The sequence below is a fragment of the Pempheris klunzingeri genome, chromosome 2, assembly GCF_042242105.1.
Source record: "Pempheris klunzingeri isolate RE-2024b chromosome 2, fPemKlu1.hap1, whole genome shotgun sequence".
NCBI classification, from domain to species: Eukaryota; Metazoa; Chordata; class Actinopteri; order Acropomatiformes; family Pempheridae; genus Pempheris; species Pempheris klunzingeri.
The window spans coordinates 7,785,659-7,853,925 of record NC_092013.1 but is presented as its reverse complement, the minus strand read 5'-3'; the positions used below and the strand labels follow the sequence as shown (position 1 = coordinate 7,853,925).

General features: G+C 40.8%; 8 protein-coding genes across 11 annotated transcripts; 3 read left to right on the top strand and 5 right to left on the bottom strand.

The window, feature by feature from the left end:
* Window positions 1-1,173: 1,173 nt before the first annotated feature.
* Window positions 1,174-21,627, bottom strand: mapk14b (mitogen-activated protein kinase 14b). Of its 2 annotated transcripts, none has more exons than XM_070839759.1 (12): window positions 21,217-21,627; window positions 13,087-13,216; window positions 9,702-9,760; window positions 8,323-8,434; window positions 7,587-7,616; window positions 7,336-7,383; window positions 7,089-7,203; window positions 6,466-6,537; window positions 5,075-5,154; window positions 3,924-4,002; window positions 3,470-3,643; window positions 1,174-3,362 (listed from the first exon to the last, which is right to left on the bottom strand). In XM_070839759.1, exons 1-12 carry the CDS (start codon window positions 21,333-21,335, stop codon window positions 3,295-3,297), a joined length of 1,086 nt encoding a protein of 361 aa, XP_070695860.1. In that variant the 5' UTR covers window positions 21,336-21,627; the 3' UTR covers window positions 1,174-3,294. The 2 variants fall into 2 exon arrangements, with proteins under 2 accessions (XP_070695860.1, XP_070695868.1); XM_070839767.1 differs by lacking the exon at window positions 5,075-5,154 and adding an exon at window positions 4,525-4,604.
* Window positions 21,628-23,619: 1,992 nt separating this feature from the next.
* On the bottom strand, window positions 23,620-26,379 carry tmem167b (transmembrane protein 167B). Its single transcript, XM_070839793.1, has 3 exons — window positions 26,253-26,379; window positions 25,345-25,476; window positions 23,620-24,379 (listed from the first exon to the last, which is right to left on the bottom strand). The coding sequence occupies exons 1-3, from the start codon at window positions 26,260-26,262 to the stop codon at window positions 24,297-24,299; spliced, it is 225 nt and encodes a 74-aa protein (XP_070695894.1). The 5' UTR covers window positions 26,263-26,379; the 3' UTR covers window positions 23,620-24,296.
* A 3,929-nt stretch (window positions 26,380-30,308) lies between these two features.
* Window positions 30,309-32,114, top strand: LOC139220424 (protein FAM107B). Its single transcript, XM_070852519.1, has 5 exons — window positions 30,309-30,332; window positions 30,732-30,774; window positions 31,005-31,161; window positions 31,699-31,843; window positions 32,016-32,114. Exons 1-5 carry the CDS (start codon window positions 30,309-30,311, stop codon window positions 32,112-32,114), a joined length of 468 nt encoding a protein of 155 aa, XP_070708620.1.
* Window positions 32,115-34,492: 2,378 nt separating this feature from the next.
* b3galt6 (UDP-Gal:betaGal beta 1,3-galactosyltransferase polypeptide 6) lies at window positions 34,493-37,755 on the bottom strand. 2 transcript variants are annotated; one of them, XM_070846857.1, is made up of 2 exons: window positions 37,689-37,755; window positions 34,493-35,599 (listed from the first exon to the last, which is right to left on the bottom strand). In XM_070846857.1, the coding sequence occupies exons 1-2, from the start codon at window positions 37,733-37,735 to the stop codon at window positions 34,570-34,572; spliced, it is 1,077 nt and encodes a 358-aa protein (XP_070702958.1). In that variant the 5' UTR covers window positions 37,736-37,755; the 3' UTR covers window positions 34,493-34,569. The 2 variants fall into 2 exon arrangements, with proteins under 2 accessions (XP_070702958.1, XP_070702965.1); XM_070846864.1 differs by lacking the exon at window positions 37,689-37,755 and adding an exon at window positions 36,159-36,249.
* Window positions 37,709-47,594, top strand: LOC139215812 (dnaJ homolog subfamily C member 16-like). The gene is made up of 15 exons (XM_070846846.1): window positions 37,709-37,896; window positions 38,068-38,134; window positions 38,300-38,445; window positions 39,191-39,366; window positions 40,351-40,535; window positions 40,891-40,995; window positions 41,502-41,660; window positions 41,818-41,948; window positions 42,191-42,368; window positions 42,646-42,828; window positions 42,924-43,000; window positions 43,190-43,270; window positions 43,547-43,636; window positions 44,869-45,039; window positions 45,448-47,594. Exons 1-15 carry the CDS (start codon window positions 37,709-37,711, stop codon window positions 45,938-45,940), a joined length of 2,430 nt encoding a protein of 809 aa, XP_070702947.1. The 3' UTR covers window positions 45,941-47,594.
* Window positions 47,595-49,278: 1,684 nt separating this feature from the next.
* cdab (cytidine deaminase b) lies at window positions 49,279-51,417 on the bottom strand. Its single transcript, XM_070841254.1, has 4 exons — window positions 51,207-51,417; window positions 50,191-50,302; window positions 49,769-49,826; window positions 49,279-49,667 (listed from the first exon to the last, which is right to left on the bottom strand). The coding sequence occupies exons 1-4, from the start codon at window positions 51,391-51,393 to the stop codon at window positions 49,527-49,529; spliced, it is 498 nt and encodes a 165-aa protein (XP_070697355.1). The 5' UTR covers window positions 51,394-51,417; the 3' UTR covers window positions 49,279-49,526.
* A 762-nt stretch (window positions 51,418-52,179) lies between these two features.
* Window positions 52,180-54,978, bottom strand: LOC139210997 (serine protease 1-like). 2 transcript variants are annotated; one of them, XM_070841235.1, is made up of 5 exons: window positions 54,912-54,978; window positions 54,641-54,791; window positions 54,366-54,507; window positions 52,931-53,188; window positions 52,180-52,329 (listed from the first exon to the last, which is right to left on the bottom strand). In XM_070841235.1, the coding sequence occupies exons 1-5, from the start codon at window positions 54,976-54,978 to the stop codon at window positions 52,180-52,182; spliced, it is 768 nt and encodes a 255-aa protein (XP_070697336.1). The 2 variants fall into 2 exon arrangements, with proteins under 2 accessions (XP_070697336.1, XP_070697344.1); XM_070841243.1 differs by having other exon boundaries at window positions 54,918-54,978.
* Window positions 54,979-58,881: 3,903 nt separating this feature from the next.
* LOC139218760 (trypsin) lies at window positions 58,882-66,059 on the top strand. The gene is made up of 5 exons (XM_070850442.1): window positions 58,882-58,939; window positions 60,324-60,483; window positions 62,393-62,534; window positions 63,509-63,775; window positions 65,889-66,059. The coding sequence occupies exons 1-5, from the start codon at window positions 58,882-58,884 to the stop codon at window positions 66,057-66,059; spliced, it is 798 nt and encodes a 265-aa protein (XP_070706543.1).
* Window positions 66,060-68,267: the final 2,208 nt, after the last annotated feature.

Sequence of the window (68,267 nt, the reverse complement as noted above, 5' to 3'; positions counted from 1 at the left end):
TGTATGTACCCTGTTGCATTAAAGTTCCCATTAAACTCAGCTTTGTTGGAAATGCGCACCATGTGAGCACAATATAAACTATAATATCAATATCTTGCAAATAATAATGCGACTCCCACATTATTTTATTTTAATTACTTTAGTGATGCAAATTCCCTAACAAATTGCAGTTGCCAGCTTTGTCCTGTTTGTGATTATTACCTAGTTATTTACATTCATGGCTGTTACAGAAACCATCATCATGTCTCTATTATTTACATTGCAAGTCTAAGCACAAGTTACATCTGGTTCATGTTTTTTTGTGCAATGATTGCAGGAAGCCTCTGGGTCCCAAACCATCAAGGAACCAAAAAGTCAGTTTTGGTTGTAAATACTTTTTGCAGTAGTTGTCTAATTTCCTCAGAGTATGTTGTTATGAAAAATTATGACAGAGAACCCTGTCCCAACATTTTAATTTACTAACTCCAAATTCTGATAAAGTATAACGACCATAATTCTTTCAAAATATAATTTTGACCGACTCTAAATCACTTTAGAAATCTTATTTAGTATGTTATAATTTTGATTTACCACAAGTATTTTCCTTTTAATTTTAATTCCTTTCTCCTGGTAGAAATTGGCTTCCATGAGTAAGACTTATATCATATTAGAGGAGGGAACACTTGAGGGCCCTGAATGCACCAGAGAGAACCATCAAAGCCGCCATCAGTCTGTGAGGAGCATCAATAATGAAGGAGGCTCCATGTAATTCCCAGAACACATGATTCAGGGATGGTGTTTCATGTAAAGCTTGTGAAACATTTTGATGTCACAAAATGACTCATCAGTTTCCTTCATTTATTCGTTCTCTGGCTGGGCAAACATTCAACTTCTGACAACTAGTAGCCTTGACTTGATTATTGTTGTATTAATATATTAACATTGAGGATTGGGATCCCGCCTCTGTGTGTGCATGCATGCAGGTATCCATGTGTGTGTGTCCAGTGTTTATTTATTCTGTTAAGTGGGCAGAGACTTGCACTATAAATAAACTGATTATTCTAAATAATAAGCCCTTTATTTCTACTTTGCTTCACCTTCTTTCCCTACAGGTTTACCCTACACCCAACACTGTGCTGCCACCCAGTGGTTTCACACTGACAGCTAAAACTCACCACAACAAACTGTGCACTGTTACAGGTTTGAAAAATAGTAGCCTTTATTTACTAATGGTGGTATTTACAGGTGGCATGACGTGCTGTCTTGGTACAGGTGGTAAAGAACATAGTAAAAACATGTGAACACATCTCAGGCAAAGATTGCATAACCAAATTAACTGCGGACATCGGGATATGGACAAGATAAATAATCTAACTTATGGAGTTGTCGTTTTAAAACTACAAAAGAATGAGGCTTCAGCATTGCCCTTCAGCATCCAGTGAGTAAACGTACACTCTTTTCCCCCCCACAAACGTGCCCTGCTAAATTATTCAAATGAACGACAAATATAGTTCTAACATTGCTCAAAAACAATCAATATTACAGAATCACAGAATGACATCAAATCTTGATTTAACACAACGAATAAAATACATTAGAAAAAAAGTACTACATGGAAACAGGCAGTTGCAAATGAAATAGTGGAGAAACGGATATCGTTTGGTTGACGTTAGCCAGAGCAACTGTGGATAGAGCTTGTATTGTCACATGTGAAGGTAATCTGACTCCTGAAACGGCTCATATGGGAAAACACTGTAAATGTTTGTAGCACACTTCAGAAGTAAGAGTCTACTGTTCAGTGGTTTGTATGTCGATACAAAACGCTGACGTACTCGTATTTTGCTTTGATTTCTGCTTGTCTTTGAAAATAGGATACTTTTGGAGGGCAGTACCTCAGGGAACACAATAAGATAAATAAATGCCACTCAAAACTTGGAAATTCCAGAAAAAAAGCAAAACAGATTTGAATCAACTGCAAAATGAGTTCATCAAATGGATTTAAAACTATTTGGTCGTCTGCAACATCTTAATGAGTTTGTTGGCTCTGGTACACAAGCTGTAACTGCAGTCACCGCGGCTTTACTGAAGTGTGAGATTATTGATGATACGTTTGGTTTCTGATAGAATAAGCTCTCCATAAATAATAAAAAGAACCCTAAATTCTGACAAATAATATTCTCTTTTACATCGATATACAAACAACATAACAAAAGATCATAAATACGGGGCAAATTGGTGCCTCCAACATTCAATAAACATTAATAGTAACTGTGTTTTATAAATGCGATATGATTAAAAGTACATTGTCAGTTTGTGTTGTGGTGAGAGAAGTCACATTTCAATGAACGAACGAGCCAAGTCTGGCTTTATCATGCAGATGATGCAGATGTGGTGCTGTAGCTTGTGATAAACATTCTGAAACAACAGATCAGAAGTGCTAAGAGATGAACTGATATGAAGGAAAGAATTAAACAGAATACATAAGCCAAGTCTCTATATTCTCCAAACTCATATTTTGGTTAAAAAAGGGAAAAAAATGGACACTGGAAGCCTTCAAATCCAACCATAAAAAATACAAAACCTTAAATGCATGGTCAATATTTTACAGATTTTTTAGCCTATCCTATACATACTTGTATTAAATTACATACTGTATCTTTTTATATGCCATTTTAGGCTAAACTCTAGTAATGAAATTCATACTGTCAAAGGGGTTGGCTGAAGTGTGACTCAGCCATTATGACCATTACGGTTACTGGTTTGACGTATGTACAAATACTATTTGTCATATTTACACAGTTCTATACGATGATAGAAATATTTAATTTCAATGTGTGGAGGAAAGATAAACTTTAGACACACTGCAGTTTTGAATCTTTTCAATCAAACTTTTCTCCTATAATATTAATTACTACTAAGTTGTACGATTATATAAAATATGCCTAAGCAGTTCAATTTCTCCAATTTGATACTGACATGTAGTTTCTAGTTTTCTAAATCAAAGAGGGGATTGATATAAACAGTAAATGTCTGAGGTAAAAACTCGCTAAAAATATAGGGAGAATTAAAGTCTGCCTCGGCGCGTTGGGATGCAGAGTAACAAAAGCGGCAAAGTGGGGGACAGAGGGAACAGCGGGATGTTGAGTTTGATCCCTGGTATCACAACGTCCCCCGGAGATGACTGACGGCAGGCACTTAAATGTCATAGTTGTGCGCATGTGTGAGGAGAGTGGTGGATAGTCACATGAGACTGATAGTCCTTAAAGAGTGTTTCTTAGAAAATGAAAAGATGGAAGAAAAGGCGCCGCCTCCTCCTCAAGACTCCATCTCGTCTCCGTCGAATGACGGTGGCTCGAAGCTGACTACCTCCTCGTAGGTTAACCCTGAGAGACAATAAAGAAGTGTGTGAGGTTATTGATAAGTGACTTCTAAATCACTCCATTGCATACACAAGTTACATCTAGCAGGCATCTGCAATGTGCCGACTTACTCTTCCATTCCTCGATTTCCAGTTCACGGCTTTCGAAGCTCTGGTCGTAAGGCTCCGCCTCGGGCTCGTCGTCTGGATCGTGGTACTGGGCAAAGTACGGATGAGCCAGAGCCTCAGATGCTGTGATCCGCTTGTCTGTGTCCAGCACCAGCATTTTCTCCAGCAAGTCCACCGCTTGAACACAGCAATGAGAGAACAATGATGAGTGTGTGAAAGGCAGAAAACACCAATTTAAACCTTTATACACCTATCCAGTAAAGTGTGATTATAGATAAACAGTTACTACATATTCTCCATAGTGGATGATTTACATTGAATAAACTACAACAGAGGATAAACAGGAGGACCAAACAAATAAATGTAAAAAAGGACAGTGACTTCATGACACCACTAGAGGGACTCCGTGAGCCAGGCGTAGTGTCAGCCATGGCCTGATGCTGAAAAGGGAACTTACCAAGAGGGTTAGCACCAAGAAACACATCAGCAAAGTTCCTCTTGGGCATGTGGCTGAGTGAGTTGACGTAGTTCCTCGCCTGTGACAAAAGTTGAACAAAACAGCAAAACTGAAAAAGATCTTACAGAAATACAGCAGTGTAATGCTGCACTTTGTGGTGATCTGTGTTCATGTGTGGTGTGCATCTTTAAATACAATAATCTTTTGACATGCTTAGCATTGCTTTATCAAATGTACTGGGGGCAGAAAATATTATAACTGTACATCCTTCCACTAAGGCATGCTTCAAGCACTTTAATTACGACTCAAATCACACGCATTACACGAACATTGTGCCCCAATTTTCAGAATAAATGTGTCACCATAGATAGCTCATCAGAGTAAACTGGCAAAGCACCCTGTGAGGCCTTGCTGAGGCAAGCATGGTGAGTCAGAGAGGAAACAGGGAGTAAATAGAGTGGGAGCAGAGGCAGAAGAAATTCAAAAACACCACATCGGGTCTAAGGGTATCCGTCTGTGAACAGGACTGTGGGTAACGGCTGGTGCCCTGAATCCAGCTGGGGGGTGGGGGGTGCGGGAAGGCGGAGGGCATGTGTCTCACCTCATGGCTGGGCATCCTGCTTATGAGGGAGGCTGGGGGCGTCCCCGTCAGGCGCATTATCTGCTGCAGCTGGTTTATATCTAAAGCTTCCGAGTCAAGGGGCATCATAACATGGAGGTCAGCATGTGAAAAAGCTTAGTAGGTAAGGGAAGTTTGTGGAGAAGGGGGGGAAACACACACAGGGTGAGGATGAAGAGGATGTAAGAGGGATGAAGTTTCTGAAGTTCGATATACAGCAACCCTCACCAACTCTAACCTATGATTAAGTATCCAGGTATTTACTGTACAAAGATGTATGGACACTGTAACCCAGCGCACCCGAGACTCAGTTCATAGTAAAGGCTGAAAAATGGGAATCAAAGACTTGTGCTTAAGTGCAACTAAAGCCATTAAGAAAACACACCATTTGAGGGCAGCTTAGAAGTAGCAGTGGCAATACAAAGTAGTAAAGTAGGCTGTCTAACTCTTGCCAGGGCAACACAGAGGCAACGCAAACACAGGCAGGAGGGGCAGTGCAACAGAGCTGGGTGGGATGGTGCTCGACACTCACAGCCTCCGAGGAGATTTTCTTCAAGAGCTCGGGCCCTGGGGTTCCGACGAGCTTCATTATAAGCGTCAACTGATCAATGTCTACCACACTCACATGAAGGAAAACAGGAGGGATGGATGGTGTTGGAGAGGGAAGAGAGGGGTCAGAGGGACAACAAGCAAAGCTGTCATTTGTATCTGATATAATATGCTTTCATTTGTTCATTCAAAAGTACTGGGATGTGTGTCAGACACTGTGATGCATAATTGATAGTTACTGACTACAACCTTTGATGCTCAAACAATCCAAAACTCCCAGAATTAATAACTGTATCCTCTGTTACTTACGGTTACATTGTGCTGTTTAATTGGGCAAAAATGCCATGCAATATTGGGGAATTTTGGAAGCTTCGCAGTGGGGGAAAAAAACTGCAAGGAAAGTAGGGCTGCGACTGACAGTCGTTTTCATATAAATCTGTTAATTGTCTTTTCAGCATTTGGACTATGATCTGCAACCATTTTCAGTATCTTTCCCCTCTCACTTCCTCCCACCTGTAGCCTCTATGCACATGTGCAAAGATCACCTCTCTTAGAGACAGGTAGAATGAGACACAACAGAAAGACTATTGTACCCTGTATATTCAGCTATGCTTCGTAGGTGGTTAGATCCACCTTCCCTCTAGGTGATTTAGATGTGCTGAGAGTACACACGAAACACACCCACACCCACAGAGCATGCAGTGAAGGACTGAATGGTTTGATTGATCCTTTAGAGCAGGAATCACAAACACAATGTACAACAGCGAGCCCATGCCTTTGATCTTCAACAGTACCGTGACCTCAGCAGTGTGTACCAACTTTCGCATTTGAATGTGTGTGTGTGTGTGTATGTGTGTGTCCACAGAATGTTTCTGTGCGTTTTTGTATTAAAATATTAAAACATTGTTATGTTCTGCTGCTGTCCACGGGAAGCTTTGTGGGAGGGAAACAGGAAGGTGTGCTGTATCTTGGAGAAACAGTGGAGACAACAGTGGGCAGCGCTGAGTCATCGACCACAGGGACCAACTTCTATCACGTGCATGCATGCACACACTCACTCAAACAATCACAAGCCTCCTTGACTACTCTGGCATGCAGCTCACAAAAGTAAATACTCAGCAATGCTTTTGAGGCAGCTTGGAGTAAAATTGGGAGCATTTCAAACACTGTGGTTCTGGCAACAAAGGAACAGCTTGTGCGAGAGACTTGAATGCAGGAAAGAATAAATCTCAAGCAGCTAATCTTTAAATCTGATCAAAAGTATATACACAAAACAATAGTATGTATCTGTCTGCTACCTCGAGACCAACAGCACAGGCTGACTCCAAGGAGCCATTTTATTCTTGCATGGCAGTGACAGCAGTGAAAGGATACGGTCGGTGCCAGGGAAGAGCGTCCGTCCAGTAAGTAGTTCAGCCATGATGCAGCCCACCGACCAGATATCCACTATTACAGATAAATAGAAAAATAGCAAAACAGACAGAGCAGTGAATGATTAATATGATATAAGCTGTTATAACCTTCATATTCAGTATTGGTTACATTACATTCATTAGTCACTTTTATCTAGAGTGACCTACTTCCTCCCTTCAGCCCAAGCTTTTCAAAAGCATAATGCACAGATAAAAACACACTAAGAGCTGCTTTTTAAAGCAAGTGGAAATATTATATACGAAAAATTATGAAGTAGAGCAACAGCAGACACTATAAACAGAGCCTTACAACTGCTGGCACAGCAAATGGCAACATAACTAATTGATTTGACCTTTTAAACCAACAACACAAAGCCTTGTAAGACAACTGCTTTGGGTGCTCTGGCTAGTGTTGCAGCTTGTAATCACATTGAATCCACCAGAAAATTGAAAAGCTGGCCTAGTTTCTCTAAAATCACCTTCAACACACAGGTGTCAGCAAGCTGTGTCAATTCAATTTCAATTGAGTGAAGCTGCACAAGATTCAGCTGCAGCCCACAGCTGTGTGGTTAAATCTGTATGTACCTGTCATGTTGTAGTGCATCCAATTGAGCATGATCTCCGGGGCTCGGTACCACCGGGTGGCCACGTAGCCCGTCATTTCATCATCTGTGTGCCGTGCCAAACCAAAGTCCAGGATCTGAAGGGATGAGGGGATGTTTTTGTAGAAGCCAGAGAGAGTAAGATGAGAAAACGGTGTGCACAATTGAATACCTTCCACTCCGCATGATCGGCTAATTCATATACGGTGGACCTTGTTTCAATTTCTCACCTTGAGCTCACAGTCTTCATTCACAGCCAGGTTACTGGGCTTCAAGTCCTGAAGAGAAAAGGGGAAAGAAGGAAAAGTCAAGACAGGATTACAGAAGCAACAGAGAGATGGAGGGGGTATCCTGCTATCTGGTTTTCCCTGTTTATGTTTACCAAACATCATATATTGTAGGATAACTGAAGGGGGTTTGACCTTCAGATTTCAGAACTTAAGTTTACCTAAAAAGGACATGGAACATAATCAGAACTTACTCTGTGGATGATGTCTGCAGAATGGATGTACTGTAGGGAAAAACAACAAAATAATGATGATTAAACTTATCTTATACTCTCAACCTGAACACAATACTACTGAAAGTCTATTCAACATTATATTTTACTGCATTAGTGTGTAACAATGTGTCACAGTTACCAAACTACTGTAAGGGTGTACCATACCAGTGCTTTTTAGTCCGGATAAATCCGACTGGTTGGTTTTACTCCATTGTGTGATTCATTTGAGTAAGTGTGAACGCAGTAATCACACTTTAGTATACATCAAAACAACCGCACCGAGACGTTTTACAGGAGGTGGTCTCGGCTCAGTCACACCCGAACTAAAATTTAATTACTCAGCAAATATAAGCTAAATGGTTCCTCTAGCCAAGTGTGCTTTGCTTTGCATTCTGGGATGTAGCAGAGCATGTTAACTGTTTCTAGTAGTAACAGCTATCTGTAGAAAGAACAAGATCCACGTTTACTTGCAAAAGCAAATGTTTCTCTCACAGAAATATGCACTGGCCCAGAACACAGGATCTTCTTCCTGTATTTACTTCCTTATTTCCCCAACCAGACACATCTGACAAATAAGTGGAGTGAATAATCTCATGTGGTTGGTAGTGATAGATCCAAGTTTATAAACTCCTCAACTGATCCGGACCAGAGCAAACGTACCATCGATGTGAAAATGTCTTAACAAAGCAAGTGCTACACTGGAAGGGTCACTGACCTTTAAGCCTCTTAGGATCTGGTAGATGAGGAACTGGACGTGGTCATCAGTCAGCTTCTGACACTTGACAATGTTGTTGAGGTCTGCACCCATTAGGTGGGTCACCAAGTACCTGCAAATAGAAGAGTGCAGCCAATCAGATCCTGCAGCTCCTGCGTCTCTTTTGTCTTAAGCAAGTTTAACTTAATTTGCATTGGTCCTTTTATTACTTGTGTTGTTACAGTTTATAAAATACTGTGAAAAAAAATCTCGAACTCATTCGATTATGAAGCGTGGCAAAAGGAGAACAAATAGAGCGCTTATTCAGCCAACAGACCAGCTGAAGAGGGCCAGTTATAGAAAACGTGTGCATGTCTTAAGCAGGGTCCTTTTAGTTCTAACTAAAACTAAAACTAGGTGTGAAAAAAGTACTTACACACCTCGCTTGAGTAAAATAAACATATACAAGAAATGTTTTGTTGAGGTTCAGTCTTTGTCAGTGTGGTAAATTTGTCAACACAAGCAGCCCGAGGAGGAAGTGATGTTTATTGAGGCTGGGAACATGTCTACATGACTGAGAGTCAACTACCATCAAACTCTTGTGTTTGTACTCCACTACTAATTTTGAACTTCTTAAATCTACCATATTTTAATAGAAAAACTAAACTAAAACTAAACATTTTTAAACAATAAAATGTAAAAAGAAACAAGCAAATCCACTTAGGAAACTAACTGGCACTAAACTAAATAAATATACAAGCCGATAATAACTGATGTCAAATCTGTGCATCTGCTTCTCTTGCATTGCAATAGCAGGATCGATTTCACGCTGTTCCTGTCTTTGTTACTGGTCACATGAAAAGGGAAGTGTCGCATCTTTATTGTGTAACTTCAGTGCTTGCCGTCTGTGTGCCACTTCATCTCACATTTCCACAAATGTGCAACATCCTAATGACGCCACACAGCATGCAGAGAATTCAAGGACACTGATTGAGTATTCTGCGTGCGTGCGCGCACACACACACACACACACACACACAGTACCCCCAGAGACTGCCAGATGGCTGTTACCATGGCAACTAGCTGTGATGTGCACAGCGCACGTGTCAACCCTATATTCACCCTGGTGAAACCTGCCACATGTTAGACACAGGTGAAGGTAAGAGCTGAAGGAGAGAGACGTGTTTGTAACTCTACTTTCACTTTTTTTTTTATCTCGCAGTCATCTGCTAATATGACGGGTTTCATGTATAAGAATGAGGGAAAGGCTATGGGAAAGATTAAGACGGAAGGGAGGCAAAGAGAGACACCCTGACAACAAGAAACACCAAGGATTCACAGAGAGACGCAGGAAAAACTAGAAACACAGAAACAAAGGGGTGACAAAAAGTGTGACTTACACATCATTGAACTCCTCTAAGCTTGTCCCTGGTGTGAAAACGTCTAACAGACCAATCACCTGAGGGCAAAAAGAGAGGTCAACGGTCAGCAAATATTGACAACATTTATTTGTGTGACAAAAATTCCAAGTGAACAAAAATGCAACTATTTCATAAATATTAGTTATCAGCACGATTGCTTTTAATGCAAAAAAAAACAAGTTGTGCTTCCTTTTTGATAACACAGCCGCCAATAGGGGACAACAAACCGACAATCAGCTGTGTGACATTTCTGCGGGCTTAAAACAACTTAACCTTGATATTATCCTGTTCTGCAATATCTGCAGTCAAACAAACATCCAAGTGTTCCCATGTTACATTACTCCAGACTAATGCTGGCTTCTACACAAAGTGACGTACACAAAGTTATCTTTGCGTTCTGTTTTGGTTATGAAGTGGTTTAATCACATGAGTGGGGCTGATAACAACCACATCAGATATGATTTCAGAGGAAGTGAACATTGTCTGGTTAAGTTTGTGCACCACACCAACAGGACAGGCATTAGTAATGTGTCAATGGTGTGAACAAGTGTGAACACAGGAAAATACACTTAAGAAAGAAAAAACACCCAAAGGCAAGGTGTCATACTCGCCTGAGTTACATTTAACTGGTTCAATGTGTTTGTTCCAACAACAGCACCTTTCCTTGTCATAGCTTTTCACTATTGACGGTGTTATAATAATTATGAATAAAAACAAATGCAACACCTCTGGAGATTAGATGTGTGTAATAGTGCCATTAAATGGTTGAACATGCCGTTTGCAGGAACCTTTACTACAATGGATAATTGAATGTGTGACTGCGTGACAGGAAAAAAAAAAAGTGACAGTGACAAAGTATGACTAAAACACTATGTAAGACTTCAATTATTATGCGCACATAACAGATTTGTTTTGAAGAGTTTTCAGGTTTGAGCAAAAAGAAGAGAAAGAGAACAAAGACTTGTAGGAAAACATGTTAGAGGATAATAATATGTGTGTGTGTGTGTGTGTGTGTGTCTACAATACATTTACATACACATATTCATGCATGTACGCATGCATGCTAGCACACTGGCAGAGAGCAGCCCTGAGTGCCGACCCTGCCCCCGCCCCCCCCCCCGGAGAGAGACTGAGGTGGATAGGTATTGTGAAAAACACAGGAGCAGCCCGCCCACACAGGGCACAAACCCACAGCTGATTGGTGGGCTGGAGCCACAAAAAACAGCCGATTGGTTCAGTCAGGCTTTCCAAAATCAAAACCCAGGGAATCTCCTGGCAACAGAGGGAGCAAAACACAGAGTCTCTCTCCATGTAAAGCAAGCTTAGGTATGTATTAAAACACTTTGATGATTTAAGGACAAAAAAAGCACAGCTTTATGCAATTTTCCCTGTTATGATGAAACCCAACCTAGCAACAATATGCTCATTAATGATCACAAACGATATAACCTTTTAAATAAGCTGTATGTGCTACACAACTCAGACAAAAACAGATTATATTGTGGTTTTGTTATGCAAGTCAGTTTTTTACTAACATTTATATGTATCTTGCATTTAGCACAGTGATGTAGGCACTGATTCTATGTAATCCTAAATAATCCTGGTCCCATGTAAAACCTCAAATAGATGGTCTGGAGGTATTTTACCAGCAGTACCAGTGCAACGTGCAACACTAATACCCAAACTGCTCAACATTGGTGCTCAAGCTGTTCCAGTAGTCAAATAAGGGCTGGTATAGAAAACAGGATTCAAAAAAAGTAATTTAGTAAGCCACAAGATCTGCTGTTCTCGTGGTGTTTCACTGCTGCTGGTGGGTTTCCCCCTTTGAGACTTTCCATACTTCAGGCTGGTTTCTTTTTTCCTCTCTGCGTTCATCCTCTAAAAACAGCTTCTCAGTGCCTGCAGGTTGATAATACTGGAGAAAGCACCAGTCCACCATGTAACTCATCAGTGAGCTCTGAAAACAAGCCATTTGTACCCATTACAATGGCCAACAGCAAACTACTGAGTGAACTCTTTACTATTCAAACTTCCCTTTTTGCCCCTAAAAAGACCCTAACAGCACCGACAGAAACTTCCAGTCTTACTCACACACTCATACACACCATTCATCAGTTGACTTGCTCCCACACAGTGCATAGAAACCCATCATCTGTACTGCAGCTTGAGAAACTATAACCGGTGCTACATTACATAACACAAGAGGCTCTACACTATTTGGTGTGTTAGCTGGCTACACCACCAGCACACAAGTAGCAGCCAGGCACTGCATTTGTGTACGTGGGCAAGTGTTTGCGTAGTGCTTCCACAAACACACAGAAAACCAAAACCAAAGCAGAGATGGCGGAGAGAGCTAAACCCACAGTCCTAAAACATTAAAGTAAGATGGAGGGAAAAAAAAAAATACACCACAGATGGTGATTGGACTGCAGTTGTAAACCTGTTTGGTGACTCACTGCTTACCAAGTGGTGCAGCACAACGCACTTTGATCACTCACGGGGAAAATCTCTTCTAATAGGACATCACACTGACCACAGTCCCACTTGCATGAGGCCAGACTGCTCGTGTGTGTTTATGCTGTCACTCGTGAAACTAACAAGAAAACACTTTGCGCCGTTTAACATATTGGTTTGCCATTTCTTAAATCCACCTATACTGCTGTTGTTGTGTGGATAGGAGGGCTTTTAAAGTCGGCTGGAGGAGAGTGAGGCACCCCCTCTGCTCTTTAGTTTACCCATCTGATCCCATACTCTGATACTGTATAGCACATGTATGTTGTTGTTGATGTATGTGCATGTACATTGGACATGGACGATTGAATAGTATGTATAGTGTGTAAAGCGTCTTTGGGTTTCTTGAAAGGCGCTATTTATATACCAAGTTATTATTATTTTTATTAATTTCATTACCCGAGTGACTGTAGATTGGGTGCACATTACAGTGCCTTCAAATGGGGTTGTTCACCCTCTTCAAAAAAGAAAAAAAAAAAAAACAGGTGTCCATGCGAACAGATCATTTTAAGTGGTCAAACAGCCTGAGCTCTGCTAGTGCAGGTGTTTATCAGTTTCTAGTTTTAGCTCCATATTAACGCCTCTGTCACATGGGTCTCAAAGCACCTAACTACATTCCTAAGGGCAGATCTGAATAAGCTCCAGTACGGAAACAGACAGCATAACAACGTAAACAGTGGTGAGTAGTGCCTGCCTCTGCAAGTTAGTACTAAAGCCTTATGTGCAACTTCATGCGTACACATATGCAATCCTTGCTTATGAGCTAAACTACAGAACAATGCACAATGCACATACACACAGATTTAAGACTGGGGGAGTGGTGGAGAGGGTGGGTTGGCTGCAGGTGACTCACGTTCTCGTGCTTCATGTGTTTGAGCAGCCGCAGCTCTCTGTAGGTTCTCTTTGCGTGAATGATGGACTGGAAGGGTCTGGACAACTTCTTCACTGCTACCTTCAGGGGATTCTTCACATCATACGCTGAACTGCAAGACAAACAGAGAGTTTTTGAAACTGGTAAGACCTGAAATACATCAGGCAAATAACAATTGTCAGATCAAAACCTAAAACATTTCTCTTGATTTAACTAATGGTGAGATGTTTCACTAGACTGCGTAGGTGGCCAAAATCCAGTAAACACAGCAAATAATTGCATAAGACAGAGCTCTTGGTTTCGCTTCTAATTATACTGTGCAGCCTAAGGCTGCATGGGTGAACATGACTGAACGTGTTGTCAAATATCAACTGCATGATGTACAACAACATGAGTGTGAAAAAAACAAATTTTTTACTGAGAAAAGAATTAATACAACACCATGTTGGTCAGTGCATCTCTGCTTATAAGAAACAGTGTTCAGACAGTGGTCCTTTTTGATTAATGTCGATTACATTAATATCAACAACATTCCAGGGAGTTGATATTATAAATGTAACCGCCTGGCTTAACACATAACGTCCAGGACCACTTGACACTGGCCTTTGAAAATCAGTTTTAACAGCTACAGTCAACACTGTATTATACTTAACTCATTCCAGAAATGCACTGCTGACTACAACTTTTTTTAGACCAATCCATCAAAATATTATCAAAAGATTAGCGATGTGACCTTCAGTGCCATATAACTGTTAACAGTGCAAATGTAACGTCTGATTCTGGCATTTCCATTTTAACAAAATCTGTCCTACAAGTCTGCTGCAGCTGTCCACGTGAGTGCGCATGGCCGTCAGTCATAATTCATCCTTTTATTCATTATGTTACTGATTCCATTCTAATGGTGTAACACAATACATCATTGTCAGTGTGGAGCCAGTGCAAAAAGAAGGAAAAAAAGAAGAACAAAAAGGTGTGGCAAACAGAACACAGACAAAGAAAGTGCAACACAAAAGCTGAGAGTGAAATGTGCTCTTGGTCTACTGCTGTAGAATAAGCAACGCTGCTAAAATATATAAAATATAGTCTAAGAATTGATAATAACCATAATTTTACCAGGATATAGGATGGATCAAACCTGAACACGCTGTAAAAAGCAAGACACTTGTCCACGGAGACAGACAGACATTGTGAGGGTGGTAAAGAGAGAGACAGATGGGCCTCATCTCCCCAAGAAGTGTGACATCGCTGCATTTCCTGTATCTGTGAGGGAGCACGACCCACTTACAATAAACCACATTCCTTCCAGGTCAATCACTTAAGCTGCATCACAAATGAATGACTGCAAAATCATTCAAAAAAAGAATAAACTGTGCTGAGTTTGTGTTGACAAGTAATGGTTTGTTTGTTGTGGTCTACAATAAACAGGCCAGTGGGGGTTGAAAAATGGAGATGGGGTTGTGCGTCTGTCTTTTTGCAAACTACATCAAATGCAAATTAAATCCAGAGGACCTGCAGTGAGAGATTGAAACTTGTTGATATGTTGGTGCACGCTACTAAAACTATCTGGACTACTGACCCAGTGCCGGGCTGCAATGCGGCCTCTCGGTTAAGAGTTTAGTTCAAGGCCATGTCGACAGCAGTCATTACGGTAGGAGATTAGAGTAATTTCCCCTCAACATATTTCGCAAACCGATTGAGAGATTTGAGCAGTCGACCTTTTAGCTGCACATGACTGGGAGATCAGCATACCTGTGTTTTTAGCGTATAACGCAACCAACAGAGAGTGCACAGAAGTCCTGAGTGTCATGCATCCATGAGAAGAACATTAAGATAAGCAGTGCGTTTTATCCAGCAAGTCAGATAATCTCCCACACCCAGTGTACTCTATGTTCCAGGCTTGCAGAACAACTTGAGTGTGCGTCACTTGTAAGGAAAAACCCATACACAGTAAACAGAGTATACCAAAGCTAAATGACAAAAAAAAAAGTCACATGCACATCGTCCTTAAAACTGCTGCTAATCTGCAGGACAAACAAGACGGGCCTGAGCATACATCATCCTATTAGTCTGTAATAAATGGAAGTGCAATAACCAATGGTCATAAAAATGTGGGCTGTAAAAAGGAACAGCATTATGAGACGGCGATCGTAGCGAGGGAGTGGTCGTCAGCAGTGTGTTGACCAACAGAAAGGCAGAGCGAGTACACAGGCAAGTGTGCACTGCAAAAGACTTGTTGTCTGCAGTAAGTGTCCTGTCCTGCCCTGCCCTGCCCTTCCTGCTTCCATCTATTCACGTTTCAAGAGATGAGTTTCACAAGAGGTTGACAGGGACGACGAATAAAGGCTCTCCCACAAAACCCATCAATTCCCGACTCTTCTACAGCAATGTCACTACAACTGTGAAGCTTTTCTTGTGCCGCTTTTAATAAAATTAAACAGAGCATTAAATGATCGTTTTCTCCACCTTTTCCAATCTGCACACAGACACATACGGTTTCTTATCAGAGTCTGACATGTTGGCATGTTTAGGCTGACACTATAACATCTTGGCATGCACATTACAAGCCTTGTGGCTTCATTTACAGTGACTTTAAGTGTTACCATAAACATATAAATGTTAATACTACAATATAATGTACATCTCTGTGTCTTCTATCATGATGATGATGATAAAGTATTTCTCTCAACATTACAAAGTGGTTTACAAAGCAAAATAAAACTAGAGACGGTGGTTAAAAAGAGCACATAAGAAGTGCAAACTATGGAACGGAATAAAAATAAAATAGGAACTGTATAAATAACACCATATCAGACTTATCTCATCTGTAAAACGACGAGCATCTTGACAAAACTTTCACAAAACTGAGTCAGCACCATATTGAAAGAATCCAGTCAACAGATGTTCAGGATCGGCTCTACTGGGAGAAAGCAAGACAAAAACATCTGTGTGCATGTTAAAATGATTAATAGTGAGATTAAGAAAAACACAACCTGTTTTAGAAGCATTTAACTGCTCCGACACGTCACCTAAACACAGGTCAAACAAGAATGGAGATAATATATGAGCCTGACCCGTTTGGCTGACGTAACAGTCAAATGAGGCACTGCGCCATCTCACCTGTTTGTCCTCACAGAAACAACAAAGCACAAGAAACCTGAGTACATATTTAGATTTTCCCTCAGCAGATATTTCAAGTTGTTCGTGACTGATTCGAATTACAATACCTGCAAATAACTCGTGTTAAGACCAACTTATTAATTAATTGCAAGCATAACAAATTATCAATCTGTCCATAAAAGTTCTCTCAGTCATCATGGAAAGGACACTAGCAGGTATATAGGCCTACAGTTACTGTTACTGCTGTTGCATCTGTTTATGATTCTAACGGCACTAACAGCCGTACAATAACAGTCAGGTAGAACAATGTGCACTTAACAGGAGGAGAGAAGTGGAACAAGTTTTAATGAGCGTATTGTCGTGTTTAGCAGTGATCTGTCCCGCATTTCCTTGCTGTCTCCAACGTACACATGGCAACCGTAACAAATTTATTAATCAGGCTCTGTTAAAAGACCCACACTGTGATTATGACCTTTGTGTACGTAAGATAACCTGATTAAGATGTTTGCACGCCAGTAGCAATAACCCCAGGATATCCACGGTCCATCTTTAATTAAATTATTATGAGGCACATTATAAAACGCACTCATTTTCTGATCCGCTCTGCTTACAGTGCTACTGATGAACCACTCAACTGTCCCTCCACAACCTCCCACATAAACTAGTTCCCACCTCTATGTGGTCCAGGGAGGTCTGAGTTTGAGAATCAAGACTGAGAAGTCATGTATGACTGTTTTTTTTTTTTAACTTAGACAATGAAGCTCCTTTTTATGTGCAAGTGGGTCAGATGCAGCAGTTAGTCTTTTGAACAGTACTTAATGAATAATGAGTCTCCTAGTTTATCCACCTTACATGTGTTTTTAAAATGTTTTGTAGATTGGCAGACTCGTGGCTTTTATAGATAAATTGTTGGGCTACTTAAACTGAGACATGTGCCTGGTGCATTTTATTTAATAACACTAATCTATAAAGAGCATGAAGAAATATAAGTGCATAACATACAGAGGTAAATGTATATTAAAAATGATTTAATGGAGAAACTCATTAGTCCAACACATGATTTCTTCCTTTTACATCGTCTCAAACACTAACATTTACAAAAAGTTGTATCTTCAGCTGTCTGAGCTCCCATGGGTTCTTTACACCGGGATGCTTTAGGGCTCTAAACCCTCTATGACTTTAGACTAAAATGAGTGGTTTTATGCTTCTGACATCACACATGCACTCAGTCACATGAGTGAATACTGAACCTGAAGTCATGCAAAATTGCTGGGTTTAAAATTTAAGCCCTCTGTTTGTTTAAAGAGCTGACAAATCGGCACATATTTCCCTGAGGTTCAAACCAAGTGCGTCAGCCACAACTTGCCACAATATTGCACGTTCTCACCAGACTGACCTCATCATGCAATCGTTTCTTAATCTGAGACTTCAGATGAGACAAAGTGGATGCTGGAATCAGTGAAGGAAACTGGGAGTGGTGGCCAATAGACACATGCTGGGCATACAGCAGAAAAGGAATACAATGATTTTAATGGTAAATTGAAGTGTAAGACATTTGAGTGCACGGAGGTAATAAGCAAGGCAAGGAAATGGTTTTCTGAACAAATCAATAGCAGCTTTAAATGTCGGCGTCTACGTCAATGGAACATTCAAAGATTACTTCTGTGAACATCTGAAAGAAAGCAGGAAAACATTATGTTCCTGATCTGTGTGTTTATAAAGGAAATTGTTGTTGTAGTGCCAAACAGTGATGATTTCACTCTAAAATAATACTAATATAATACTATTACTACCACCAACAACAATAATATTACATCTAAAAAGCTCTTTATAAGGCTTAATAATGTTGGCCTGTGTTTTTACCGTTCTGTGCATATCTGGGGAATTATTGTTCTGATTTTACCAAAGCCTAAAATATTTACATACTATTTTCCAGCCATAATTCATTTTCCTGCACAGAGCTGACAACAAGCCATCGATTTAATATGCATACATGCCCTGTGGGCTTGTATGAGTTTCATGCTTGCTCCTGCTCAGCTGAGAAACCTAGACTGAACAACACGAGGCACTCAGCACACAGTCCATACACCAACCCCAGCCAGCAGCATTCACTGTAAACGCTTTCTTTCCACACTGGATCTCTTCCAAGACTGCCATTCGAAAAATAGAACAAGGGTCAGAAATAAAGAGAAAGTAGTAGTGGGTTTTTTTTTTTTTCCTTAGGAGGTCTTGTGTCTAAGTTGCAGGTGTATTATATTTGAGTCATGGTTGGGAGGAATTCAAGCTGAGTGCATGAGAAATGTCATGGCTGCAACAAACAAACACTTTACTAACTGATCAACAGCGGTGACATGCTAGAGTAGGTGCTGTGAGGTTATTTATACTTTTCAGACACCTTCTGAAGGGTGCTAATAACACCTTGGTGAAACTCTGCATACAGAATTAATTGTTACCTAAAGTACTCAAAAGGCTTTGTGACCATATGATGTCATATTCAGAAGAAGCTGATGAATTATGCATTTGGCCTCTTTTAAGTGGGAATCGTTGGGAATCCTATGACTCGAATTCAGTTCCGATTATTGGTGTCGCGATTTGATTCTCAGTTGAATAAATAGAAAGGAATGCTCTATTTCAGGCTCTTACTCCACTGAAATGCACTATTAAAGATAACTGGCAGTTAAACTAACTAGTCATAATGAAGCCACTTTCTGAGCGAGCAGGAAAATACGAAGAAGAGTGCAGCTCTGTAGGTTCAAGATAAAAAGATGAGGTCATTTAGAATCATGTAACAGTGTGAAATGAAAGTGTACTTTTTATGTCCACTCAAGGGAAAAAAAAGTCTGCTTTTGAGCATACTGTATTGCTCCCGTGTTACGAGCGAATGCCAATCATGAGTATTTAGGACATGCGATTTACATATTTTATGCCTATAGGCCCAAACATTGCGCCTACATTTTAAATCACTGTGGGGATGTGGGTTGGCACTGTAGTCTGAAGTTCTGCCAAATTCTGGTAATGCAACCGAGCCCCTTACTATCGCCTAGGCTGTCATATTTGTGCCACGCCTATTCTGACAATACCGTCAGTCTGAATGGGCCAGAAAAAGAAACAGAAGTGAACACGAGGCTCCACGGTCACCATGACATATACTACTTTTAAGCTAAATTGCTCTGGCATAATGGCGTAAAGACTAGATCATTTGCCAACAAACTGAATATGATTTTAATCATTTTGTATCAACGCATTTTGCCTCTTTTGTCTGCATCAGGTGGTCAAGGAAAAATGCCACTGTCCTAGCTTTTATTTTGAAAGTATACAAGGAAGGGAAGGAAGAGTTTGCGCTCATCAGACTTCATCACAATCTAATGAATCTGTCCTCCCAATCAAATGTAACTCCTTTGTGGCAATACAAGTCCCTACTGTACTGCATGCTCTTGCTTTGGGTTAAGCTTTTTTCCTTTACTTCACATAACTTTTGGCACTTTCTTTTTTTTGGCACCAATTCTGAATCTTAGAGAGCAAGAAGCCAATTTTTTCAGTGAAATGATCCCCCCCATCCTTACTTTTTTGCAAAAATAAATCTGCATCATTGCACTAGTGTCTTCTTCACACTGTCACAGTTTTTTTACATCTATACTCATATTTATATATATTCATATATATTTACATTGTACATAGGCCTTAAATGTTTGTTTTTTGTGCTTAAGTTCATGTTCGTGTGTTTACTTTGTTCAGCTTTGTTGTTCTTGTCTCCCTTTTTGTCTGTTTATGTGTAAGTACACAAGAGCAGTGGAAAAACCAAAGTCAAATTCCTTGTATGTGTTCCCATAGTTGGCCAATAAAAGCTGAATCTGAAAAACTACCGAGGCCAGACGTGAAGTTATCATTAAGAGAAAAGGTAACGCCATCTTTTTCATTTTACGCACTCTTTCGGTCATGATATAAGTGCATATTAATAATGCACAATTCACCACTCACATTGATTTCTATTATGAAGACACTGTTTCTACATTAGTGCCTTACTGTGATTGTCTGAAATGCAAAATCAGGTCATGGTTTCCCCCTTTTATTCACCATCAATAACAAAAAAAAAACTCAAGGTGTGGAAGGACTTAGCAGCAGAGTTAAAATGAAGGTGCGGTGCCCTCCATGGTTTTGTGATGACCAAAAGGCGTCAGAGCTGAGGCCACCATCTAACCTCGGGACTGTGAGTCATGGGTGTACCACAACGGGAGAAAGGGTGACATCATTCTAGAGTCATCATCCTCGTCGGATGGGCTCCTATAGAAAGCTCTCACTGTGCACGAGGGGGCCTACTTTCCGAAAACCACGTGACCTTCTGGCACTCTGCAGGCTGCACCCAACTGGAAAATGTATAGTGCATGCAAAGTGCGGATGTGTAAAGTACCATGTTATGACCACAATACTGTTCTGGTGCGAGGTGATTGTCTCGCTATGTGTTGGCTGACCCTCGCTGTTCAATGAGCACGGATCATATCTCACCAGGAGGCACCACTTTTGGCAGAAAACGCACGCATGGACACGATCAGTCTTCTCCAAGAAGAGACACTAAATAAACGACAGAAAAAGGCAGGCAGTCTGCACGCTTTAACACCGAGGATCTAGTTTAACTTGATCCCGGAGATGCCAGTGTGCTTACGGGAAATCGGCGGTACGTACAGGTGTTTACAAGACCAGAGTAAGACAGGCAGCATACAAAAAAATAAATAAATAAATAAATTGTGCACAAAAACAAAAATAATCCCCACCCGCCGAAGAAATGCGAGCCTGCCCGAAGCGTGCACGGCGTGCCGTCGAGTCAAAACAAGCAAAGTATGGACATGTAAACAAAGGGCACAACTAATATTCCCCCTCTCGCTGTCTTTCCTGGTGGCAGCCCGGCCAGGGAGGCGACTCTGACGGGCCTCTGTGGGTGGTGGGGACCCGCTTGGCTGTTGTGCAATGGGTGCTGTGAGCTCTGCAACAACTGCTTACCATACGGATCCGTACGCGCCGGAGCCGACGGGAGATAAGTTCTGGTAGCGCTCCGGGACCTCCCACACGGTTTTGTTGAGCTCCTGTCGGTAGAAAGTGGGTCTCTCCTTCTGCGACATTCCTGCGGATTTACCAGCCGCGCAGCGACAAAACAAGCCCTCGGAAACTTCTGCCCTCTCTCCTCTCCTCTCCTCCTCCCCGTGCGGCACGACGTGGTGCGGTGCAGCTCTCTGGGTGAACTCAAAACCTCGAGACGCTCCTCAATCACGACTAACTTCAGCCGCCCGGTCGTGCAAATTCGGTGCAAAAAATGAAACAAAAAAAATCCCCACCTCTCCGTGCACGTCGGGGCGTTTGGAGACAACTTCCTCCGCGGGTCAGGACGCTCAGCCCGGACTGGCTTTCTGTGAATTTTCCTCCCTGCTCTGGTCTGGCGGAAACGTGAACGCGTACGTCTATTCGTCACTGCGCGCTCCCGGTAATCACAGTTTTCTCGCGAGAATTTAGTCGCGATTGTGAAACCAGGGGATATCCCATCCCCACTGTGGACATGAGTGGGAATCTCCCTCTGTCACTGAACCTGTTTGAAAGCACCCCAGTTAAATGGCTACGAGCACATCAGTGTTTACTGGAAGAAGATATCTCCCAGGAAAGAAACCATGACTGAACTATGCAGCATTAATAAATAGAAATAATGTACATTTCCTATATTATTATCACCTTGGACTTTGCTTCACCACTAAATCACAACATTGTACTTGTTACTTGTCACTAATGAACAGATAAGACACTTACCAAACAAAGAAAGCAAAATTAAAAAATACCCATAGGTATAAAACTTCATAATTGATTGCACGAGTGCCAGGATTCACCCATTTATTGTGGCGTTTAAGTGCCATCAATTGTCTCTAGAAGCTGCATAATTATCTGAATGGAAATCATAATGAACAAGGAGGTGTGAGCTGACAACACTGGAAGGTGCAACAGCTGATTAGTGAATTTGTAAAACTATATCATGAGGTCTGAAGGCCAAAACACAGAGGTCTTTTTCATGGAAGAATATTTGATATGTCACAGCACGTCGATAATAAAATGAATGAAGGCTAAATTGCACTTTGTTGTTTCACTTAGAACAGAGCCATCTTTAATGTTATCTTTATTACTTGTGCTTTTCCTACTGTGACGAGTCTGCTGTGAAAAAAAGCCATCTTAAACAATGACAGTGTTTAAGATTAAATGACACTGCTAAAAGCAGGTTGTTCTCAAAAACAGAGTGTTGGTGACAACGGCACAAGAGACTTACGGCAAGTGTGAAGGGGGCATGTGGTTCATTAGGAGGGAAGGGAGACGCTGTGAATAAGTTCTGTAGCCTGGGGGCTTCTTCAGTCGCAGATTGTTGGAGAAAAACATTGATGAAATAAAAAATATGTGAACAAAAAAGCATGTTGGAGAGGAGGTTTAATGGCCCGATGGGACCAAAATAAGATTTCAGACCATTACGCTACATGCTGTGGTAGAAGTGGAAGTGCACATCAGCACAAATATATAATGGACAGCCTTTGCCTAGGGGGCTTTCTCTGCAGCACGCCCCGCAAGGCTTGTGATGGGGAAAATAAATGCAGCAAAGCACAGAGATATCTTGTGGGAAAACCTGAGATGAGATGATTTATTCCACAGCAAGACAACAACCCTAAACATGAAGTCAACTCTGCACATAGATGGCTTTAAAAACAGATCTATCGCTATACGATAGACTCAAGGCTGTCAAACTGCCTCTATATTGACTTGAAGAGGGTGAATACATATACATTCAATTATTTCAGATTTGGGAAAGATTTAGCTGATCCCCCACCCCCCGCCCTTGTTGCATTTTCAGTTGATTAGTGCCTAAAAACCGTAATGAATCCACTGAGACTGACGATTATGAATCAATAAAACATGAAAAACTCCAAAGGGACCGAGGCAAACTAATTGCATTGGCACTGAATGTCACTTGAGACCACACTTTTGTTTTTTTAAAGACAACAAACACGGAAATTGTCTGATTAATATTTTACTCAAAACTGGATTGCATCCCTTCCCAAAACAATTTCATCTCTTAAAAAAAAAACAAGGTGGCAGAATTAAACTCAGAATAATAGTATGTAAATATGATGGCACAAGAAGCACCATCCCTATTTGGCATTTAAATCTTCAGGCAAGTCTGATACAGCGATCTGGTTTTCACAATATGTTGAGATATGCCTCATTTAAAGTAATTACTCTTGTCACTATGATACTCTACAAATGTGACCGGACTTTGACTCCTACGTGACTTACAGTTTAATTTGTAACAATTTGTGACATTTCAAACATGTTATCAGGTATTTATCTAGATGTCAAAGGAAATAAAACATACACCTGTGCAAAAATGTGTATTTATCATCATTTAGGAGATGCCAAACAGCACTGTTAAGAAAAGAGATAGAGTACACAGGAACATCTTTATATATTAGCTTTGTTTATCTTCCCCTCCACCCTTGACAGAAGACGTGATACAGAAAAAAAAAAAAAAAAACTGTATAGCTGAGAGCAAGCGGAATTGACCATTTTCAGTTTGATCACACATAACCTCTGGAAAATCTCTACTAGTCATTTCTTTTTCCAAATATATACAGCTAGGCTAATTCAAGGTTGTATACAGATAAGGTATAATGCACAAACTGCCCTCCCGTATTCTGCATCCTTCAATATAAATATTTATGGGGTGTGAATGGAGACAACCAACAGTATTACCCTACAACAGAATGGTACCGTGTGACCTGCCAGGCTCTCTCCTGTGTAAGGACTGTGGGGTAGATTTAGGATGCCCTTCATGTCTGTAGTGAGCACACATCATTAAGGGAGGATTTATGTACCCAGTGACCAGAGGGGGGCAGCACTGGCTAGTCTTTCGCATGGGTCCACAGGGCTAATGGGGTTTCATCCGTCATGTAATCCAAAAGGTGTCCCACAACAAGGATTAGCACATGACCACAGAGATGAGTCCATCCCCAGCCTGCACCCTTCCAGTCTTTTCCAGTCCAGTCTGGTGGCTCTTATCATTTCAAAAAGATGACGTAGAAAGCCATGGCCAGACAGGAAACCGCCACAGGGATGTGAAGCCGAGTCCCAATTACCGCAGCTGAGGAGAGAGATGGAGGATCAAGGGGATGAGTGCAGAAATTAACGGACTAACTACAAACATACAGATCTAGGAGAATAAAGCAAAACCATGTGAGCAGATTTTGTTGCTGACGGTATGGCAAGAAGAGCACAGATGGAACTAATAACATTAACAATGGCTTGGGTCCATTAATGCATCCCAGTGAGCCTTTATGCCGATCAGTCAGCACACACATAATGCAAAGCCCTCTATGCTAGATGTGAAGCTACTGATTAATGTTATTAATTACACCATTTTAGCTATGAAATGTTTTACTGGCATTCTCTACCACCCGATATGAATCCACCTGAGAACGTGTTTAACTTGCTGAAGATAAGAGTGAAAACAAGATTCCCTAAAGGTAAACAGGAAGTAAAGATGGCTGCAGTGCATGTCTCCAGGGAAGATAAAGTGTCTGCTGAGGTCTGCATGTCCCACATTTCAACACACCCAATCAGTTGGAGTTTAAAGGATTCAACACCATATACTGTGATGATTGTGTTAAATCATTTTTGGTCCCCTTTAATTGGTAAACTGGGTCCGAAAAGGACCATAATTTTACATGGATTACAACAAGCATGGATGCTCACACTCAAATCAAAGCAGAAAGTTGAGATATTGACTGATTTAAAATCCACTGTGCTGCAACACAGCGTCAGCATGACATAAACATGTTCAATGACTCCATAGGGTGGTGTGGAATAGATGATGAGAGACTGCTTTCATGCAGCAAGATGTTTTTTTTTTTCTCCAAATTTATAAAACACATATGGATATTTTTTTAATTCAGAAAGACACAAAAGATGTCAAAGACACTTCTGACGCCTGCCTTTCAAATATCATGTTGGGGAAAAAAAAGAAGCTTTAGGGATTCCCATGAAGACATTTTGTGTAGAGATCACAGGGGTGTGTGAAATCAGCATATTCATTCATTACACATCTACCTTTGTAGAAGACACCCCACACTCCTTTCTTCTCCGACAGCAGCCAGCTGTTGATGCGAGGCACCTTCTTGAGGTATGCACACGTGCAGATGAACAGCAGCCCAAACACCAGGATGCCATCGAGAGAGTACACTATGGAGGAAGTGGAAGATAGCATCACACAGTCTGCCTGACGTGCCAGTGGCCTGAATGCACTGCTTGTTCAACTTATTCCCACAGTACCAAACAAATCCTGTTTGCTGAGTTACATAAGACCACAGAAATAGAACATGAAGAAACACGAGAGTTTACATCTCCTGGTCCACATTAACTTGGCACCACAGAACATAAAAGCAATACTCTACACAATTTGAAGTAATTTAAACAGCAACACCCTGTCTTGTGGTAGACTTTCACTTTAACCTACAAGACCGAGGTGTGCTGTTGCTGAGTTAAATCCAAGATGTTTATAATCTACCGTTCAGCACTAAAAGGCTTATATTTTAAGAATTATCGCCAAGTACATATGCCAACAGGTGTTCTCACCTTTTTTTTGTTTTTTGTTATGATCGAGCAAGCTGTGTGGATTTTTCATAGCCGACAGCATAACGTAAATCAAAGCTAGTTAGCAAGAAAACAAGTAGCCTGACAACATCATAACACCATCATATGAGAGGTATGAAGACCTGAGCTTTCACCAAGGGCGACAAACTGTGCAATTGACCTGTAATTGTAACAAAGAAGCGATACAGCACTGCTAACATTACTAAAGAAGAATTAGTTTCGGTGCTAGCAGGCTAACAGTGTTGCCCAGGGCCACGTCTACAGCTAACCTAGCTTCCACGTTAGCCTCCCGTCCAAGAAGTAGCTAACCAAACTTGTGCTATAGGTTACACTTCTTAGCTGGTGGCACGACACAGTAAACCTACCATTTGTCATATTCGCAGTTTAATCTCTGACAATGTTATATGACTGTTTCTTCCTTGAACTCAGCAATCCATCATGAAATTATAAAGTGGAGATGTAATACTGCACTCCGTTTCGCCGTCGCTCGGGTTGACATTTCCGGTTTCACTTCTTCTTCTTCTATTTCTTCAAAGTCTATTGGGGTTGGCAAATGACGAATTGGCGCATTACCGCCACCAACTGGTATGAGCCAGATTGTCGACTGTTTACAGTACTCATGCAAAAAAACTCATATCTTCTCAGAGGCGCCGTCAAGGGGGCCGTCAAAAATGCCTGCCCCCCCCAGTTCTGATACGTCAAGTTCACATTTGAAAATTTCGGAAATAGGAAATACGTTGTCCGAGTGTAAGTGAAGGCAGCACTGCAGCAGCTGCTGCCCAAACTCAGAGACGGACAGTGGAAGTCATTTTCAACGGCAGCTGTTGAGACAACCAGACTACCAACAGGTAAGTCAGTCAAACAGTACTTACTTTTAGAACAAATAGTATGTGTTTGGTAAACTGTGTCTGTGCTGAACCTCCTGCTGGCTGCTCTCCGTTACTGAGCATCTCATTGGCTTGTGTTAAGGATCACCAGCACCTGTGCAGTGATGCTACGGCAATTTGCAGCTGCTCATCCTACTGCTGGACCAACAGGTGAGCTGAGAACAGGGTCCCTCATGAGGAAATGAATGGCAAGAGAGTAACTTTACCTGGATAAACGTGTGGTAACAAGGTGTCAACACTGAGTTATGAATCCTGGTGCAACAACAGAAAGCTTCTTATTCATGTTTACTGGTAGATGAGTTTGAACAGTCAGAACAGAAGTGACTGTGGGTCCATAATACAACTGTAATCTGGGATTACTATGGAACAGCTACTCATGTTATTACTGTTGTTTATTTTCCTCATGTTTCATCACAGATATTTCCCAGTCAACATCAGAGGGCCCAAACAGCAGCATCTCAAGTTTTTCCTTCGTACTCTTCAAGGGGACAGAAGACGAGGCTTCAAGAAAGACTGGCACAGTGTGCACACATGGCTAGAATACTCTCAGAGCTGTGGCCAAATGTCTACTGTCAAAGACAATGCTTTGTTTTGTGGACATAGTCTGTTCCATGTTCACAGCAGAATAAAGCTGTATTGAAAACAATCAAAGGCCTCAGTGTGGTGCTTTTAAACTTGAGTAGACTTGTTCCCTGTAACTGTTTAGTTCATTACATGAATGTACTCCCTAATAGTAAAGCTGTATAATACAACTACCCTATTAGAACAATGAATGTCCTAACTCATAAATAAACCAACACTTAATAAAACAGGCTTGTACTGTATTAGTCCATGTACATCTAAGTAACGTTAACTGTAAAATTAGAAAGTATATGAGTACATGATTCCTTAACTCTCATACTGACACTGATTTTGACTAGCCTCAATACTTACAACAGCTTTTCTTCTTGAAATTCCGTTATTGTTTTTGGTTGTGGTGTGCCACCCCAGGATTTTCACTGGCCCTATCTGGCCCCCCCTGTGAAAAATTTTTGGGGGCGCCCCTGTATCTTCTCAATCAAATAACCTAATCTAAGAAACTAAAATGAGATCATCAGCTTTTATTCTTATTTTATTATCTTTTAAATGCAATTTAATGTTTCTGTGTCTTGTTTTTATTGTGTTTTTATTGCATTGTGTTTTATGTCCCTGTAAAGCACTCTGAATTGCCTTGCGTCTGAAAGTAGCTATATAAGTAAATTTGCCTTGCCTTGAGTCCTTTTGTGGAGTGTCTATTAGATCAAAATGTAGGTTTTGAGTCATCTGGTTTCTCTCTAAAAGTTTAGTACAACATGCTCTGCTGTTTCTTGTTGCCCCCATCAGTCACATCTGCCTGTGTTATGTTTTATTACGTTGATATTATTGTCTTGTGTTTCTTGTTCCTCGCTGCACAGCAGGAGCATTCCCCCACTTTACTCTGAACTCAGTAAGTCTGTCCTTTCCTCTCTTCCTTCCTCTGCTTATGCCACCGTTCCTTTAATCTCTGCTTAATGCTGCCCTTCATTTCTATCTTGTTGAAGCTAATTGCCAAATCAGTGTGATCATTTTTTTGTGGTCTCCTTTGCAACATAATGTGCAATTTAATTTAATTTGATACCAATATGTGCAGATACCCATAAAAATATTAACATGAGACCCATGAATTCTGTATTAAGATTTTTGTACTTCTATGAAAATGTCTGATCTGCTGAGTGAATGACTGTAAACTTACTAGTGATGAGCTTGAACTTGTGTCCTCCATCCACTGCACTGTTCCACACTTTCCAAGCACTTCTCCTGTGGACACAGACAATTCCTCACTGATCATTTTCCCTCCTTTGATATGAAACTCTGAAACAATGAACTAGTCCTACTTTATTAACTGAACTGTCTGATGCGTCTGTGCAGATCTGGATGTGAACTGTGGTAACTATCAATACACGCTCGTATGGTATGTGAATTATAAATAAACTCTCTATCCTTGTTCTTCATTCTCTGCTAAATCTACTGTGGCAATAGCACCGTTAGACTGATGTTATTCTAGTTTCACTGGTTTACGAACATTATTTATGTTTTATTTTTGCTGTGGTTCATCTGTTATTACTGCCATCTATTGGACTTCATGATTTATAGCTCCCTGCACACCAACTGATCAATAAGAACTGCACATTTTTATCATTTGATAGTTTTATCACCTTCAGTATTGCCATGAATTCACACCACCATTGGCAATCTTCATCACAGTTTAAAGCTTGCTTCAGTGCTGCGGCCTTTCCTATAAAATATATCACATGCAACACAACCGAGACAACAAAAATGAGACGTGTTTGAAAAAAAAAAAAAAAAGCACACCATGTAGCATGCAGAGGCAGCTAGTACAGTAGAGGAGGAGGAGGAGGAGGAGGAGGAGGAGGAGGGTAGGATTAACAAAGCGGTGAAAAATGCTGGCTGTGCTGCAGCTCTGAACCTGGACCCACCTGGGGCGGCACAGGGGGAAGGATGAGGATTAAACCGAGCTTCCACCCACACATTACAATGAGCTGACACCACAAGACAGCCACCTCCACCTCAGTCCCTGAGGTCCACCGCACAGCAATTTGTGCTGAAAGCCACCAGCCACTGCAGAGAGCTTTCTGTCCAACTCAGCCTCAGTCTCAGTCAGTCAAGAGGGATCTGACTCAGAATACCTGCACTGGCTGTAGCCACCCTGAATGCAACCAACAGGTTTAACAAGTACATGATATCTGCATGCACAGGTACAGTAGAAAAGACCCCTGTCCACAACATAGGCATATGTTATCCCTATGCAGACACATAAACCTAAACCTTCTGTTCATATTAACAACATCTATACAGGTATTTTTTTATCTATAATATATCACATTTGTGTTTTTTAGACCCAGCTTTATACTTTCATTTACCACTGCACGTATTTTGGATCACAAGCAACAATCAGTTCTACTATTTGGAACATCCTCTCTCCATCGTCCTTTCCACTTCGCTCACGATTAATCCCCTCATTTCTATTTAATATGTTGTTATGGAATTGAAATCATCAGAGCCTCTGTATAACCCACATATTAAATTTCCATCTTAAATACTAGGCAGCAGCACAGTGGCATGTGACTCTGTACTGAAACAAATAGATTATAGACAGTTCAATTGAACACACAAGTAGATTTTATTCTTTGCTCCACTGATGACATTTGAATTCACACTGTAGGGATACAAAAGCCATATTTGTTTTGTTTGTTTCATGTTGAATCATCCCCATCATTACACTGTCCTAATCCCTCCATATGTCCCTGCCTCAGAGACAACAGAAGTTTCTCTCCTGAAGGGTGGAACAAAGGGTCGTAAGACACTTAACAAGATTTGATCACACGACAGTGTAGCACACCTGTTCGGATCAGCCTCACTATATCTGCACCTCGCTGAATGTCCTGATAAGCAGTCCCAGCAGCCTCTGCTCCTTCTGCCACTGTGGGAACAGACTTCAACACATCTCTCTTAGCAATGCGTCTCTACCATGGCACACAGGTAAGACAGGCTTCATGGTTTTATCATTGCTTCTGTTTATCCGTTTAACAAACTGGCTCCATAACTTTTTATTTTTGTAAACATTTATCCTTGGATGTATCTTAATGTAATACACAACTCCTTCCACCAACAAAATACTATATGCTGTATCATTTTAAGGACAGCAATGATTACTTTTCTCCCTTGTTTGGATGTGAGCATATTGAGATGTGTTGATTTGCGTTTAAGATTTTTCTTAAGTGCTAAGTTTAATTGCTTCAATATGCTGATGAGTGGCAGACATGTCTGTGTGGATTTGCATATTTTAGGCCCTAAAATCATAAAATAGATATTTGCAACAGTTCAGTTTTCAAAATGCTTTTTACAAACTGACTTACTTACCTGCTGTTCTTTATTCAGGTATCACAAAAAACGGGTCTTCAGCACAGTTTTTTTCTCACAGGTGAGATAAAACCAAACAATTAGTCACATTTAAAGTTCACAGTGTCTAACTGAATCTAAAGAAACAAATGGCATCTTCTTTAGAAGTAACTTTGATATAATTTGAACAGAAGCAGCATCACTTTTTACCATCTAGCTGCCAAGAGAGGCTTTGCACATACTGTGTCTACTGGATAAAACACTGACGGGCACATGTGACTGTGTGTGCTGGCTCGTGTTTATGTGTGTCAGAGAGACATCACTGCTGGATGGCCCCGGCTTGCCAGGTGATGGAGAGTCAACAACAGGAGGGTGGTGACCTCATCAAACCCAGGAAGCTGCCAAATCCTGTCCTGGCTTCCAAACAGCACAGATCCCTTCACCAAGAGCTGCTGTTCTGCTACAGAAGGTGAGAAAACAGTGAGCCGTGTACCTGCTGTCTGGCACCGGTTCACGTCAGCAGCAGGTTCAGGCTGATCCACAAACACACAAACTAGATGTTAGTCGAGGAACGCCTAGCTGGCAGTTTTATGCCTTGAATCATTGTAGATGAGAAGAATTCATTAAGATCATGTTGTTTTCTTGGACCTTCTTTTTGTACCCCCTAAGTGGGCCTGTTTCAATGGCAATGTGACATGTTTCAGGACTCTTCTGTGGTAAAATCAAGTTGTTCTTTCCCTTCATTAAGAAGTAAAATCAGCATTTTATTTATTCGTCTCCTATCCAGTTGACCAGTGTTGTGGTCGGGGATAAGCAATAATTTAGTGGCGTTTAATACGGATCAAGTCAAATGTACAACACTTCACTAAAGATCACGGCTAATCTCTCAGCAGGGGGTTAGCGCTCTCACTTCCTTGTGTCTTAGAAAGCAAAAATAATGTAAATCACTGCAGTAAAATCAGGCTTTGGCCTGCAGTTACTGAAGCAGTACTTCATGTGTCCGCAGAGGTCTCCTGCCCAGAAAAAAGCCGGAGCTGCAGCGTGTGCTGGAGCACAAACAGAGAGAGCAGCACAAGCAGAGGGAGCTGGCCCTCAGTCCTCCCTCCGACTTGGAGGTGAAGCTGCGCACAAGAAAGCAGAGAATACAAGTCGTAAGTATGTTGCTTAGGAGCAAAGATGGAGAACCCCACACAGCCGGGGGGGATGCAGCATTTGTCCTAATCTACTTACGTTTTGGGCACGTGCAGGCGAGCCTGCAGATATCTGCAAATATCCAATCTTATTAAAAGGGATGTCCAATCACAGATGTTTCCTGTCTTGCAGTACGAGCTGGAGGAGAGGAAGAGGAGCGAGAGGCTGCAGAATGTTCCCGAGTTTGTTCATGTGAGAGGAGCCCTGAAACGTAGCCAAACATTTTCCTAGTGACGACCGGAGAAAAGGGACGAATAAACACTGTTTAACATGGAATCCAGACATGCTCACACTGTCAGTTAAAAAGGGGAATAATCCTTGACAACTGAATATCTTTCAGATTGGAATAATCAAAATGTTTTTATATTTGAGAGTAATGCTTAATCATGCAAAGTCAGTTGGTAGCTTGGAGTGAAATTTCATTGTAAAATGCTTTGAGTATTTACTCTAAAATCTGAGTTGGGTTAAGACATCAAGCCAAAGAGTGTTTTTAAACTAGACTCATTCCTCAACCATAATGACTTTATACTGTAGTATTGTTGTAGCAAGTCGGCCTTTTGTAGAGACTTTTATAACATGTATGCGCTTGACTATGACATATTATTAGGATTAAGAATATGAGTGACAAAAATACACTTAACATTTTTAATAAAACATCCAGGGAGGCTGACACTGAAACGGAAGTTGTACTGAATCAGAATCTTAATTAATGACAACAGTGAGAAAACAGCCATGTTCTTATTCACGAAAACGTAACAGCAGCCATAAAAACAAGCTCTTCCGTTTACGTACCGACACGTCGTTCCCTTTAATTTAATCAATGCTGTACACATTTCACAAGTTTCGGGACACAGTTACTGACATCACAGGGTACGTTCAGGTTGAAGAGATTCACATCAGAAAAAAAAACGAAAGAAAAAAAAAAAAACAAGTAATCACTGAATCATGATTCATTGGCTTTAAAATGAAGTTTCCCATTTAAAAAAAGTGACCAAGTGCCAGCTGGTAGTCTATATCAAGTTTCTCAATCTGAAGCGCTGCGAACAAACATTCACAAATAACTTGATATCTCTGCAAAGTAAATGTACTCACCTAAACTTTAAAGTGTGACTCTTGCCTTGGAAATGTAAATACCATCACAAAGTCCTCGCCATAGGCTCGAGTGTAACGACTAAGAAGGCCTGCTGAATAAAACACATTCAACCATTTTCTCTTGCACATTCTTTGCACCTCCGAAATACATGAAATCTTCTGTGCTGCCGAGCGTAAACAAACGTTTGACATTTAAAAAGCGAACATTTCTTGCCCATTGATTCTGGGAATTATACATGAGCCCCCCCCCCCACACACCCTAAGACGCTTATAAATACAAATTTCTACTAACAAGCAGAAACCACAGCCACCGCGCTTTCAGTCCCAACTCAACGCCAGTGTGTTGTGTTTGCTGCACAATAAATTAACAATAAATAAAACACAACAAAAAAAAATAGCTTTCACAAAAAAAATGTAGACATCATGGCAGGGTAAGAACCTCCCGTCTGTGTTTCCCCGTACTATCTACTACACTGAAATAACTTTGAAATGTGTCTCGTAGTGTTGGAAAATATTTAGCAAGAGGTACAGCAGAAGAAGCACAGACAAAGGAGAGAAATAGGCCACCAACGTGGTAAAATGGCGGTAAGGAGAGCGCTGACATGAGCGTGGTCCAGATAACAAGGCCAAACGTTCAAAAGGACAAAGTTGGCTTCCTATTTGAGAGTGAAGGGATATTATCTTTCAGCCCATTCTCTGTTGTAATGCCACTTAACCATCACCGAGCTGTGACAACTTAGTAAAAGTAACACTGTTCAAAACCCCAGTCTATTTGTGAAAACAAAAAAAGGGTTTTCACTAAATTAAACTAGCTCTACAGAAAAATAGTCAACTTAAAACTACTCAATCTTGGTCTAGATTAAAACAGACACTTCAGAGACTGTTGAAAATCCAGTTTTCATTTTGTGAGAACAGAAAAAAAAAGGTAGTGTCATTGCTTTTCCTCCATCCAGACCACTGTTAACCAGGGTCAGCTCAAAAAACACTATATCAAAGTGTGTCAAACCTAATCTAAAAGCACGTGGAAACTCTAAAGATTGTTTAGACGCAGTTTCAAATTGCTGAAAATGAAAAAAAAAAATGACTTAAAGTGATTTTAGACCTAAACCTGCTCTGGTGTGGTCTACATGAGGAAGAAAAACAGTGAAATTGCCTTTTTCTGGCCTCACAATTCAAAAAAGGCTCTCCAAACCTGAAATGGGGTTATTAACAAGAAGCAGTAAGGCATTCACTGTGATGTCTGAGACCTGTTACAGTTCAAAATGCCGCCCCTTGCCTCATCATGAGGCAGTAGAACTACGAGATTTCTCCAAGCCAATCAGCAACAATCAGGCTACATGACAGACCGGCAAGAAACCATATATGGTATATTTTTTTTTTAAAAACTCACAAAAGAAAAAAAGTCTTGTAATGACCACCAGTAACGGTCTAGGGTTGAAATTCTGAATTTCTAAGTATTTCAATGAGTGCCCTATAAAGGGTTAAGTGGTGTAACAACAGAGAACTGGTCGATAAACATCATCCCTCCACTATTTCCCGACTCAAAAGATATAAATTCAGAAGCCAACTTCAGCCTTGTAAAAAGGGACAAAAACTAAGGAATGCCGTCCTTCCTCTGGCAGCACTGTGAGGGCGGCACGCTCCAGTCGTACACGTAGGACAGTCGCAGCTTCACTTCCTCCTTGCAGAGCCTGCCGTCGCGCTGCAGAGTCTGGTGTTTCTCCAACATGTCCTCCAAGCTCTGCTTATGTGTAACCAAGTATTTGTTGTTGCAACCACGTGATTTATACTCCGTGTCAAAACGTGGGTCATGCGTCCGCCGAACATCCACTGGTGCCAGCCAGGCCCCCAGTGACACATCCTCACTCTGCCACGTCTTGAAGTAGCCGGCGTTAAGATGCACGTAACGCACCAGGTCAGCAGAGAGGATGTAGCCCCCGCCCAGGGCGTAGGGCAGGTAGTAGTCACAAAGCTCCCAGGAACTTTCCCGCCACTTCCCAGCTGTTTTCACTCGCCCTCTCCCTGAGAAGAAGCCCCAGTACAACCGGTTGGGCTCTTTCCCCTTCAGCTCCTCCTTCAGGAGGTCCAAGCGAGCGAATGTGTCGTCATCCGCTTTGAGGACAAACTTGAACTCCACATTCTGGTCCAGCCAGGAGTACATGTGCAGCAGCTTGAGTGTCAAGTTCTCGTAAGAATCTCGCAGGTCGGGCAGTAAGAGCAAGTCCTTGTGCCTTCCCTGCTCCGTGTTCAGGTTCTGAAGGTCCTCGTTGGGAAGCCCCTGAGTTCCCACCACAAACATGGCCAGAACATCGGAGTCCCGCTTAGCCAGCCAGGTGCTGCGGATGATACTCCTCCGCTCTGTGTACTTAGGTCCGGTCGTGATGAGGACCACGATGAACGCTGACAAGTCTTTCGACGTGGAGGGGGGATTGTGTTGCTCTGGACGGGACTGCAGAGCACTGGCATGAGGGGCTAGGCCCGGAGGATCCTGGTGGCCCTGTTTCAGGGTTTCTGAGGTACATTTGGCCAAGAAGACCAGAACTACAGCGAAGCTGCACACAGTGCCGATGACCAGGGCCGTCTTGTGGCGGCACACTATTCGTAACAGATTCATGGTGCTGATTCTGGACGTGAAAAACACACAAAAGTTTGTTAGCAAGTAATTTGAATCATCAGCTTAATCATCAAAACCTGCAAACTAGACTTCTTAGCCATATAATTCTGCAAACTTTATCAGAAAACCTGTATCAGGTGGCTTAAGAGAGAATCTCTATTCTGTGATCCTTATGCTGATGGTTACTTATGAAGATAACTGAAATATAAGCCTACATCAAGGTACAATAAGTAACCACAGAGCTCTGTTTTCTTCAGCTCGTTTTACAGCTGTTTTAACAGGCATCACACATGTAAACAAACATTTCTGTGCATCAGGAAAGATGTCTAGTGTCATTGTACCAAATGCAATTAAACTGGTCTTTGCACCTTCAGTTCCTGTGCTTAAATGTTTGTCGGTGTAGTTACCATTGTTGCATTTGGATCACAGATTGAACAGCAGCAAGTTATCAAAGTAACCTATGATTTTGCAGCACCACCTGCTTGTTAAACTCAGTAGCTGAGCAATACATTGTACGTGTGGCAGCTATGTTGTAAGCAGTAATACATGAAAGAGTATTTGTCAGTTACCTTAGCTTATTGGAAAGTACCCGTCCCGTGGATGACAGAGTAGAAGCGGGCCACAGACAGCAGCTTTGCAGAGCTAACGCTAGCTACCGAGATAAGACCCTCTGCGCACTTTGAGAAGTCGCTCCACTGAATGAAAACACGCACAAGTTGCTCATATTGGTCAACACGTGAGATGGAGCCCGCTCAGTCAGGCAGGTCACAACAAGCAGGCTAAACCGCTCGCTGGGTGAGTTGAACCAGATAAAGGCTGGATCTTTTCAATTTTTTCTTTTTTTTGTCTCGTTGTGTAAAACCAAAATCACTTCTGTGTGGACGTCACGAACAGGAAACGGAAGTGAAGCCCCCGAGAGAAAGGAAATTAAAAATATAATAATAAAAAAAATAAACACTCATATGGTGTGTTATTTCATTTCCGTAACTGTTAAGATTTTTTTTTTATTAAAGCAAACATTTTCTTTATTAAATTTAAAGGAGAAGAATGGAAAGAGGAGGAAACAGTTGGAGAACAGCTACTGCCCGGAGCATGCGCATTACAGACAGTATCCTCGCGATGCAACGTCAAGTTTGGAGAGATGGACAGAACAGGACCGGATGTCATAACATTTCTCTTTCAAAATTAAAAGCACAGATGTAATTCCTATACTGCAAAGTGTACTTGGAGATAATTAATGCGTCACAGTTTTATTTAACGGATCAAAGTGAAAATTCAAGAAGTGTGAGCGATGTATGTTGTGTGTGTTTGTGTGTGTCCATTTCCACCATTCATGTTACTCTCATGTGGTTGCAATCCTTAAATGTGACTCACGATTCATTAACCATTGTTTACAAACCTTTACACAAATAGTGGGAATTTCACAAATATTTGCAAATGTGTTCTATGTAACACTTTTAATAGCTTCATTTTGTGCATCTTTCAGCAGTGAAACATATATACAGACTACTGTCTAGCAATTTATGTCATGTGTATAAAGAAAGTATGTAAGTTAAGTGAGTAAATTTTATTGTAAAGTACCCTTTGAAACCAGAGTGTAAAAATTAAAAATTGATCAATATTATGAGGAAAAATAGAAAATGAGATAAAACACAAAATATAAAAAGTTAAATACAGGAAATAATATAAATAAAATTAAAAACAAAAAACTAACTGTAAAGTAAGCTGTTACACTAATCATTGTTTATTCGTTCACATACTAACACTAAAGCTGATTCTGATTTATATATGTGCATACTTATTAAATGTTTATGTTCACTTTCGTTGTCTTTGTTTTTAGAGGCATGTCTATTTCTGTATAAGGGTTTAGGAGGCTTTTATTTTGAAATGTCTAATCGGAAGCTCCAACCCTCATTGTGGACATGATAATGCGGGTTTGCATTAGCGCTAGCTAGAGAAATAATGGCCTCAGCGCATTGAACTATCAGTATGTCGTTTGTACTTAATATTCAAGAAATCAACAGAGCGGATAATGTAACGTTACGCTGTTAGTTTGATATATTTGTCCGTTACAGTAGAGTTTTGTGACATTACGTTACCGGCAGCTAACCGACAGACGATGACGGTCAGGAGAGCCAACCGACATCCTTGGACATGTCCAGCTTCGCTCGCCATCTTTCTGCTAATTTTGAGCGTCCAGCTGGTGGAAACAGCCTCTGAATATGACCCCTACAAAGTCCTGGGTGTCAGCAGAAGCGCAAGTCAGGCAGAAATCAAAAGGGCGTACAAGAGTCAGGCCAAAGAGTGGTGAGTTCACGGACATCAGGTCCCCCCAGCCGGGCCGTCACATCCCGGCTACAAACAGAGCAGATCAGCCGTGTTCAATTAGCTCATTTAGCTCACAGTGGACATCAGTGTTATTTTTAACCCTGTATCACCCATTAGTGATTTATGATGTCCTGTGTGGGCTTTTTTTAGGCATCCAGACAAGAACAAGGACCCTAATGCTGAGGACATGTTCATCAAGGTGTCTAAGTCATACGAGGTGGGTGAAGAAGCATCACAAAACATCATGTAGCTGTTATATTTCATACAGGTACAGGTAGGGAGGTGTGTTTACTCTGCTGCTCACTCATTCTGTTTCACTTTCTGTAACATAGTCTCCCTGCAGTGATTATAACAATAATAACTGTCCTCTCATCTGTCACAGATTCTGTCCAATGAGGAGCGAAGGTCCAACTTTGACCGCTATGGGCAGATGGATGAAAACCAGCCCTTCGGCCAGTCGCAGCATCAGGGTTTCCGCGGCTTCCACAACAGCTTCTACTTTGATGAGCCTTTCTTCCATTTCCCCAGGTACTCCATGTTTGAAGTTGGTTTTGTCTCTCATTTATCATCAAGTAGATGTCACTGTCAAAATATAAGCACCAGCATGCTTTCGACCAGATCCTGCTTCATAAGGACACAGGTCTCCTCTTCTGTCTCTACTGACAAAACATTTCTCATGTCCACATTCCCATAAGTGTGTATTTATTTCCCAGCATGCTGCTGTGTCCCATTCATAGTGAGTGGTGCATGTAGGGTTCCTCCTTATGTGTGCTTTTGCTTATTGATTATAATAATAAAACCAAAACTACTGTCATCCAATATATATGTTTTATTATTCCATTCCTAGACTTCAGTTGTGTTTTGCCAACTTGTATGATTAAAATCCTGTAGAGTGCAAACATTAAGTTATTTATATGGCCAATTAATCAGCAGAAAATGGATGACAAGTTGATTACCAATCATTTGCTGGCAATAGCTTCTCAAATATGAGGAATTATTTGCTTCTTCTACATTTCTTGGCATACCAAAAGGGTTTTTTTTGCCTTCTAATAAACAAATTAAGCAAATTTAATGAATAAATGCTGTTTTTTTTGTAAGATTAACAAACTAAAGACCCCTGTTTTTTTCAGGGAGGTACATCTACATCTACTCAGCATGTGCACCAAGTTTAAACTGGAGTTACATGCAGTTTTCTCTCGAGTCATGTCCTGACACCACCCTGTAGGCTCTGTCTAAAAACAGGCTCACTGTCTTGCTTCCGACCCTCCTCCAGGTCCAGGGACTTTGCAGACAGCAAGTACCTGCTTCACCACGCGCAGTTTAACAGCGACGTTCTTCCAGACAGCCACAAGAGGCCGTACCTAATCAAAGTGACCTCTGAGTGGTGCTTCGCATGCGTCCACATTGAGCCCGTGTGGAAGGAGGCGGTGCAAGAGCTGGAGCCGCTTGGTGAGTCTGCTGTCACTAGACTCCCACCAGTCTGCACCCCCCTCCCACACTCCCAGGATCAGGGTTGGTTGTCCTAAAAGCATCACATCATGAGGCTGATGTTTGCTTGGGTAGCATGCCATTAGGACAAATGTGATTCTAAGTGTTAAGATGCCTCACAGAGAGCCAGCCATGTGCTTAATTATTCATCAGGGGTTTATTTGTTCTTCATGGTTTGCTGGAGCAAAGGGTAAAGTCGAAGGAGGAACCCAACCCTGTGCAACAACTGTCTGGCACTGGAGATGAATTTAAAGTGCTTGAGTTAATTCTGTTAGTTAGAGGTACAGCTCCCAGCTCTGCAGGCTTACTCTCACGCTTAGTCTGTAATAACAAAGTGGCCTGTCCCGGAGAAATATCTATAACTGTAATATAGGTAAGAAAACTTGTTTCAAAACTTTTCTGTCTGGTCATGTATAAGTCTGCTTTGGCTTGTTTTCTCTATCTCTGTGGTGTACAGCAGTATGGATCCAGAGGATTCTGTAAAACACTAGAAACAGATGTATGCATCTTTTATGAACCCTATTCATTTGGCAGTCTCTCACTAATTTCAAAGACTCAAATAGAAGTCCCACAGCTTGGAGCGGTTCTTCTTAGAGGCTTTAAGAGAGACTTTGATGAAGAGATCTCAGTAATTCAGCAGGAGCTATGTGTGAAAGAGGCTTAGGATTTGTGTGTTATGCATTTATTATATTATTGATTTTGCTGGAATATATGTACATTTACTAACACATTCACCTTAGACTCATTTGAATGTAGAATTACTATAAGTCTATGAGCCCACAGTTATGTAACCAGTTTAATGTTTGTAGGGAGACAGCTGTCTGTCTTTTATTGTCCAAAATCACTGTAATAACAAAACATGACATTTTTTCCTTCATTTCACACATGCACTTCTTGCTCTACTGTATCAGCTACAATAGCCGTCTATTTTTACTGTTACACCAGGTGTTGGCATTGGCATTGTGGACCTGGGTTATGAGCGTCGCCTGGCTAACCAGCTGGGAGCCCACCGCGCTCCCTCCATCATCGGGCTGGTGAACGGCAGGGTGACCTTCTTCCATCAGGCTGTGGTGCGGGAGCACCTGCGACAGTTCATCGTAGACCTGCTGCCCCAGAAACTGGTGGAAAAGGTAAAAGCTACTGACGTATATATACTTCTACTACAACTGTGCAACCTTTTTAAGAATTTTAAAGCCAGATGTTTTTCATAGATTTTATAGATTCAGTCAGAATCACCTTCAGACCATATGATTTCTTTTTTACATATATGAATAAGAGGAATTTAGTTTCTCATCTGATTATAATTGAAGATATTGGCCTGATTAAGTTAACACATTTATTTACAAGTATTATTCATTATGTATAGTTTTTCAAAGGGTGAAGTGGTAATAAATAAAACATGATTTCAGTGAAGCTAGAGTAGAGTGTTATTTAATGGAGCAAGATGTCTTTTTTTTAAAACTAATTTGCTTTTTTTCTCTCCAGATCACAGATAACAACTATCTGGCTTTCTTGGATAAGTGGCATGCTGAAAATAAGCCCAGCGTTCTCTTGTTTGACCAAGTCCCCATTGTTCCCCTACTCTACAAAGTAAGCAATATGTTTATACACACACACACACACACACACACACACACACACACACACACACACTAAAGTGTTGCACTAATTGAGAGCTTTCAGTCGGCCTCTTCAAGCTGATAGACAGATGAGACCCTGACAGCAGCTATAGAGGCATCTGTGTGAGCAGCAGAGATAATCTTTTTGTTTACTAATGAATGAATATTTCCTCAGTTGTTACGCAGAATCTTACCCTTTTACCTCTGTGAAATGTACTGGCCATATCGTTTAATAACTTGAAGCCAATGTTTGATATAGACAGAAAGAGATAATAATTCAGGATCAACTATAAGGTGTCAGGTTAGGGAACATATGGGAGCACAGTTTCAACCAATCAGATGTCTTATTTATAACTATCTAATGTATACAGTTACAGTTTTGTATAATAGCTGAACCTGAACTCTTCCCAGAACCACTTTCTGTAATATATATTTTAACATTTTTGCGGCTCTCTTCTTCCCACTCCACTCTCTCAGCTAACAGCGTTCGCCTTCAGAGACTATGTACGCTTCGGCTACGTGGACCAGGGTGAGACACACAACACCCGGCTGCTCCGGCAGTTCAACATAAACACATACGCGCCCACCATGCTGCTGTTTAAGGAGGATACAGAAAAGCCTGTTGACATCATCCAGGTACAATTCAGCACATTGCTTCCTTAGTTTAATAGTGAGAAAACGTTGTCTCCTGCTGCATCAGAACATTGTGGCCAGATTTGAACTTAATGTGTAAAATTTCACACCCACTCTGATGTTTTCTGTCTTCACACCCCCTGTCTTCGCTCTCTTTCAGGCCAGAGGGATGAAGCGGCAGATCATGGATGAGTTTGTCTCCAACAACAAGTTCCTGCAGGTGCCGCGGCTCGTCAACCAGCAGCTTTTCGATGAGCTGTGTCCTGTCAAGCAGTTCCACCGACGGAGGAAGTAAGACATTTTATGAGCAGATGATCCTGCACTTAAAATCTTGTTTAAATGGACCTCTTGTGTAGTAAGACTTAATCTAAGCAGGCATCTTCCTTGCCTCTCCACTGCTTGTAGAAATGAGAGGAAAATAAGTCAAGCCTAGGAGTTGAATTAGACTTTTAACATCACATGACAACTGACGTACTGAAATGTCGTGCAGTCGGGCCGCCGCAGCAGGTGAATTGACTGTGAGTGGTTTGCAGGTACTGTGTGCTGCTGATCACTGGGGAGGAGCAAGCTTTTCTTCCAGGCAACAAGGCCTTCCTGGACTTCGCATCAGCTAACAGAAAGGAGGTGCTGCGGTTTGCGTACGTCTACCAGCGTCAGCAGCAGCCTCTCTGCCAGGCGCTGCTCCGTAACCAGGCTGCACTCTCACCTCAGGTCAGTGGCAGAAACACAAACACATACATGCTTGTGTACTCAAACTCACTCACATGTTCCTAAAACCGAATATACGGTACAAATGAAACCATTTGAAGAAAAAAAAGATTAGAATTATCCACTATAAACTAACATTGAGGACAATGTAGACTTGCTAGCAAACCTTTTATATCCAGAACATACTGAATTTGATACGTGTCAGATTACCGATATATGGATACTGAGACTCTGCATGGCCTCAGTTTACAGCAAAAGTGCTTTTTAACACCACTTGCAGGTGGTGATTCTGGAGAGGCGGAGCCAGGCCGGCAAGGTCCTGTACCGCTCTGTGAGTGGTGGCTGGAACGGCAGTGAAGAAGATAAATACCGCCTCCACGAACAGCTGGAGCTCCTTCAGAGCGACCCCACCTACCTGAGCTCGGACGCGACTTTGCCAGAACTCAACAACGAGATGGCCCCCGTAAGACGCAGCAGAAACACACTCACTTTAGCTGTGAGGGCTGGGGCAGTTTTCTGGATTAATCATTGTTCTCTGTATCATTTTCAACCTTCCAGATGTTTATTATTCAGTGGATGAATGCTGCCTATGATTACATCCTTCAAATATACGATGACCTTCTCTACTCTAACTGGTAAGACAACACTCATTCAGAAAGTCTACAGCGTTCAGTGCCAAAAGAAGAAATATAGACAAGGTGTACTTCTGATCGGTATGCATTTAGTGTGTGCACACACGCTAAAGGCTACACGGAGACTGTAAGCAGTGTTATTGGTTGATTTGGGCCACTGTGTATTCTCTCCTCCATGTTTTTCTCCTCAAGGCGAGAGATGATGCCCATCCTGTCGCTGATCTTCTCAGCTCTCTTCATCCTTTTTGGCACCGTCATCATTCAGGCCTTCAGGTGAGAGAGGCACGACCCTGATCAGTCTGAGATATTTTAATCGTATGCCCAAGCATTTGATTTAAATTACTTTAATTAAAAAAGTCTTATACTTAATGATACTGACTACATCAGACTGCAGTAGAGATGTGCTATTCGTTCACCTTACTTGTCTTTAATTCTACATGATTATTCCTGGTTCCAGTTCCAGTTGAGGGAAATGCTGGCTGCCTAGCATTGTCCCAAAGAGAGCCATATATCTACACTGATGCTTTCCTTGCTGTGGTGTATTTGCAGTGAGCCAGGTGAGAGCAAACCCCGGAAACCAAAGCCAAAAGAGCAACCCCAGACTGAGGATGATGCATCAAGCAGAGCGAGCACCTCAAGGTAATGTAGTGAAATGAGGTGAACACTAGATGGACGCAGAATACTTTGACCAAAGATCACAGCAGCTGAAAGTCTGTTTAATGTGAGCAACATACTTTACTCACAACAGGGGAAAAAAATAAAAAAGGACGCCAAAGAATGGTGTTTTTGATTCTCACACACGCTTCCTGAATGATTGTTTTTGAAACTTAATTTGCAGTTGAATGGCTGTTTATCCAATTGGTCTGATCACAGGGAGGGGTTATAGTTTGTTCTAACATAAGCATGTCCTTGAGTTGTCAAAGCGGCCCCCGTGACCCCACCAGATATTTTCTCATTAATGATTAAGCACGGCTCATCAGTATAGTCAGGGGTCATGTGTGTCGTCAGGGGCCGTATATATATATTTTTACATTTGCAGGAGATGGACGCCACATTTCTGTTATGAAACTGTTCGTGATCGTATCCGTGTGGGAGCTCAGTTGTGCGCTCCTATGTCCGCGGTGCACCTAGACAGAAAAATCTCCTTCTCCAGCTCCATCTCCCCATCAGGCCATGGGAAAATCTGTTAAAGATTAATAAATCAGCAGAACCCTGAAAGCACAAAGCTCCCCCACATAACAAATCCCAATGTACCCCTCAGTATTGTGCTAATGAGTATAAAGTATTCATAGTTTCTCAGACCAATACTGGCCAAACTGCTATAAAACCAAAGTAAAGAAATGTGTCAAAGGTTTGCCAGAAAATGATGTCATGCAGCCAACTGTTTATCCACATCTGGCTGATGCAGTAGAGCCTTGCTGTGAGGATTAGGTTTAGATTTTTATACCACATCTTTGCTTTACTTTTGATCTATATATTTCAAGCTCATGAAGTCTTTCTAGTGTGAGTCTGAGTCAACCTCCAAATGAAATTAGTCACCGTGAGACATCGCTGTTTGGGGACAGGTAGCTGGAATTTTCCATGATCAACAGAGTGATTGAACTTTACCCACTGGAGAGGAAACCATACGGTGTGTATTTATGTTTGGATGCATCTGTCTTAACCAACAATCCAGATCCATACAAGTGGAGACACCCACTGAGACACTTCATCATATTTATGTACAGCACATATAAACACTTTGATCCCCTCGGAACATGACTGCACTGTAAAAACAAAATAAGGGACAACATCCATTTCAATGTAACTTCCACTTTTCTTTCCATCTATGTCACTTCACCTCCCTCCGTCTCTCTCGTTGGCCCATGCAGCCGTCCTCCTAAGAAGGATTTTGTGGAAGTGACAGAGCTGACGGACATCACGTACATTAGCAACCTGGTCAAGCTGAGGCCTGGACACATCAATGTTGTGCTGGTGCTCACCAACGCTTCCAAGACTGCCTTGCTCAGGAAGTTTGCCAAGGAGGTTTTTTCTTTCTCTGGGTAAGAAAGGATTTATTTGTTTTTTTTAATATATTTTTATTATTTGTCTCTATTAGTTTATTTGTATGTGTCAAAGCGTCCAAACCAGCCTTGTGAATGCAGACTACAGCTGAACACTGTTTCTGGTTTCTGTTGAGAAACGTTGAGACTGGCAGAGCTTGTTAAAGGGGCGTCTTTGTGCTCTTTTTACTTAGGAAAATTTTGTAATTTTATGTCTCCTCATCTCAGAGATATTGCACAAATTGTGTTTAAATTATGGAATCAAGGATATATCCTGGAATAATTAGTCAGATGTACCTCAGATAAATAGATAGATAGATAGATACTCTTGTCAGCTCAGATGACCTGATTGCATTTCTTAGTATTTCTATTCCACTCATTAATCCTAACCCCCCTCTACCACTACAGGACTCAGACCCTCCACTTCTCCTTCCTCAACGCCGATAAGCACCGCCACTGGATGCCATCACTCCTTCGCTCAACCTCTGATGTCATGCAGAGCGAAGGCCACTCCGACGACGATGAGGAGTCCACAGACTACACTGGCCACGTGCTGGCCCTCAATGGCCACAAGAGATACTTTTGCCTCTTTAAACCCGTCTTCACAGGGGACGATCCTAACGACTCCTCATCTGAGACCTCGTTCTCCTCTGACAGCAGGAGAAAGTCCCGGTCCAGATCTAGGTCCAGCTCCCACTCTCGATCCAGGTCCCATTCCAGGGAAGATGGGGCTGTACCCAAGAGAGGCTCCAGTAGGGCCACCAGCATAGAAGTTCACCACAAGCTTGACAGGCTGGGACTGTGGATGGAGAGGCTAATGGAGGGCACCCTGCCCAGACTACAGGTGCCTGCGTGGCCCAGTCTTGATGAAACCGCTAACAACTCCTCCACAGAGAGCTGAGATCATAGACAGAGAGGTACGAATGGTAGCGGATACACTTTGTGGTCTTGCCTCATGATTTAAGTTCTTTATTGAGAAAACTGCAGGGTTCTTTTTCGCACAGGTAGGCCACAGCTCTGAGATCTCGCAGCCTGTTTACAGAGTGTCTTATTTTATCTGTTCGGTAGTGTGAAGCAGCTTGAAATTTACGGCTTAGAGTAGCATGCTACTACAAACTGCTGCCACAAACCTTTAAGATGCGCATATTGAGGCAAAAGCTAAATCTGAGCTGTAACCACATGTCTACTGTACAGAGACAGAAGCTGGGAGTTTTTCCTGATATGCTCTTAAAAATGTCGGAGTCTGAGCTGTAGCACATACATACAGTCAATCCTCTCTCTCTCTCACACATACACACACACACACCCACACACACACACACACACACACACACACAGAGGTGGTGTGAGTTGTTACAGTAGGAAGCTACAACTTGCAAAGGAGAGCTACGCCTGCACGCAAAGCAAATTTTTCTTTTATTGCTTTATTTGCTCCCATGTGACTGTGAGTGTTTTTCTGTCCCTGTAACAGCCAATAAGCACCACGGTACAGACTTTAGCTCTAAACAGCTACGTGTGCAGCGTGACCATGTATGTGTGTGTTACAGCATAACTCCACTCCTTTTTGACTCATTCAGTCATTAGGTCAGTACAGCACAGCACAGTTTTTTCTGCTCTGCTTTAGTCCTTTGAACCAGATTTGTTTTGAGCTTTGAAGCATCTTTACAGCTGACAGGCCTCGATCGTGAGTTTTTGGCTGTACGTCGCTGGGATGGAGATTTCTGCTGTAACGATCAGATCTCCACATGGGTTTATACGAGTAAAGGCTTGGAAAATGAGCATGATGCACTGAATTTATTAAATATATTGTTTGTTGTTTTTTTATTTTTAGGAACCTTCGGTTGATCTTGACTATTGACCTTTGTTTGCTACTATAGATCTGACACAAACTTTTTTGGCATAAAGGCAGAGAGAATTTCACAGCATTGTAAGCAGCAATCATCAAACTGCTCAAATAGCATCTCTGACATTTCAGTATGTTTGTAGAAAATGGTTGATTAGATTGTTGAATATGATTGTTCCTGATGTTTGACTGCTCAGATTAAGTTGCCATGTCTCGCTGCCGTGTATTTAAGGGATTTAACATTGAATATTACCAACCAAGTTTGATTTCTGATGAACTTCACTATCATTTTGGGGAAGTAGAACCCAAAATGTTGAAATCTGCCTTTTTGTCTTGTCTTGTTAATTTGTGGATGATTTCACTTATGTTTTTAAAGATCTTTTCGCTTGTCAGAATCAGGGAGACACAATTAAATCCTACCACGCTATACTTTGCCCTTTTTAAGCCTGTGCCCTTAAACCACTATGTATGTTGATATGTCAATGCATGGAATTAGTAGAGCTAAAATCACCCCCTCTGTCTCCTCCTTTTACCCTGTAACAGAATAATTTGCTGCTCAAGAGATAATATTTGAAGTACACTGTAACTCTTAATCAAGTTTCTTTTTCTCATATGTCCTTTAAACTTCATTTATGTCCATGTTCACCTGTGAGAAATGAAGCATAACTTATTAAAAGAAACTCATTTTAAAACAGTTTATTTATTAAAATGTGTGGATAACTTTGGCCTGCTGTGATATTTTTCCCCTTTTCTTCATATTTCTTTAAATAGAAATATTTTATCTACAATTTAGCATTAGATACGTTAATAGATACGATATGCTGATAGATAAATGGACCAGTAATTACAGCACAGCAAAATGACATGCTAACAGTCTAGCAATTAAACTGTGTTTATTCAAATGACAGTATACATAGAGTACATTTAAATATGTGACATTGTGTACAATCAACAGATAATACAAGAACAAATATTTACCATAAATAGAGCTGCTGCTGAACATGAACACATTTTCAGCAGCATTATACACAGTACATGTCATGTCAAGGAACAAACACTTGAGTGTTTTGTACTTGAAAACAGGCTCAGTACTCATTAGGAATGTTAAACACTTTCTTCATGGACAGGTCTTCAGGGCCGAAGGAGACTGGCAGCAGCTCGTCCACAGTCATCTTCAGGTATGAGCCGTCAGGCTTCGACAGGAACACATCCCAATTCGGCCCAAACTGTGAGGGGAAATGACAAAAAAGAGAAGCTGACTGGAAACCCAAAGCTCCTTGAAAAATGCACCAAACCAGTAGGCTGGCAGAGATAATTATAATTATACCTCTCTCATGAACTGCCTGCAGCCACCACATGGGGAAATGAATTGGTCATCCAGGTCACTGCAGAGAACATATGAGAGGAAAATATATCTGAGAAACAAACAAAAAGTCTGTATTCTCAAATAGGCTCAAATAGGCTTTTACATCTGGTGAAATGTATTAATGTTGAACACAGATCTTGTGGCCTGTGTTGGATGTTTAGGAGTGATCGGTGTGTCACAGTGTTGTTTAAATAATCAATAGAATCATACTGTAGGTTGTCCAGTTTCTTTTCTCCATGTGCAGAATGTTGATTGATCAAAATGAAACTGAATGCAACTGAAGTGAGTCATGGTTTGGTAATACAGTAATGACGACTTGGACTTGTCCAAGGGCTGGGCAGATAAGACCGTTTCGTTTTAAGTACAGAAAAATGTCCATATTAAAGTCTGGATTGTTTAGAGTTTAGAGTTAGAGTGTTTAGAGTGGATTTAACATTGAATATTACCAACCAAGTTTGATTTCTGATGAACTTCACTATCATTTTGGGGAAGTAGAACCCAAAATGTTGAAATCTGCCTTTTTGTCTTGTCTTGTTAATTTGTGGATGATTTCACTTATGTTTTTAAAGATCTTTTCGCTTGTCAGAATCAGGGAGACACAATTAAATCCTACCACGCTATACTTTGCCCTTTTTAAGCCTGTGCCCTTAAACCACTATGTATGTTGATATGTCAATGCATGGAATTAGTAGAGCTAAAATCACCCCCTCTGTCTCCTCCTTTTACCCTGTAACAGAATAATTTGCTGCTCAAGAGATAATATTTGAAGTACACTGTAACTCTTAATCAAGTTTCTTTTTCTCATATGTCCTTTAAACTTCATTTATGTCCATGTTCACCTGTGAGAAATGAAGCATAACTTATTAAAAGAAACTCATTTTAAAACAGTTTATTTATTAAAATGTGTGGATAACTTTGGCCTGCTGTGATATTTTTCCCCTTTTCTACATATTTCTTTAAATAGAAATATTTTATCTACAATATAGCTTTAGATACGTTAATAGATACGATACGCTGATAGATAAATGGACCAGTAATTACAGCACAGCAAAATGACATGCTAACAGTCTAGCAATTAAACTGTGTTTATTCAAATGACAGTATACATAGAGTAAATTTAAATATGTGACATTGTGTACAATCAACAGATAATACAAGAACAAATATTTACCATAAATAGAGCTGCTGCTGAACATGAACACATTTTCAGCAGCATTATACACAGTACATGTCATGTCAAGGAACAAACACGTGAGTGTTTTGTACTTGAAAACAGGCTCAGTACTCATTAGGAATGTTAAACACTTTCTTCATGGACAGGTCTTCAGGGCCAAAGGAGACTGGCAGCAGCTCGTCCACAGTCATCTTCAGGTATGAGCCGTCAGGCTTCGACAGGAACACATCCCAATTCGGCCCAAACTGTGAGGGGAAATGACAAAAAAGAGAAGCTGACTGGAAACCCAAAGCTCCTTGAAAAATGCACCAAACCAGTAGGCTGGCAGAGATAATTATAATTATACCTCTCTCATGAACTGCCTGCAGCCACCACATGGGGAGATGAATTGGTCATCCAGGTCACTGCAGAGAACATATGAGAGGAAAATATATCTGAGAAACAAACAAAAAGTCTGTATTCTCAAATAGGCTCAAATAGGCTTTTACATCTGGTGAAATGTATTAATGTTGAACATAGATCTTGTGGCCTGTGTTGGATGTTTAGGAGTGATCAGTGTGTCACAGTGTTGTTTAAATAATCAATAGAATCATACTGTAGGTTGTCCAGTTTCTTTTCTCCATGTGCAGAATGTTGATTGATCAAAATGAAACTGAATGCAACTGAAGTGAGTCATGGTTTGGTAATACAGTAATGACGACTTGTCCAAGGGCTGGGCACAGAAAAATGTCCATATTAAAGTCTGGATTGTTTAGAATTGGACGTTACCTGGCAATTGCAATGGCCTTGAAAGCTCTGTAGCCTTCTGACACTGCCTTTGAGATGGCATTCCTTTCAGCGCACACACCCAGGTTGTAACATGCATTCTCCACATTGCAGCCTGTCGGGGACACACGTACGGTCATCAGCTACTTTTAGAGAATTTGTTTAGCTGAAATTGAAACTGTTGAATTAGAAAAAAACAAACAAAATTGAAGCTACAAAAAAGTGGCCTTTTGGCCGTTTGTCTGTTTACTTCTTCTGTCCTGGTCAAACAGTTACTCAATGGATGTTTGCACTCACAGCTGTTTGCCTGTGGAGGGACACGTGCCTTTGCACAGTCCAGCAACATAAGCAGGAGAATAGTGTCTTTGCTTTATGATGTGTGATTTGACATCCCTGTCAGTGGATACAGCTCTGCTCACATTAATGAAGAAATCACAAGGTCACCTTGGCTTGTGGGAAATGTAAGATCTATTGATCGTGAGGAATCTGATTTTCTGTAAGCTGTTGAAAAAATGAGACTTAACCTGGAAAGGATTTAATGATGGGCCGCTGTAGAGACATGTTAAATTTAAACCTTTGCGTTTGAACTGTGTGCTGTCAGGTAATCATTAACGTTGTTTGCTAATGATTAATGTCCTTGTACTTTTAATGAGATTCTGTTACTTCTCCCACATGTCAAATTGACTCAAACAACAACAAGGCACCTTGATTGGAATTGACCTGAACACAAGTTACATAATGCTGCAGCTCTGACTCCTTCCCTGCGTACAATGTGTAAACTTTAAAAATACTCTCTTTCAGATTCATATTATTCTTCAAAGTCTATTTGCTATTAGTGGCAACTTGATAAGTTAGTTTTAGGAAAACACTTCGATGATAAGAATACAGAATTCAATGTTGATAAGCAGATGCCCAGTAAACTTTCCCTGTTCAACCTAAAGCTAAATATTCACCCCCTTTCATGCTAAATGTTAACTCCAATCAGACAACCCAGAGGCAAAGTTTCACATGTACCTTACCTGTGAAAACACAGTTGTCAGGAGTCAGGAGAGCAGCCCCCACCCTGAATTTGCTGTAAGGACAGTAGGCTTGCTTCTTTGCCTCCTGAGACTGGTGGATCAGCTTCTTGACTGCTTCCTGGGACAAGTGCCGGGAGCCATGGTCCTTAATGTGCATCACCTCCCCGTTGAACTTTACTTGGTCCATACTTGCTCTTAGGGTTTGTGAGGCTGTTTTTGAGTCAGTGAATGAGTCCATTGTAGCTCAGCTTTAAATGTGAATGGGACAGACGGAAGGGGGAGAGGGAGCAGTCACAGCCAATCACTCGCTAGTATGTCAACATGCTGTCATGAGGCAATGGGAGGCGGTTTTGTTGTTGCCGTTATTCATTTTGAGCAGGCACTATATTAATGGGGAACTTCAGGCTGGTTGCTGATACTCACCTGTCTGACAACAACAGTCTGTGGAGAACAATTTTCCTGCTTGTCCCTTATTTTTAGTGTATTGGGGTGTAATGGATGATCAATTACAGAGGAAACTGTTTTAGAAAATATGCTTCTTTATTGTTAAGTCCTGCTTCTGTCTGATGGAGGCTTCAAAGATCAAAATGATCCCTGAAATGGATGTGATATGGTTTAACATCACTTCTGCAAAACATTAACACAGCAGAATAACCATAGAATACAAAGTGCATTTAGCTGCACATGTCAGACTTGGTTAATGGTTTTATAATAACCTGTGTCTTCTCTCTCAGATATTCACTAAGTGGCAAAAAGAAGTGACTTCACTGTGGTTTTTTGGGTTTTTTTTTTACCTGTGTGCTTTAATGAGTTCACACTCACAGGATGTATGTTACAGGTAATTTCTTTGCATATAAAAGTATTGTATAAAAGACAACAAAATATATCTAATAATGCCTTTGGGTCCATTAGGAATCAATCCAAATCTTTGTCACAGTAGAGTTTAAAGTGAGCTTGTTATCTCTGAGTGTCATTAGCTGTTCTGGGTGACCCAGCTGATCCATCCAAGGTAATTTCTGATCTTGGTGTAGACGCCAGGGTAGTAGGAATAGGCGCAGCCGATGCCCCAAGAGACGATGCCCTCAAATTTACCGTTGCAGACAAGAGGTCCTCCTGAGTCACCCTGAGGATAAAAGTAAACAGTCTCAAGTGTGACGCATTTAATGCAAAATAACAGCTTGACAGATGATAAATAAGAATTTTGTGGTTCCCAACTGATCATAACTGAAAATATCTGTTTGTTTTCTTAGTAAATTGCTGTTGTTGTTGTGAATGTTGCAAGCATTTACACCAATAACAAGTTTCAGTAATCCTGTGGCAACCTCTGCTCCAAAGTGACTCATTATAATTGCCCAATAATGTTTTATGTTACATTAGGCTCGTAATTACATACGAGATTACGTAATTTTTTGTTTTACAGCATCTGCCATCATGTTTTAATCTTTTACCTGGACGTGTTTGGTTATCATTCCCATGAGATTCAAAGGAAATCTCCACTTTTCAAACATACAACATAATACAGTCCTCAGTCCCTTGCCCTTAACCTAATTCTAACCTTGTCCTTAAAACCAGGTCTTAACCGGAAAACAGTCCATTGGATTTGTGAGGACTGTCCAAAATGTCCTAATTTCCTAAAAATGTCCCCACTCTGTTAGGTAAAAATTAGTTGCAGTCCTCACCATGTAACATGTACAAGAACTTGCACACACGAGCTTGTGCCTCACCTGACAGGAATCTTTCCCACCATAGAGAGAGCCAGCACAGATCATGTTCTCTGTAATCCTGAAGTAGTAGTAGTACCAGCAGTTGGAGAAGATGTCCACATCCACAGACCTCAGTACAGGTGATAGGCTGTAGCTGTTGAGCCAGGTCACACCCCAGCCACTGACTGTGCACCGGGCAAGTTCGGCAAGCGGCGGCGAGTTCACGTCTGGCAAAGAGGCCGGTTCCACCTTGGCATTGATGACAGCTGGACGGTCCAACTGACCCACAGAGAGCATATCCTTCAGTCAATCAACATAAAACCTAACACTGAAGGTAGCATTGTATATTTTCTATCCACAGTACAAACATCTACAGTGTAAGTAAAAAGAGTTATTGTTCTGTTAAAGACCCACTCTGATGTCTGCGTTATTGATTGGTGACTTGTAAAAATAGAATAAAAACACTAGGAAAAAATACAATCAATAAAACAAGAACAAATAAAGGAAGAAACGGATAATAATAACAATTTTAGAATTTATACAATGAACTTTTCATAATTCTAGTATTGCTGCCTGCCTTGTTTCAAAATGTGCTCTTTTTCTTCTCCATTTTAAATGTAAATGTAAAATATATTGGCACTGCCCTGCAAAGTACAGTTTTTAAATTGACTGGGGCTATTCTGCACAATGAGTACTTTTACTTTGATACTTTGATAATACCAACATTTCTGTACATTTACTGAAGTAAGATCTGGAATCCAGGACTACTTCTTCTGACCAGTACCTTTTCTACCTTGTATTGGTTCTTTTACTAGTAAAGGATCTGAATACTTCTTCCACATTTGACGGTCAGAGACTACAAATCTATATCAGAAAACCTGCATTTCAAACCTGGGGATTTGAAATATGTGGACGTTTACAAAAGATACTATTTATTTACTAGTTTTTTTTGTAATTTAAGCAGCACTAAGGACTAAGTGCCAGAATATGTTGGCCTCTGCTGTATTAATTTTGACCACTCTTTTAAAAATGTGTCGCTTGTGAGTACCCCAACTTCATGGAAATTATATACTAAATAGCTAGAGTGCCAGTTTGAGTTGAATTTACTTATTTTTGTTCCAATTAGTAAGCATTGACAATATAAGGCTCAACTCATGAAACATTTAAATTTTATGAATTGCATCTGGTTTCCCATAAAATGACACATCTGTGAGAAGTGTCCCTTGAGACGCAGAACATGACAGACCAAACATCAGATGTAAATATTAGCACAGCTATATATAAACACTTTGCTATATACATAATAGCATTTTTCTCTATAGTCTGCCTCAGAATTGTGTTATAGATCACTGACTTACTGATGTCAATCAGTAACCTGAAATCAGTTTGAACTCTGATCCTGATCAGTAACAAATTCAGATCTGTATCACAGCCATATTCCACAGTCATCCCTTACCTTAAGCAGCATGATATCATTGTCAAACGTCCAGTGTTGGTACTGGTAGTGCCTGATGACTAAGGAGACATTGAACCTCTGCTCAAAGCCATCCACCTCGAAGATGTTGTGGTCACCCAGGACCACTTGGATCATGGGACTCCTAAAAAAGCACAGTAGAAGGCAGAGGACCTGTTTCTTAAGGTGCCTATTCGTGACCTACAGTGCTGTCATGGGTGTTCAGTACATCTGGCCCTCTGTGTGGGTGCCACAGGTGTAAAACTGCAGTAACTTACGGTCTCCAGCAGTGGGCAGCAGACACCACCCACTGCGGATGGACGAGGGTGCCTCCACAGAAGTGGTAGTTCCTGAACAGGAGGGAGGCCTGATACTTGATGGAGTAGGGTTGTGCCTCTGCACCCCCGATGATTCTCCCCCCGTACACACCTGAGATCCGAGGAGGGGATCAGACACGAAAGACTGAAGTCATGGAAGAAATATCTTTCTGTTTTCTGCCATGAAATAAGCTCATCGCTAGTTTTTAGTTTGGTAGAGTTGCAAATGTGTTCTCACCTATCAAGTTTACATAAAGCAGAAGGAGCAGTGAGAGGTGATTGGACGGAGCCAGGTTCATCTTAGCAGCCACTAAAAAGAAAGAAAGAATAGAGGGGGTCAGTATCACAGGCCATAAAGTCATCAAAATGAAGGAAAGGCATTGGCTTGCCTCACTTTTTTAATGATATTGTGCTTAATTATGCACTTCTATTAAAAGGGGAATATAATCACTTTGTTTGATGATATCTTGCACCATCAACCATAATTACCAAAAGCACTAAATGTCTAAATTATGTTTACCAGCATACATTTATTCACCTCTGCACCGCTGAAGCTTTTCTCCTGTAGGCCAGCAGGACAAATCAGTACTGTGGGTTCAAATTTTATTGCACATAAAATGTCCAGAAATGGTTCATGACTTTGCAGCTTTTGGTTGTGGTGGCTGATAATACAGGATTGATACAAATAGATATAGAAGAGGCCGTTCTCTTGTAGTATTTAAGCATAATGTCTTGACACTTACTTTGCATTGAGACATGAATGTCTACCACTAAGTACATCTTTGTTCAGTTGTTGTTTTTATAATTACACTGTATAGTTAGAAGTTAAGGAGGAACAGCAAGGGAAGACTTTGCATTGCTTCCTCACACTCATTCCGAAATGTGTTAATCAACAACAAGACATGAATACACATATACACAAAAACAATATGTATCAACCTAAAGTCTGTTTGATACAAAGCTGTCTCACCGAATCGAGGGTCAACAGTCCAAGTCCCGCATCCACACACTGGCACACTGGCTGTCACACACTGCTCTCATACCAGGACATACAGTAAAGTTTGAGAACTCTCAGGCCTCTTTTATACTGAAACCATGCCTGTCACTTGCATTGTTCCCTACCATTGTACGCCATAGACCTAAGTGTCTCCCACACATAGAAAGCAGCATGTTTGACCTAGTACATGAAAAAAACAGATGCACACACAAAAAAAAACAGCAGCTCTCTCTTTCATTACGCTTCTCTTTCTAAGGCTTCTGTTCTCACAGATTCAGGCTATTGTCCAATGGCGGAGACAAAGTGAGGCTTTAAACAGATGAAACCCAACAAGCCAGAGAGATGATAGAATATACTCTCCAGGCATGTTGTTGGTGTATCCAGTGATGTTAGGGACAAAGGCTCATATGATGTCTGAGAATAATATATTTGCCCTCTAGTGCATTATCAACCCGAGATGTAGCAGGACATAACAGTATTTATTTTCCACAAGGAAGAACTTTTTGGCAGAAATCCTGTTTCATCAAGAGTCGGAGCGACTGAGCATTACTTTTGTATATTGATTTCCCTTTGAAGTTGACTCAGCATAAGACGGCCAAAAGAAAATAGGGTTAAATCAGTGTCACAGCCTGGTCTATCTTCACTGTGATAAGTTAAGGATGCACTGCACCTCTCCTCACCCAGGCTTTTCAATCTCTCCAGTCACTCTCGTTTAGGTTCCCAGCATTTTTTAGTTCTCACACACAGGGGTGTTTGATTTCTAACTCATAGCCTCCATATAGTCTATAGTCCCCAAGGTGTCATTCCAACTGTTGGGGTGAAATGGGATAGTGTGCGTCGCTCTCCCTCGGGTGCAAAGAGATGAGATGATAAACAGGATGCCTTTGCGTGTATATACATGTGTGTGTGTGTGTGTGTGTGTGTGTGTGTATGATAGAGAGAGGGAGGTAGCGAGGCAGATGCCTTGCACAAAATTGCAAGTGTGGTACAGACGTGTTTGGTGGTGAGTCCGGGAAGAGCACGTGTCACTGACATGAAGTCAGTGCAGACAAATTTGTTTTTGTATTTGTCTTGATATTAAAATACTGTACATGTCTCAATTTGTTTAATTTAATTTAATCTCTATATTCACATTGTGTTGAGAATTTAACTGACAAAGCCACAGTATGTTTCAGTTGCCTGTTTATAAAAAATCTGACCACGCAAAACCTTGGTTTTGTCAAAGTTTGAGCTCAACTAACTATAAATGCTCTGCTTCAATACAGTTGAGGTGAATTGAATATCACTCAAAGCTCCAAATAGGAGTGGAGCAATATTTAACTTTATGTCAATGTATTAATCTTTTTCATATTTTGATAAAGTACATTTCCAGGAAAATCAGTTCAGATGTTGTGTATAAAACAGCCATACAGGATTGTCTGTTATTGTTAATCCAGAAAATTAAATGTCTGACAAATACTAAGATCATATAAAATTACTAATTTAACTAAACTAACTATAACTAAATTACTAAAACAAATCTGTTTTACAGCATCTCTGAAGATTACTGATAAAAGTATTAATCTTGTTTGTTTAATTCTTACAAAAACTTTAATGTAAAAATGACTAGTTGTGGTTTTATGAAATGTGAAGTGCTTTAATTATTTCTGGTCTGGGAGCAGTGACTTCCCTCAGCCAGTGGTTAATGGACAGATATGAGATCGGTGTCGATATTCTCTTCTAACTCTGATCAAGAATGCAAATTTGCATATTTCCTAATACTTCAAACTAAACCTTCACTGTAAATGTAACTCTGGTAAAATCCATATGTAAGTAACATTTGTTTACATCAGACATCACAAACTGCTTCACAATAGACGTTAAAACCAAGACATAAAGGAGACACAATATAAAAGTAATGAATAAAGTATAGATAGAAATAAAAGTAAATAAAACGACACAAAAGCAGGTCTAAACAGGTGGTTTTGGGCTGCTAGAAACATGTCTTTCCAGAAAAAACATGCTCATTACTCTGGATAATCCACAGACGTCCATGGGAGCTACAGGTTTGAAGCAGCACTTTAAAAAATCATGTTTTATTGATTTATTTATGAAATTAAATTTCATTCACCTCCATTGTGTCGGGGTGGTGGCATAAATTATGCTGACCAAATAATACCACATGAATCTGCATACCATTAGTGAAAGAAAGTGTTTTCATACTACAAAGACCAACTTGGAAGTTAAATGTTTGCAGTATTTCCAATATATTTGCATGCATCACGTTTACTTTGTCTGTATTTATGAAATATGAATAAAACCCTTGAATTTGAAGGTAATTGTCGGTGAAGTGGGGTAAGTGCTGGTCCAGGAAACACCTGACAGTGGGAGGCCACACAAAGCCGTCTCTGCCATTCTACTGGGTGAAACATCAATTATTCAGCTCGCTCTAAATGTGGGACAAGAGGAGGTCAGGCGAGATTCTCCTCCCATGCTGTGGATGATGCTGACTCGCCAGAAGGCTGATGATGGTGATGATAATAATGATGATGATCAGGCTGACGATAATGAGTTACTATCATCGTAGACACAGATTCAATAATGACTGATGATTCACTCTCGTACAGAGGAACTCTTGTGCGTCTCGGCTGCGTAGAATACCTCTGTGTTGTCTTGACTCAGACGTGAATCTCCCCACAGCTACAAAACAAAGCCATGCACACACACACACACACACACACACACACACAGTAGGCTATTGAAACATTTCAGCACGGATAAGCCTGGATGATGACACAGACTGAGCATGCTGATACAGTATAGATGAACCTGCTCGGCACAGTACCCTGTGTTGCCATGGCAACATTGTAAGGCCTTTCGACAAGTCAGGAGGGTCAGGAGAAAGAGTTGTGATAGTGCTGGGATGGCAGGAGGGGGGCGCTGGACAGTTTTTGAAGGTGAACTTTGTTGCTCTCTTTCCTGCTCAATCAGTGGTACAGTGTTGGACGCTGGTGCTGCATGTCATGGTGAAGGATGAAATTAAAAGCCTTTTTTTTCCAGAGGAAACTCAAGGATAAAGGTTGATGTGACTGACTCCTACTGTTCCCAGAAAGGAGTGGATGCACAAGGCTGGGCTGTCAGACAGGTGCAGAGGACACTGGTTGTCTGGCTGCTGTGGTTCAGCTGCTGGCATGGTGTAGGATAACGGCCTGAAATCTTCACAGCTATGATGAGCCTGCTCATGTGTTTATGTTGTGTCCTACTGGACCTCACGACAGTCCACAGTGAGTACATATTTTTCAGTTTTGTCCAGTTTTAATGTTGGATTCTGTTGCGGCTTAATGGTCCTACAGCTTTTTATTCAATCAGTGTCAGAGAGGTGGCCATTTAAAAAAAAAAAATGTTAATATTGTAATATTTTGGGAAATATGCATATTAGTCTTTTTGCTGAGAGTTAGATGAGAAGATCAATACCACTCTTGTGTGTGTTCAGTAAATATTAAGCTGAAGCCAGTAGCCAATTAGCCTAGCTTAGCACAAAGACTGTAAACAGAGGTAAAAAGCTGGTCTGTCTCTGTACAAAAGTAACAAAATCTACATACCACCAGCTTTAAATCTCACAAATGAATCTTGATTGTTTATTCTGCAAAAAAACAAGAAAAAGACAACAATTCTGCATTTTATAGAAGGTTATTTGCCGGACGTCTTCGCTGGGAGCAGTAGCTTCCTATCTATGCTGTCTATGCTGGTTGGCTGGCAACTGGTCGGGCACGTAATCCCTTGTAAAATGGTTACTTGGTATTTTTATATTTTGGTGTTTGTGCAGATTCAACAAACGAGATTTCAGCAAACTAACCCTTTAATTGCTTTCCTCAACTTCATGGGGTCAGCCGTTTAGTCTGTAATTACTCATCAAAGGTATTCATAAAAAATTCAAATATTTTTCCACACATGGTTAGAATAAGGAATATGGATATTCCCAGGAAATAGTCTGTACTCATGTCTCCACACCCTGAGATCAATGTACAGTAGTTATTGCGTAAGACAGGCAGGGAGAGCCCCCACTCTAATGTTTCAGAGCCCAGAGTGAGGTGGCGACACTAGAAGGTCAGGTTATATTGGATTACCTTCATTACGCAGTGGCCTCACAGGTGACAGAAAACCACTATTGTTAGGACCAGTCAATGGACTTGAAGGGGGGATTAGTATGGCTTCACTCTTTATGTTTCTCTTTTGTTCACTGACGGCTATCCATGTTTTATAAATACTATGACTTTTTAAGCGTGATTGATATCCACACCTGGGGAGCTGTTACTATATATGCAAGATGTTTTTGTAGTTTAGCTGAAAGCATGAAGGAACCATTTCGGTTTTTGAAGTTGTGCCACGTTTCTCTGTAAGTAGGGGAAAGTAAGTGGTTTTAACATCCACACTTCATCAGCTTTATGAGCACTGACTTGGAACAACTCAAACAACTGTCACCTTCCACCAGCCAGTCAGAACCAAAGAAGCTTTTTGGTTCAGAGTCTTCAAGCAAGTCCTGTTTTCTTTGACTTATCCTTTCTGGATATCCAACAAACTGGATGACTCCGAATCTTAACATAAACTTACACAACTCTAAATCTGCTTTTCACGTCTTAACCTGTAAATGTTTTTGTTCACATACAGGCCATGTGCTCATGCAGGGCCGTATAGTAGGTGGTCACACCGCTGCACCAAACTCCATCAAATACATTGTGTCACTGCAGAGCACCAGGGGCCAACACTTCTGTGGTGGATCATTGGTTCACAGGTACTGGGTGCTGACCGCAGCGCATTGTAACATCGGGTAAGAATGTTCAATAGCTGCCATCAATAAGCTATCGATCCTTTTTACTTACTTTTGATTCTTTTGTTACTGTCATGACTTCCATGTTGATGGAAAGTTCACATGCTTCTTTATGTTTAATATTTTTTAGCTATGCTAGCATGATTCTATGGATGGCGGTCGTTAGGCCAGTCCACCACTTTGGTCTCAAATATATCAGAACAACTATTGGAGGGATTAGCTTGATGTTACGTATAGATGTTCATGGTGCCCAGATGTAACCAAGTGGCTTTTCCTCTTGAGCCACCATTAGGCTGATGCCTTTGGTTTTGAGCTTAGGCTGTATATAAAGATGAACAACAGGACTGCTCGAAATCATACTGATCTGCACTAGTGGCTGGCTACAGTATAGGTCATAAACTCCGCCCCCTTCCTTGTTAGCAGAAGAGATGAAGACAAACTAAAGAAATCAAACTGCAAACAATTTTTTCGCAGTTTTAGGTAGTATTTATTATGCTGATGTATGTTAACATGTATGGTTTTCATTAGTTATTTGATGCTATAAAAAAAAGGTAGTGTGATGTCATAATTGACAGCTAACTCTGAGTGGGTGGGAGCTTTATACCACGACTTCGGCACCAAACCCTGCTGCATGGACTCCAAATTATGTCACCAGCACAAGATGGTGGTGCCTGTATTTGTGATATTTTGGCTTTATTTTTGTTCAGTGGGAGACGCCCATCTTTAAATACAGTCTCATTGTCATAAATTCGGCGCAGACATTCGTGTTCCCTTAGATGATGACACCTGACTTGAGTGATCACTTACGTTTCCATTTAGAGATATCATCAAGTTTCTTTGTCCAATAGTTGTTTTATGACCAAATACCTGCAAAGCCAGTCAGTGATTCAGCAAATTACTGAATTACTGGCTATGTTATGCTGGAAAGTATCGTATTGTACAGCGTGATGTCCGAAAGCTATAGACTGTTAATTTTGGTCTACAACATTTGGTTTTATTAACCCAAAGCTATTTGGCTAAAGGAAAAGTCAATAAAGAATCAAAGCTGTTTTTCTGCCTCCTTACTGGATTGCCTTTAAACACCTCTTCCCTCATAAATCTAAAACGTGACCTGGCAGTTGCGTTTGAACTTTACTGCTCAAGGTAAAGATCAAACTGTTTCTGAAACACTTGGACAGGCAATGACATCCTCCTGGCATTCTTTCAGCGGACTCTGTAGAAGTCACTGTGTAGAAGCTAACTTGGCATGATTTTATGTTGTGAGCAGATGGTCCCAACAGATGTCTAAAAGCAAGCATCCATTCTGCTACAGGCAGGTAACGTCAAAACCAAGCCGCCAGATCATGACGCAAAGTAAACCTGTATACAGATGAATGGGGAGTTAAACAGCACACACACATGCTGTCGAGTCGACTGACCTTGTCACATCATCAGTGAGTGTGTGTGTGTGTGTGTGTGTGTGTGTGTGTGTGAAGTGTGATCTTGTCTGGATCCAGGAAACTGGCTGTATTTCTGTTATACTGTCCTAGTCCTCTCTGCACAGTAAGCCATTGTTCCCTGGCAGACAAACACTTCTGGCTTCATGGCGGCCTGTGTGCTCACTCTGCGCTGTGACTTTGAATCCGGCTCATGATTTGTCATGTATATCAGTTCAAGTCACTCCCACCTTCCCTGCCTATTGGTGTGCCTTTCAGTTCAACTATACTAAAAATGTACTCACAAGTATAAAATGACAGGCCAATAAATCATGATCATGATGTCTCCAACTAATGGTGTTGAAAATAATGATTTTTTCTCCTCTGTCTCACTTTGGAGGTGGTCAGTACTGATCACCTCCCAAGGCCATTATATATTTAGTGCTATATTTGTTGATGAATGTGATGTAAAGTGGAACTGCCCTGTCTTTTAGGGCAGAGCACATGATGATAGTGGCAGGCGACTACATCGTAAATAACTTTGAGGGCACTGAGCAGTACGCTAAGCCCCACAAGCTGGTCACCCATCCCCTCTACAACAGGAGCACCAACAACGCTGACATCATGCTCATTAAGGTAGCGCAGACACAGTGCACAGATTTAGCCACAAAGCAATGGTCTTCAAATTTCACAGATGTAGACCACAGCTTTTAAAATGTATTAATTAATGCCTATTGTTATATTACATTTTAGATGTATTTTGTCCTTGAGAAGATTTTGCAAAAACAGTTTTGTCTTTTATTAAAATGTTTCACCTATTTATGATGATGATCATGATGATATGTTCTCTGATTAATAATTTTCTTTCTCAGCTCTTATCACTTATTGTGTGAAAGTTTGAAACAGGATAAACGCAAAGAAAACAACACTTTCTGATTGTATGATAAACTGTTGGTGTTGTCACACCTTTGTGTAGGTGTATGTGAATGATAATTAAACAGTTACTCAGCGTTTTTAGAGTATCTAGAGGAATATTACTATATTCCTATATAATTACTATATAATATTATTAAATAACTAAATCCCAATAACCAGCTATGGCCACTGAGGGAGGCACCTTTTATTCTTTGTGGCTTAAAGAATAAAGATGGTGCTTTAAATCTGCATTATTTTAGCCAATGTGGGAGCACTGGAACAAAGTATAAATACCACATCGGCACAGAATCACCTGTGCAACATTCAGATTCTTCCTCACTTTCCACACCAGCTTGTCACTAACTCTGCATACCTGCTGTTTGCAGCGGAGCAGCTAGTGTACAGTGGGCTTATCAGAGATTTGAGAGACTGAAAAATGAAAGAAGGGTCAATGAAAGCAGAGTTTACGGGCTGTATATCCAAAACAATACAAAAATAGAATAAAAGACTGCAGAGATGAGAGGGACTGCAGGATTGGATAATAATTTTCTGTTAGTTTGTCACTACACACGATTTTCTCATTGATCTTTTGCTAATATATACAAATAGTGATCAGTAAAACAAAATAATATTGTATATTATTGTATATTCATGTTTGACATGATAGATTCAAGAAACTCTTGTTTTGTGTCCAGTTGCGAGCCCCCATGGTGCTGAACAAATTTGTGTCGCTGGCGCCTCTGCCCAGGCAGGGGACAGGAGTGGTCGAGGGCTTGGTGTGTCGGGTGTCTGGGTGGGGCTACAACAGTCTGGGGGGAAGCCAGGCCCCTTTCACCCTGAGGACGGTCACCGTGCCCATTGTTTCAACTGCCAGGTGTAACAGCAGCGAGTCCTTTAACGGAAACATCACAGCCAACATGATCTGTGCTGGATACAGAACTGGTGGAAAAGATGCATGCAAGGTACACAAGACAAATTATACCTACAGTGAGGCAAAAAAGTATTTAGTCAGCCACCAATTGTGCAAGTTCTCCCACTTAAAAAGATGAGAGAGGCCTGTAATTTTCATCATAGGTATACCTCAACTATGAGAGACAAAATGAGAAAAAAAAACCCCAGAAAATCACATTGTCTGATTTTTAAAGAATTTATTTGCAAATTATGGTGGTTCATCTCAATACTTTGTTATATACCCTTTGTTGGCAATGACAGAGGTCAAACGGCGGTGTGTTTGGGATCATTGTCATGCTGAAAGACCCAGCCACGTTTCATCTTCAATGCCCTTGCTGATGGAAGGAGGTTTTCACTCAAAATCTCACGATACAAAGAAGAAGTTACAGGTCTGTGAGAGCCAGAAATCTTGCTTGTTTGTAGGTGACCAAATACTTATTTTACCGAGGAATTTACCAATTAATTCATTAAAAATCCTACAATGTGATTTCCTGGATTCTTTCCCCCCATTCTGTCTCTCATAGTTGAAGTGTACCTATGATGAAAATTACAGGCCGCTCTCATCTTTTTAAGTGGGAGAACTTGCACAATTGGTGGCTGACTAAATACTTTTTTGCCCCACTGTACATTTACTGGTGTTGAGCAGTTAATTCTGAACACTTTCAGCTGTGAGGTAAGTGGGTGTTGCACATTAATGACTGTCCAATCTGCCCCATTGTGACAAACATGATCATTTGATCTTTGAAAAACCATTAAATCCATTTTGAAATGATAAATTCTCCGAGGTACAGGCCTTGGTTCCCACAGTGTGTATCACATTGCACTGGGTCATCCTCTTTTCATCAACTCACATTAAACTAAACAGTAACACAGATTTGGGAAGCTCGTCCCCCTGACGGTACGAGGAAACAGTTCATAATGTCAGTGTTGGTTCAGCTACAAGCTTTTATTAAGCAGACATGGCAGTCCACCTTCAGGAATTGTTTTAGTTATGATAGAGGAGATTGAAAAGCGACCCTGAAATAGCATCAGGACTGAAAACCTTGCTGTAATTTTGAAGCATGTAGACAAACAGCGTGCTCCGATTTGGTAATTTATATCATGAAAGAATTTCTGCCCCAACATTTGATGTGAGAAGAAAATTACATGAAATTCAATGTGTGATATACCAGTAGGCTATATTTTGCCTTAGGTAAAGAGCTGAATGACTAATTAAAATGTGCTATATTTAACCCTGCAGCAGGCAACTTTAGTGTGTTGGCATTTCCAAGTGGCAGCAAAAGATTCTGGTTTGGTGAATCCAACCATTTTGTGAAAACACAGTTTTGTTTCTCACATCTCTGTAGGTCATTTTTTTGTGTGTGTAAAAATTCCCTGGGACACATATGACTTGATCACATCTCTATCAAATGTGGAACATCTTTCACATGTGATGAACTCACATGCAGGCACACGTGAGTTCAGGAGATTTTACATGTGAAGCGCTCGAGATGAAAAAGCCTCAATGCTTTTTGTTAAAAATTAAGGGTTCAAAATGTGATAAATCCACATATACACCAATGTGATTTATCACATTTTACACATGAAACAACATTTCACATATTATAAAATTCACAGGATGAAGGCACGTGTCATTTTCTAACATTTTGTATATGAAAGGTTTACTTCTTAGGTGTAATATGTCTATTTTACATGTGAAAACATAAATTAAGATGTTCTTTTTTGTGAAGTAATGGTCTGATTTTACAGTGATTTTTCACAGCACCTAATGTGGAAACATGACGTTCCTCTCTGTTAAAGCCACATCTTGTGATTTAAGTTCAAACTGACTATTGGACTGTTATGACTATAACAGTGTTGTAGTGTCTTGCTTAATTAACAATAAAGACTTGACCTAAGTTGGCTGGAACATGTGAGAAACAGGAGAAGAAAATGCTTCTTGAAACTGTCGCCTAAGAGGCCCCGCCGCTCCGACTCTTTGTATGACTGAGTGTATCCTGTAACTGCAGCCGAGGACATTAAAACGACTTTCCAGTAAACTATGAGAAACTCAGATAATTAGTTTTTTCCACGAGGAACATTGTGACATGACAACTGATGGAGGGTGTGGTTTTGTCTTTGCAGGGAGACTCTGGGGGGCCGCTGGTGTGTGGGGGGCGTGTGTATGGTGTGGTCTCCTGGGGCAACGGCTGCGGTGATGCTAAGTTTCCAGGAGTCTACACGGCCGTGTCCAAATTCCGCAGATGGATCGACCAAACCATCTACCGGTCGTACCAACGCTGCACAAAATACTGATGAAGATAATGATAGAATTAAGATAATGAAAGCGACCATTTTATGTCTGAATCTTTCATTCCCCTGAAAATGTTTGTGCTGGCATGGGACAAAGGTGGTTGTGTAAACAAACATGCACAGCTCTGATTATTCTGTTAACGCCAATGTAATGTGATGTGTCTTGTGTCTCAGATCCAATACAGAAGGCACTTTATAAGCCTACAGCCTTGTAAAGTCCATAAGTCCATAAAAAAAAACCTTTCATGGCAATAAATATTCAAACTTAGAGAGTGTGTGGATTTGTGTCAGAGTTCAGTGAGTTGAGTTTGCCTTTTTTTTTTTTTTTTTTCAAATTTGTGAAATTGATGCATCTGTGCATCTTAAAGTCATTTTTCTTACTTTGAGCAGCGAGGCCAAACATGAGCACAACATTTTCTGCAAAAGTCAGAACAGTTTTGGTGATGTCAGACCTGGTTGGATAAAGGTGATGCCACCAACTTCCATGCAACAATCAGGATTTGGAGACGTTTCAGTCGCAATCTGATGATAGTTTATGAAGTCACCTGTTTTTTTGTTGGTTTCTTTTTTTTGCCAGACTGCTGTCACTGATTTCTGATCAAACCACAGCTGTGCAGGCCTGATGAAGAAAATTGGAGTATTATACTGCTTACACACAAAAGAATGTTTTTTTTCCAGACATCAAATTTGTTTGTTTCTCACTAATCAGCTGAATATTAAAAGAAAGTTTTCACAAGCTTTGAACCAGCACCAGCATGACATTAGTCAAGCCAGTGTCAGGTAATACAGCAGGCATTTTGGATATTATAGATGATAAGTTAACTTCATAAGGAATTAAATGTATCCCTGCTCAACTAAATACACCAGGGGGGTTTACTTGGTCTGGTGTGCCGAGTAGCTTATGGTGGCTGATGTTAGCAAACATTAGATAGATCATTTCTGTGTAACTGACTTTACTGAGTCAGTTCATCGTCTTTGTGACTTTTCTCCACTTGTTCTACAGTTACAGTAAATTTTAGCATCATCCAGTAATTCACTTGTCACTTGTGGCTGCTGTGGGTCATTTGTTATGCTCATGTGGCCTTTTTAGTTGTTGTGGATGATACTGACTGTAGATATGTGTCTGTTTTAGTTCCATTTTTTCACCATATCGCTTCTCATTTTCTATCTCTTGCCTACTTTTTCTCTTTTTTTCTTTCCTATGTAATTGACACTATAATTCGGTTCCGCCTCTGAGCCCATGATGATTACTTGGCATGATAGTCTCATGCCAAGTAATCATCATGGGCTTTTTGTGTTCTGACTTATTTGTTTTACAGCCAATTGTTTGGGTAAAAATAATACATGAAAAGTTAATATTCCTGTTTGCATGCCTGGTATTCTTTATGGGTAGGTTACTGATGAATGAAATCAATACAAAAACCCTTTCTAATGACAACATAGCCACATGTTGTGAGACAACATCTGTGAAACTGAGTTATAATAAGAGTTATAATTGAGATGTTCTGATATGAAAGGTGAGCCACTGATAAAATCATAGCTTCTAAGTCCCAGGGGGGTAGGTGTGTCACGGCTGCACCTCTTCCATGAATAGCTGACGGCATATTAAAGTTAGTTCTGCTGCACGCTCTGATATCACCTTTCATTTCATTGTCTACGTAATGATATTTGAAGTTCCTATGAGAAAGGATAGTCTATGTTCAGATTTAATACCTGTCCATCACTCCGTATCCTGAACTGTCAATCTGTTGTGTTGGATCCATCTGTGCTGCTGTTCACATTTATGTAAACACTGCAGACTGCAGTGGGTGGTAAACCCAATAAGAACTGGTTTCAACCTAAAGACAGTCCCAGGGGGGTTGTATTTAACAAAACAAACCACATTTCATACCATCTTCTGATCTTCTAACTTTAAACCCAGTGTGATAACAAACAGCAAAATGTTTGATGTTGTGCGTGTGGGCGTTATTGTATTTGGGAGGCCAACTACAGATAATTTTTAAGAAAATATCTGGACAAAATACTCAGTAAGACCTGGATCATCACCAAATCTGTATCATGGATTATCGCTTACTCAGCAAATGTCCAGATAATTCAATAAAACGGCTTCCTGAGTGTCCCCACATGTGCTTTGTTCAACCCCCATTCAACCCCTCCACAGTGATGTTATAGTTGTCTAGAAATTGTGGTGAAAATGCGTGCAAACAGTGA

What these genes read in the sequence shown, in the direction of transcription:
- mapk14b (XM_070839759.1), bottom strand. Translation starts at nt 21,335, where the DNA reads ATGTCGCAGAAGGAGAGACCCACTTTCTACCGACAGGAGCTCAACAAA. An exon ending in CTGCAGACATCATCCACAGA is followed by an intron (nt 7,384 to 7,586) that starts GTAAGTTCTGAT and finishes TTTTCTCTTCAG; the next exon opens with GACTTGAAGCCCAGTAACCT. An exon ending in ATGAAGACTGTGAGCTCAAG is followed by an intron (nt 7,204 to 7,335) that starts GTGAGAAATTGA and finishes TCATCCCTTCAG; the next exon opens with ATCCTGGACTTTGGTTTGGC.
- tmem167b (XM_070839793.1), bottom strand. An exon ending in GTGGGGTGTCTTCTACAAAG is followed by an intron (nt 24,380 to 25,344) that starts GTAGATGTGTAA and finishes CTCTCTCCTCAG; the next exon opens with CTGCGGTAATTGGGACTCGG.
- LOC139220424 (XM_070852519.1), top strand. Translation starts at nt 30,309, where the DNA reads ATGCGTCTCTACCATGGCACACAG. An exon ending in GCACAGTTTTTTTCTCACAG is followed by an intron (nt 30,775 to 31,004) that starts GTGAGATAAAAC and finishes TATGTGTGTCAG; the next exon opens with AGAGACATCACTGCTGGATG. An exon ending in CTGCTGTTCTGCTACAGAAG is followed by an intron (nt 31,162 to 31,698) that starts GTGAGAAAACAG and finishes ATGTGTCCGCAG; the next exon opens with AGGTCTCCTGCCCAGAAAAA.
- LOC139215812 (XM_070846846.1), top strand. Translation starts at nt 37,709, where the DNA reads ATGACGGTCAGGAGAGCCAACCGACATCCTTGGACATGTCCAGCTTCG. An exon ending in AGCCTGTTGACATCATCCAG is followed by an intron (nt 41,661 to 41,817) that starts GTACAATTCAGC and finishes GCTCTCTTTCAG; the next exon opens with GCCAGAGGGATGAAGCGGCA. An exon ending in TCAACAACGAGATGGCCCCC is followed by an intron (nt 42,829 to 42,923) that starts GTAAGACGCAGC and finishes TCAACCTTCCAG; the next exon opens with ATGTTTATTATTCAGTGGAT.
- b3galt6 (XM_070846857.1), bottom strand. Translation starts at nt 37,735, where the DNA reads ATGTCGGTTGGCTCTCCTGACCGTCATCGTCTGTCGGTTAGCTGCCG. An exon ending in CGTCTGTCGGTTAGCTGCCG is followed by an intron (nt 35,600 to 37,688) that starts GTAACGTAATGT and finishes TTTCACGTCCAG; the next exon opens with AATCAGCACCATGAATCTGT.
- cdab (XM_070841254.1), bottom strand. Translation starts at nt 51,393, where the DNA reads ATGGACCAAGTAAAGTTCAACGGGGAGGTGATGCACATTAAGGACCAT. An exon ending in AAGGCCATTGCAATTGCCAG is followed by an intron (nt 49,827 to 50,190) that starts GTAACGTCCAAT and finishes TGTTCTCTGCAG; the next exon opens with TGACCTGGATGACCAATTCA. An exon ending in GCAGGCAGTTCATGAGAGAG is followed by an intron (nt 49,668 to 49,768) that starts GTATAATTATAA and finishes TTCCCCTCACAG; the next exon opens with TTTGGGCCGAATTGGGATGT.
- LOC139210997 (XM_070841235.1), bottom strand. Translation starts at nt 54,978, where the DNA reads ATGAACCTGGCTCCGTCCAATCACCTCTCACTGCTCCTTCTGCTTTAT. An exon ending in GCTGCCCACTGCTGGAGACC is followed by an intron (nt 54,508 to 54,640) that starts GTAAGTTACTGC and finishes GTGCTTTTTTAG; the next exon opens with GAGTCCCATGATCCAAGTGG. An exon ending in ATGATATCATGCTGCTTAAG is followed by an intron (nt 53,189 to 54,365) that starts GTAAGGGATGAC and finishes TCTGTGGGTCAG; the next exon opens with TTGGACCGTCCAGCTGTCAT.
- LOC139218760 (XM_070850442.1), top strand. Translation starts at nt 58,882, where the DNA reads ATGATGAGCCTGCTCATGTGTTTATGTTGTGTCCTACTGGACCTCACG. An exon ending in GCAGCGCATTGTAACATCGG is followed by an intron (nt 60,484 to 62,392) that starts GTAAGAATGTTC and finishes CCTGTCTTTTAG; the next exon opens with GGCAGAGCACATGATGATAG. An exon ending in CTGACATCATGCTCATTAAG is followed by an intron (nt 62,535 to 63,508) that starts GTAGCGCAGACA and finishes TTTTGTGTCCAG; the next exon opens with TTGCGAGCCCCCATGGTGCT.